The sequence below is a fragment of the Euprymna scolopes genome, chromosome 9 (assembly GCF_053919585.1).
Source record: "Euprymna scolopes isolate OS-2025 chromosome 9, ASM5391958v1, whole genome shotgun sequence".
NCBI classification, from domain to species: domain Eukaryota; kingdom Metazoa; phylum Mollusca; class Cephalopoda; order Sepiida; family Sepiolidae; genus Euprymna; species Euprymna scolopes.
The window spans coordinates 161,161,497-161,219,757 of record NC_136490.1 but is presented as its reverse complement, the minus strand read 5'-3'; the positions used below and the strand labels follow the sequence as shown (position 1 = coordinate 161,219,757).

Sequence of the window (58,261 nt, the reverse complement as noted above, 5' to 3'; positions counted from 1 at the left end):
ATATATATATATATATATATATATATATATATATATATATTATATATATATATATATATATATATATATATATATACATGTATATATATTATATATATACTAGCAAAAGTACCCGTCGTTGACTGCGTTCAAAAACAGCCTACAGAAAATGGACTCTGATTTATGAAAGTATGATAGGTTATGAAAAGGAATGGTTGTAAATTTGGGTTGAATTTGGGGGTATCAAAACCAAAGCAAAATATGATGAAAGTAAAAATAAAATAGATAAACCTCATAATTTATTATACCATACCTGTTCACACTGAAACACTTATCACAATATTCTGTGGATCTATATTAAAAAACCTTGTTAAACTTTGTGACATATTTCCATTCTATGGAGGTCAGGTACGAATGAACACCCCATAATTTTATTATACCATATTTCTTCAAACAGAAACATAATTATCAAAGTATACTTACACAGATAGATATGAAAAGTCTTTATTAAAGATTGTGCCTATTTCCATTCTATGGAGGCCAGGCACAAACGCAGACCCCACAATTTTATTATACCATCCCTATTTAAGTTAAAACATACTTATCAAAGTATTATTATGTACATCTATATCAAAAACACTTGTAAAGGTTTTTTTTTTTTAATTTCTAAATTTTTTATTTCCATACTTTGTGGACCAGGCGCGAACGCAGACCCCACAATTTTAATGAACCACTGTTCTGTCAAATCAAACATACCCATTCCTGTGTCTCAATACATCTATCATTATATGTAATCAGTTTTTTAAAATAGTCAACCATATAGGAGCCTATTCGTGACCAGACACACACACACACATACACACACAGACATTCAGCTTTATATTATAGATATTATATATATATATATATATATATATATATATTATAATTACTTCATTTACTCACATAAAATTAATATACGAAAGTATAAATTTATGCATAAACTTTAAGTATTTACTTCAAAAGTGCTCAATACGTAGGTAGAGCTAGTTAGTAATTTATAAAATATATATGGCGATTAAGCTACACTGAATATTCGGCGTTTCATCCACTCTAGGATTCCTCAGGCTTATGCGCGAATTCTGTGGTTGTTTATCGTTTTTATATCGTCCTCTTCTATTGAGGATTTAGTTAGCCAATCAGCTTTCTAGTATCCACCGCGCCCCTTCCTATCAGCCAATGGTATATATATATATTATATATATATATATTATATATATATATATTATATATATATATTATATATATATATTATATATATATTATATATATATATTATATATATATTATATATATAAATATATTATATATATAAATATATATATATTATATATATATATTATATATATATATTATATATATATATATAAATATATATTATATAATATATATATTATATATATATATATAAGGTAAAATTAAAAGCCAAGAACAATGCGAGATTTTTTTTTTTTTTATATATAGAGTAAAATTAAATGAAAACAAAAGAAATAAATTTCTTTTTTTTGTTGTTTGTTTTTTCTTTTTCACACAAATTTTAACTCTAAACAACAGTAAATTTTTTTTTTTTCTGTTGTATTCAATGGTGTTATAAATCTCAATATATTTCAGACCTATTAGTCCTTTTTCAAGAGAAGACAGCGGAAGAGTGTTCAAAATTGGAAAAGCAGCTACAGAGTTTGCCACGTGATATCATGAAATATAGAACAAAAAATGACGTTAGGAGAACGTTAAAATATTATATATATAAATATATATATATATCATATATATATATATATATATATATATAAATATATATATATATATATAAATATATATATATATATATATATATATATATATATATATATATATATATTATATATAACCCTAACACCCTCTGTTGTCCTAGGGCCGGGCCGCATCCGTCGCTATCCTGGTTCACGGGAGCATACTTGTGATGTACTCTTGCCCATGTTCGTCGCTCCCAGCTCACAGGACCATAGATGCATCCCAGCAGGGCTACATTCTTACTTGTCTAGTTGTGGACTCCTCAAGGGTGACCAGACTCTCACTGGTCACTGGAAAATATCTTCTGCTGTTCAGGGCACGCGAAATTTGCATGACCCTATCTCTGTGTGGCAACATTGTCGATTTCGGTCGTCACTCTGGCTTCGTGCTGGATCCAGTCTATCTCTTTCATCATCTGGCATCAGGGCATACCTGAAATAAACTGCATCTTCATTCAGGCCGGCAATCGAGAAACAAGGAAAAACTCTGGGACATTTTTATATAACGAAACAAAATAATTATTCATAAATCGTTTTACACTTGTTTATAGTCGAGTTCTTTGATCCAAGCTTCATGATGCAGGTTGTATAACTTAAGCTCCTCTAATTAATTTCCCAGCTAAGAACAAGAGCTTTTCAACTTAGCTCTTATGAGGGTCCCCCCCCCCCAGGCAGGGTGAGAGCGATGTGGACGCCTTTAATGCCAGCCAGCAAAAAAAAAAGACCCTAACTCTAAAAAGCCAATCGTTTTTATCAAATCAGAAATTCCCCTTCCACCTTTCTGGAGTTATTCTTTCTTTTCTCTTAGAGCTTATCTCTACCAGACCTCAACCCCCACCTGCACTGAGGTTTTTTACTTATTACCAATTAGGCATGATTAGTCACCCCAGGTCGAACAATACCTGGCGGCGACCCCTCACCCGATTCTTCATCTCGCTCAACAGAGATTTTAAAAACAACCTTTCCGTTGTTGATAGATATATAACAGCCGTGATATAGGAACAAATTCTCGTTTGTCTTTCTCTTAAAAACCCCACCCCGGCACTGATGTGATAAGCGATAACTATTTATTCCCCATTGAAATATTTTATTTCTTCTCTGGGGGACAGGAATCTCATAAACATGTTTTTTCTTGACCAAGTGTCAGCATGCCCCCCCCCCTAACCATACCTCATCCTCTCCCATCTTCTCGCCCTCTATTTGAAAAGCAAGATCATCTGGTGTCACCAGGGATCTCGTTATATATATATATATATATATATATATATATATATATATATATATACTTCGGAATAGTTTTTATTTAACAATCAGTGGTTATGTAAACGTGAGATTGTAGGTTTACAAAATATTACTGGCAGTAATATTCTATAAGTTATCCCATCTAAACAAGAATTGCTCGATATGCAAGATAGAGCAAATAAATTAAATTGTAATTCAATGAATTTCAAAAAACTCTCATTGAAATGAAATTTCTCTCCTCTGATGAGATGGTAGACATCGAAACCCTATAGGTTAAGGAGATTAATTTTCTAAAACATTCTTTGTCTTGCTTAGAATAATAAAAATTCTTTGATATGAAACTCAACCACTTCATTTCATTTCAATGAGAGTTTTTTGAAATTCATTGAATTACAATTTAATATATATATATATATATATATATATATATATATATATATATATATATATACTTTTTTATTGTTATATAAATATGCTCACATCCCGCTGCTTTATATAACAATAAACAAGTATTATCAGCTCTTTTTATTGAGCACTATCTAACAACCTCGTTGAATTCATTAGTCCATTACTTTTGAATAAAAACCCCGAGTATATATATATATATATATATATATATATATATATATATATATATATATATATATATATATAGTGGCGCCCAAAAGAAATTCCGCACTTGTCATTTTTTCAAAACCTGCAAATTTAAGCTAAATTGAATGCAACTGTTTAAACAACCTCTGCCTCATTTGATTCGCCTTTTATTCTTCTATAATTTTACCTGTTCATATTTGACTTTTAATTGAAGTATTTTCCATTCACGTCAATTTAAAATCACACTTCAAATCGAGAAGGCAAGAAAAAAAAACCTCACAGCACAATGGAAAATTATTATTATATGCAAGTTTAAAACATTAATGCAACACAAATACAACAGGACATAATGAACTAGTTAATATTTAATAGCATAGCTCTTCTGCAATTTGACAACCAAATGCTTCTCGAAAACCGACACAACCAAATTACACATCTCACCGCAATGTTTTCCCCAAAAATAATTTTCTCAAGAAAAAACAAAAAATTATCTGCTATAATTGTGGACGACTCAATCACAAAAGTTTCCAATGCCGACATAAAAACTCAAAAGTGGACTCTATCAACACGTTGAGAACTATAATGAAGAACATACATTTTTATTCACATGAAAATTTGGCAATACGACAAATGGTAAAAATTCTCTTGTAGACTGTAGGCGCTACAGCATACGTTATCACCAAGGAATCTAATTTTATTAAGTTTGATTCAAACTTTAATCCACAGTCAAACCAGTCAATGGTAGTCAGATAAATTATATAGTCTTGAAAAGAAGCAATGCTAAAATATCACTAAAAAATAATAAAGGTGAAATTTGTTACTCTATTCTTAAAAATGCTCTTTTCACACATACATTTAAGCAAAACATATTTTCCATACAGACAGCTATCAAACAAGGCACGAATATAAAGTTTGGCCATAACAAGACAAAAATGATATACCCAAATGGAACTATATTTGACATTAAAGAAAATAGCTGACTATATTATTTAAAAAAGATGGTTCCCCCAAAAACTGCCTGTCATGCCTTGGAAACCTGGCATAAAATTCTCGGACACTGCAATACTGCTGATATTAAAAAGTTACCAAATGCAGTTGAAGGCATGAAAATAATACCTTCAGACGATAGCCCAAATTGTGATGTTTGTGCACAGGGATAAATGGTGAAATATATAAGCAAAACACTAGACAAAAAAGCCATGAAAATTCTCTCACTTGTGCACTGTGACTTGACAGGCCTGATAAGTCCGATGAGAAGATATAACTTCAGACATGGATTAAATTTTGTTGACTATTATTCAGGTTTAATTATGGTTCATTTCTTAAAAAACAAATCCAACACTATCCTTGCCACTAAAAAATATATAGCTGACATCATCCCGTACGGCTCGGTAAAATGTATTTGTTCAGACAATGGAACTGCATTTACTAGTAAAGACTTTGAACTTCTATTAATTAAACACGAGAAATCAGCCCCTTATTCCTCATTTTAAAATGTTACCACTGAAAGAGCATGGCGGACCCTTTTCGAATCGAAATTAGCCCAAAGTTTATGGACGTACGCTTTAATGGCAGTGACATATATCCGAAATAGATTGTTCAATAAAAGATCGGGCAAACCCCATATGAAGCTGTTGTGGTGTAAAACCCAAATTGAACCGAATTCACCGAATGCATAAATTTGGTTCAAATTGCTTTGTATTCATAAAAAATACATATAAACCGAATATTAAAAGCGATAAGGGTATTTTTATAGGTTACAATAAAAGCAAATTGGCTTACTTAATCTATTTTCCAGACCAAAATGCCATAAAATGTTAGAATATTGTTGCCTCATCTGGGTTGGTGCACCTGCCACTAGTTTCTCGCTCCTAGACAGGGTTCACAAAAGAGTTGCCAACCTAATAGGTTTTGAACTATCAACTAAACTTCAACCTCTATCCCATCACCGAAACATGGCACCCTTGTGCCTGTTTTACAAGTATTTCAATGGCAACTGCTCTGATAAACTCAAAGCACTAGTACCTGCTAAACGATAGTACCCTGGACAAAGGAGACAAGAAGCAAAATTTCACCCCATACGCTGTAGAGATCCCTAGTTGCCATAAAGCCTTCCTCGAATAGCTTTTTCCCTCAAACTGCTGCACATTGGAATTCCCCCCTGGGTCCCTGCTTCTCTGACTGTACTGACATGCAGAAATTCAAATGTAATGTAAACAGACATCTCGCTGCCCAACTCCCTAAATATTATCCCTGCAAATTGGCTCCCTCATGACAAATTGGCTCTGTGCCTTGTTTGAGGTGAAATGGCAATAAAGAAAAAATAAATAAACAAACGTTTATTATTTTCAATTTCCCCGTGCATTTTGCACAAAAATAAGTTCTTCCAGCAACGACACAATTTCAAATACGCCCACACACTTTTCTCACAACAACAAAAGTCAAATGGACATATTTCTGGCGGACGTAGTTGAAGACAGTTCCACGTGACACAGGCGACCAATGAGAAAATTTAGAAGCTTGTCTTTTTAACGCTTTTCCAAAAACCAAATACCAGCAGCAGAAATCTTGTGCTGGAGCCGGTTCAAAAAGTATTTAAATGCAACAAACATTTTTTTTCTTCCCTTTTTTCCTTTCTTTCTTCTTCTCTTCTCACTCCGAAGTGACACGAGAACATGCCTCTCGTTTTCATCTCATCGTCGTTTTCAAATCTGTTGAAACCATAATTACAAACGCCACGCGAGCACCTCAAAAAATCACATTTATGCACACACGCACCCATTCCATACATTTTCTATAAGAATTAATAACAACGGACTACTTTCCTCATGGGACTTTTGAATAAGGCGAACTTCGCCAGTAAAAACACAAACCTTGAAATAAGGATATTATTTTCACAGAAGACTTTCACTTACTAATCTTCTTAATTCCACAAAGGATTTTTCACCTACTTTGAACATTCTAATCATAATGATTTCTCAAGAACTCTTACCGATCGGACGTTTGCTTGTTCATCTTGTTATTTTTGTTGAAAAATAAATGCGGTTTATTATTTTGTTTGGGGGCAGAGAATTTTAATTTCACTTATACTTCTTTTCGCCTGCAATAAAAATAAATTATAATAATTCATTTCCTCAACCAACAATGCCCCGTTATTCCTCTAACGCCCCTTTAAGAATGGCGACATCTTAGTCGAGCCTCGTTTTGAAGTCAGCAGCGCTTGGCTGATTTTCATATCATGTTGACACAATGGCCTCCGAATGATCGTCTGTTGGTTCCTTTCCTCATCGCATTCGCCTCGTATTTGCTGACTTTGAAATTAGTGAGCATCTCAGGATGCAAGATGACTAACACAAACCTCAGCTATCCTTACACGCGATCTCGGCTTATGCGGACAGTTTATATTCGACTCAAAGATGACGCGGAACACAAAACGAGTAAACACACGTATGTACGTAACAAACACTGTATTGGTTCTTTAATACAATTGTGGCGCCGTAGAAAAATATTCATTTTATTTTTATTTATTCTGCTTCTTTGGACACATTTTGGTAAATTCCTATTTTAGTCACGTAAATTATTTGGAATGGAAATGTGTTTCTGTTTCAGTATTATTCTATTTTTTTTTTTTTTTTAATTTTGAAATATTATTTTTTTTTAAAACAATTGTCGCAGTCGCACTACCAGCTAAGGTTTAGTTTTGCTTATTTGCAAAAACCAGGCAACAAATTGTGTCACTGTGCTTTGTTTGGGGTGAAAATGTAATAAATAAATAAACAAATTGGTAAAACTAGCGGAGAATGCTGTTTTACGGTTGTTGTAAAAATGGAACGGAAATTAAATTTTAAAAAATTTTTTTATATGGTAGTCACCGTCACCACTTATCAAGGCACAGAAGCCACTCGGGGATAAGGGTTATTGCGTGTACACTGTACAGTAATCAATGGGATAGTATAGTAGTAATCGTTAGTATTGGAGATTTGATAAAGTGTCATTATTAAGGGGGCGGTTTATCAGGAATTTGTTTACGTTGGACTTGAAGACATCCAGGTTGTAGTCAGTTGGGAAACAGGCAAACGGAACAGAGTTCTACAGGTGTGCAGTGTGCACTTCTAAGAAAGAAGCTTTGTTCATGGAATCTAGGTTTTGATTTAGGCACAGATAAAGAATGGGGAAAACTATAGACGGGTGTTTTTCGTGAAAGATTGGAGCTCAGACGAGCACTTGCCATGGAAGTAACGATAAAACAAAAACAGGCTCGCAAAGTCTCTTATGTGGGAGAGAGGTTGCAGGGTAGAGAAAAGGGCATCCCCCACTAAGCCACGAAGTCTATTTTGTACTCTGTCAAGGTTTTAAATTCGGTACATTTTTACATTACGTCCAACTCATCTCACATTCGACGTGTCAATTTTTATAGGTTTTCGAGTGTGCTGACAAGGTTGGGGGGGGGGGGGTCTATTCCGAAAGCCGTTCTTAACATGGGGAAGTTTGGGGGTGTTTAAAATTAATATGTGGATTACTTTCCCGGTGCTTGTTAAGATGTAATCGACAGATTGATTGTGTGTGTGTGTGTGTGTGTGTGTGTGTTTTAATATATCGTGTTAAGAAAAAACAATATTGCGTTCTTTATGGTCACGTCGAAAATATGGTATTTTTTACGACCTGCCCCAGCGTAGTATAAACACTCCCAAGCACCCCATGTTAAGAATGGCTTTCGGAATAAACACCCACCCAACCTCCCCATTTTAAGAACGGGTTTCGAGATTGGGGGTGTGTTTAATCCGAAAGCCGTTCTTAACATGGGGAGGTTGGGGTGTTTATAATACGCTGGGGCACGTCGTAAAAATTGACCGAAAATATTAATATATCAAAAAATTGAAAAAATTCATCCACTAGAACAACTGCTAGTAAAAATAAGTCTATCGCTATTCATTTCAGAGTTATGTCCCTTCCTGCGTGTAGATTTCTACTGTATACTCTATAACGTCTAAGAAAAATGAAATTTTTACCCAAGTTTCCGAAAAATTACTTTTAACTATAAATAACTTTCTACTCGATAAATATTCGTGATTTTTGGACATATTACTATTTTCTACATGATAATTACGTGCGCCATATTGTGTTTGTTTAAAACGACATATTAAAAAAAAAAAATCGATCTCTTAACTCTAACTCTAACGTCTATCGTTATGAGCTAAGCCATGACGATGTAATCTAAATTTTGCATTCCGAGTTATTTCCCCTGTGTGTGAACTCTTCATTGTCTACTGTATAACGTCTAATAAAAATGAAATTTTATTAAATTTTCCGGATTTAAAAAAACAAAAAATTATTGCATTTTCACCCCAAAACTAAGCACAGTGCCACTTTGATGTAGGGGCTATTATCTGGGATATAATTTGTAGGGGTATTATGTAGGGAGCTAAACAGCAAAATGTCTGTTTACATTAACCATTACACTTGAACTGCATGTCAGTATAGTCAAGGAAACAGGAACCCAGAAGGGAATTCCAAAGTCTAGCAGTTCTAGGGAAGAAACTATTACAGTAGAAGGCTTTCTTACATCTAAGGATTTCTACTGTGTGGAGGTGGGATTTTGCTGCTTGTCAGGTTTGTCAGTTGTATTTATGTTGAGGGGATACAAGGGTTTGTAGTTCGGGATCTATTAGGTTGGGAACTCTATTTTGAACCCTGTCTAAGAGGGAGAGGCTAGTAGCAGATGCACCAGCCCAAATGTGGAAACAATACTCCATACATGGGCGAATACTGATACTCTCAGGCGTAAGTAACTTTCTAGCACAGTAGAGAGAGCCTACCTTCTTTGTAGCAGCCTTCGCAATGCACTCAATGTATCTGTTCCAACTCATGTTCCCAATGAACCTTAAGCCAAGGAATTTGAATGAAATACTTTCAGGTAAATGTGTCATTAGCCATGGCTATTAGTGGTCGAGAAGGTTTCTTGTAATTATTGAAGGAAAGAAGCTTAGTCTTGGCAGCATTGAATGTGACCATCCATTTTTTTCCAACACAGACCAGAGATCTTCCTCTAGGGTTTCTGCAATTGCCTTGGATACATGTTCATTTGTTTTCCCCTCATGTCTATAAAGCATGGTGTCATCAGCAAATATACCCATCTCAGAGACAATTCTATTAGGGAGGTCATTTATGAATATCAGGAATAATAAAGGTCCAAGGATCAACCCCTGTGGTACACCTGCATTTATATCATATTGTTTTGACGTACGACCATCAAAGACAACCTAGATTCTTCTCTTACTTAAAAAGAATTTAATTTTAAAGTATTCGTCCAGTGAAACCATAGGATCTGATTTTCATGAGAAGACTATCGTACCATACCTTGTCAAAAGCCTTAGATATATCTAGGGCTAATGCCTTAGCCTCCCTTGCTTTATCCAGTGCATAGTATATATGTTCAGAGATTACAGTTAGGATATCTGCAGTAGAACGGGCTTATCTAAACCCATACTGTTGGTCAGACAGAAGTTTAGTAGCTGTGAGGTGGTGGACTAGAGCTTGATTAATTATGGACTCAAATAGTTTGTCGAAAAGAGGGAGGAGGCTAACGGGGCGATAATTTAATGGATTAGTTCTTTCGCCAGAATTCTTGTAAACTAGTACCATAGAAACGGTTTTCCAGCAGTCAGGAAAGCAAGATTCATTAAGGCATTTGTTGAAAAGTTTGGAGAGAACTGGAGCAACCTTGGCAGAGCATTTTTTTAAGTACAGCCGGGATGAGATCAGGTCCACATGCTTTTGAGATGTCTAGGTTTTTTGTGATATGTACTTGAGAAGGGGTAATTTTCAGATCATTTAGTGTGGCGTCTGTCTGCAAAGGAAAGTCAGGGAGGGAGTGGTTTGCTGGGTCCAAAGTAGTGTTGCAGGCAAACCACCGGGTAAGCAGATTAGCCTTTTCGGTTGCCGTGCAAACAAGTTCACGATTGTTGGATAATGGGAGAATTGTTGATTGCCCATTATTTACTGCACTGTTGTAGATTTTCCAGAATCATGAGTTCCTAATTTCTGCGCTTCAATGTGGTTTCTGGTTGTTTAAGAATATTCTCTCTTGGCTGTGGCTATTTCCTTCATACAATTACTTCTAGTTTCTATATACTTTTGTTTATGTGTACTGATAAATCCGTGGTATGCATGCTGCCTTTCAGCAATGGCAGCTGCACAAGTAGAAGTAAACCATTGGAGAGAGTGGGAATATATCCTTCAATTACCGCTTTGAACCATTCAGTGGTCTTATTTGTGCACTGTTCAGTGGGGAGGGAAGATATTTCCCCATGGGGACTAACTTTTAACCATAAATAACTTTCTATCCGATGAATTTTCATAATTTTTTAATATATTACTATTTTCGACATGACAAGTAAGTACACAATAATGTTTTTGCTTAAAACTATATACATATTAAAAAATCGATTTGTCGACTCTGTCTTAACGAGCACCTTTTCCCCTATTACCGCTGCGAAAAACAGACAAAAGTAGCCAATAATATTTGACAGACATTTTGGGAGCTAACTACTTTAATACACCCCTAAATAAAAACAAAAAGCAACTGCATATTTTTGTAATTACATTATTTCATTTCATTTTAGATATTGCATTAAAAAAATTTCAATGACGACTCGGTACTCAGGCAGAGAAGATACTGTGCTTTCTTTTTTTTTTTTTTTAGAAATCGTATTTTCAAGTTAAATTCAAGTTTTACAGTATATTTTGTTTATTAAATTGTTAGGTGAAAGTACAGAATAGTTACAAAACATCCCCCCTCCCATGTTAAGAATGAGTTTCTTAATAATAGTATTATTTCAACACGGTACCTTCTATTCAATTACATTAGTACATAAATATCGTTGATGCAATTCTTATAGTCATGATCAAAACATGACAAAATTGTCATATAATTGCAGATTAACATTTCCAGAAGTAAAGCAACCAATGAAGTTTTAACGAGGTTAATAAAAGAGTGCTCAATACCGAAGTAGGGCAAGATATACTTTGTATTTGTTTTACATAAACATTAATATGTTGCTACACATTCATGAGCATGTTTCAGTCAGCTAGTAACTAGAGACCTCTTCGGCGATATTGCTTATATAAAAGGTTACAGACTAAACTTTTGTATAAGCAATGTCACCTGAAGAGGTCTCTATTTATTTGTATCTGGTTGACTGAAACATGCTCATGAATATGTAACGACATATTAATATTTATGTAAAACAAGTGTACAGAAGAGTAAACTCTGATGGTATGGCCACGTTAAAAGAATGGATAAAATTTTTGGGGTTAATTAGATGTAGAACAGTTGTGGTAGATTCCGGCTATTTTTTATTTTTTAAACTTTTCTTCGCTTTTTGGATTTACCATCAAGTTTTCATGCATTCTGGACTTCCTATGTTTGGTTTGTTTTCCCGTTTTCCCATGTTTTAACTGATATGAACATATGAAAATTTCTTTTTTGCATTTTATAACCATCATAAAATGCTGTTTCATCTAATGCCATAAACAGCAAATTCTTAGCTTGGCTTTACTAGTAATTTGCTAATATCTTTCTTTCCTCTGAAGAGACGAATAGGATTCTTTGAAACTCTGCAGATTAAGAATTTCTTAATAAAATGTTTTGGAGTATTTTGTCGAACAATAAATTTGCTTGCAAGTTTTGAATTTATGGTCTTGATTTCTTTTCCCTTATATATATATATATATATATATATATATATATATATATATAGTCATCCACATACAGTACTGTTTTGCTGTTTCACAATTCATCAGTATGGTTAGACAAGCAATTACCTCAAGCCAGGTTTGGAACTCCACCACCTAGACGACAGTCGGGACTCCTAACTGTTATGCTATTCAACTGCTGCTGAGATGAGTATGTGAATTAACAATGTTTAAACATTGTCCAAACGCCTAAGCTCCATTTGTTTACACAAAGAGCATAACTTAATGCTAGTGGCAGTTTGTTTATCACTTCTCAATATGCGTAACCCAAATATATATAGGTAGGTAGATGTGTACAGAAGAGTAAACTCCAATGGCCACGTCGAAAGGACGGATAAAAATTTGGGGGTTAATAGATGTAAAGCAGTTGAGGTAGCATGTTCAGTTCATCGGGAAGGGAAATGGGACGATGTGATAAAACATAACCTGGAGGAAAAAGGACGGATAGAAATCGAGTTACTGTTACTTTGGAAGTCGATTTCGGGTTATTTTACAATATAGAAAACAAAACGAAAATAAAGTGGGTAAAAAAAAAACAAATAAATGTTACCAAAGGCAAGATAAGTTAATCTTTTACTTATCCAGATCAGTTGTTTTGTTTGAAGGATTTATTTACTTTGAAAAAGAAGTAGTGTCAAGTGCTTAAGTTAGAACAAGAATAAAATGTCTGACAGGAGACAGTCATATGTGGAGTCTCAATAATCGCTTAAAAATCGAAAATGAAACAAAATTCTAGTAGAAACCCACTCAATAAATGTCACTGTGACATTTAAACACGAGTTCATCTAGGTAGGTAGAAGAGTGACTTATTTTGCTTTTGGTAATATTTATTTTTGTTATATATATATATATATATATATAAGCAATGTAAAGTCACACACTTTAGAAAACATTTTTTTTTTTTAATGAATTTAAATAAGAAAATTTGAAAACCTGAAAATGTTGAGAAATGATAAAATCCTTTTTTTTATTTAATTTTTTTTTTTTGGTGTTGTTATTAAATTCCAAATTTTTTTTTTTGATGTTATTAAATTCCAAATTTTTTTTTTTTTTATGTTGTTATTAAATTCCAAATTTTCGTCAATATCATGGCTTTATCAAAGAGATCAGTCCGATTGAGTTTTTTCTTTCTTTTTTCGAAAATATATATATATTTTATCTCTTGTTTTACTTTTTTATTGTCTATACCGGAAAATGCTGCAATTTCTAACATCTGTCCAATGCATACCAGCATGTAAGACGGACATTAAACTGAATCCGGTATGGGTGAAAAGCAAAGTGAATAGGTGAGATAAACCAACTGCCCCCATACTACAATTGAACCTGATTTTATGTCCGTAAAAATGTTTTGATATTTCCAGACAAAAAAAAAAATCCATTTTATATTTTGTAAATCTATAAAATTAACATAACTTTCACATGAACGTGGTTTGGCGACAGATGGACGCTGTTTTTTGTTTATAAATTTATACTTGTTGAGGTTTGTATCCACCTACTGCTATTTTAACAGCAACACTTTTTTTTTTACAAATTATTTTAACAGTATAATTTTTTTGTTTACAAATTATTATAAAAATTATTTTAATAGCATAATTTTTTTTTTTACAAATTATAAAAATTATTTTAATAGCATAATTTTTTTTTACTAATTATTATAAAAATTATTTTAACAGCATAATTTTTTTTTTATTTACAAATTATTATAAAAATTATTTTAATAGCATTTTTTTTTTTTTTTTACAAATTATTATAAAAATTATTTTAACGACATAACTTTTTGTGATGTTTGTGCAGAATGGTGGATTTTAAAACAAACGCATTTCAGGTGAAAACATTGTTACATGTCATGTCAAAATTAGTATAAATTACAAAACTTATGAAAAAATAATCCTTTAAGAAAATAATTACAGTAAAAATAGAATTTATTGAATTTTATCTATTATGCTTTTTGGACACCATTTGATTAATTCCTATTTTAGTCACGTAAATTATTTTGAGTGGAATGTGTTTTTTGTTTTTCTCAATTTTAAAAATTATTTTTTTAAACAATTATCTCAAAACCGGTTAGTTTTACTTATTTGTAAAAAACAGGCAACAAATTAATATGTGGATTACTTTTCCTTATTACCGCTATGAAAAACTAGCTGATAATACTTGGCAGCCATTTTGGGAGCTAATCGATTCAATATACCACTTAATAAATAAACAAACAAAAAGCAACCGCTTAGTATTAAAGTTACAAAGGTTCTTACAATCTCATTATTTATGTCAAACCGAATTATCTCCCTTGCTTTGCTTGAAATCCTCCATTGAAAAAAAATAATTGAAAACATCTAGATTATTTTTATAAGTATAGAATTGATGCTAATTTCAACATGACAGTAATAATGCTTTTACATGAAATGTGTTTATTTCGAAATACACTATTCTGCACAAGCACCCTTATTTTAAAAGAAATACCATTGGAGAATTAGTAAAAAAATTGGTTTGTAAAACCGAATCTTTTTTTTTTTCTATTCACCCCAATGCATATTACCACTGAGATTTAAGGAGTCGTCGTGATTAGGGGCTGGATTTAAAGAGGGCTTTTTAGGTTGTTGTGAAGCAAGATATTTGTTCATATTACATTTAACTTTCTGCATGTTGCTATAGTTGATGGAGCAAGGAAGGAATTCCAATGGTAAGTTGTTTGAGGAAATAAACTATTGGAATAGAAAGTTTGCCACTCGCACAGTATTCCACCTATAATATCAGGTTGACAAGAAAGTTCTTGCGGTTTTAACTTTAAAATTCTGATGTATATATTTCGGCTCAAACACATTTATTGATTGAAATAGTACTATCACAATCAACACAATTTTGCCAACGTAAAACCAGTTTATTTATGCTAGTAATGTAAAAATCTTGCGTTCTGGTGGTGATGAATCACTGAAGGTATTTTTGATATCGCTTAGGGTTTTGAAGTATTTCTCACACAAAAGTTGTTGAGATGCTTGAAAAAACATTGTTACATGTCATGTCAAAATTAGTATAAATTACAAAACTTATGAAAAAATAATCCTTTAAGAAAATAATTACAGTAAAAATAGAATTTATTGAATTTTATCTATTATGCTTTTTGGACACCATTTGATTAATTCCTATTTTAGTCACGTAAATTATTTTGAGTGGAATGTGTTTTTTGTTTTTCTCAATTTTAAAAATTATTTTTTTAAACAATTATCTCAAAACCGGTTAGTTTTACTTATTTGTAAAAAACAGGCAACAAATTAATATGTGGATTACTTTTCCTTATTAAATCAGTAGATGAGAAGTCTAAAGAGTATTGCATATGAGGCAGTTTCAACGCCTAATTGTAGGGTAAGTTTAGCAATGTGCAGTCGGACATTGTTGTGGAGTATAATTGGGCCTTTTCTGTTGACTAATACTGAGTGTTGTTGTCGAAGTTTCTGATGTATTTCATCCATTTGTTGACAGTAACTGTAATGGATGAGATTGGTCACTAACCAAAAAGTTGGCATGACCTTCTTTTGATGCAACTTTGGCTTCATGAAGTGTCATGGAGCTTCGTCGACATCTAACCACTGAGCTGAACATCGCCCGTTCTAGTAAAATACCCATTTTTCATCATAAGTTACAACCTGGTTGAGAAATGGGTCATTCTTGTTGCGTAAAAGAAAGGAAGACGACACTTCATCATGATGTTTCTTTTGGTTGTCGTTCAATTTGTGAGGCAACGATTTATCAAGTTTTTTGTCTTTCCAATCTCTCAAGTTGTTGCAAATCAACGTATACATTATGTCTAATTCAGAAGCAAGTTCTCAAACAGTTGTGTTTGGATTGGCTTTAACTAAGGCTCTTAATTGATCGTTGTCAACATCCGATAATTTTCAAGATTCTTGTCGCTGCCACAAAATTTGTTAAACCACCATTATGCTGTGCTACTGAATAGTAGTGGTTCTGAAGCCAAATGCTTCATTGATATCGAAAGCTGTTTTCAGCAGCTAATCTGCTTAGCTTGAACTGAAATAAGAAAATTGTGTGATTTTGCTTTTTTTTTTCCATCTTGTATTCAACGTTCTGAAAAGAAAAAAATTGTTTTAAAGAAATTGTAATTGAAACGATTCGATATAGCGAAAAACGCTCTTTAAAATGATATATAAAGTAAAGGTATTATAACGAAAACTTATTTGAAAATACATCATTTGAAATTAAAATTCAAAATTCCACAAGAACTTTCATCTCAATCTAATATAAAACAAAAATACAGAAAAATCTGTGACGGAACGAAAATATCATATTCCAAAAGTCATGTAAATTGATCAACTAGTTTTATTTTTATGAAGAAAATCATTTTCTAGTCATTGAAATTTGCAACATTAAACATTAAACTCGTATGAATTATTTTTTAGTGATTGAAATTTGCAACATTAAACATTAAACTCGTATGAATTATTTTTAGTTACCTCCCTTGTTATTTTTAAATTAAAAAAAATTTTTTTTTTTTGAAAATGGCGGGTGAGACAGTCACTCCTTGAATACTCAGAAAATTTGATTTTCTTATTTAAAAATAAAACTACTTGATCAATTTATGTTATTTTTAGAATATGATATTTTAGTTTCATCACGGGTATGGCAGATTTTTCTTTTTTTGGGGGGGGGGAATTTTGGACAAGAACAAAATGTTTTCTAGTATCTGGTGATCTCATCATTGAAGTCATGGGATGAAATTCTGTGTAGATTCTGGAGTTCAATAAGATTCATGTGAAAACAGAAGTTAAATTAGACAAAATATTTTGGGGAGAACAATAAATAATCAAAAACAAAATTTTTTTTTTTTTACAAAGGAGTCACCACTTATCAAGGCCCAGAGGCCACTTGAGAATAAGGGTTAATGAGTGTACAGTAGTCAATGGGACAATATCGTAGTAATCGTTAATAGTAGAAATTTGGTAAATTGGATTACTTAAGGGGATGGCTCATCAAGAATTTGTTTACGTTGGACTTGAAGACAACCATATTGTAGTCAGCTTGAAAGCAGGAAAACGGAACGGAGTTCCACATCCGTGCAGTTCTAACAAAGAAGCCTTGTTTATGGAATCTACATTTAGGTTTAAGCACAGATAAAGAATGGCGGAAATTATTGATGGTGGTCTCAGTTAGATGAGTGTTTCTCGTGAAAGTTTGGTGAGAGGGGACCATAGATTGGAGGGCTCAACTAAAGCCGAAACAGGTTCGCAACATCTCTTTTTCATGGGAAAGAGATTGCAGGGAAGAGAAAAGGGCATCTCCCACTAGGCTACAAAATCTATTTTGAACTTTGTCATGGAAAGATAAGGTATTTCTATCAGCTCCTGTCCAGGTGTAGACACAATACTCCATCCTTGTCTCTAAAATTTTGTGTACAAAGGAAACGGTTTTGTAATTACTCTTCTCTTTCTCTCTTTTTGCAGTGGTATGAAGTAGACTTAAGCCAGATTCCAGATGACTTGCATTCCAATTTTTACCAATTGTATCAGGATGAAGAGACCGAAGAATTCCTGGGAATCTGCTATGAAAAAGCCGACTGGATTTTTACTCAAATCCGGAATGCTTTACTTCGCTCGATTCTCAGTTGGTTTATGTCGAACACCTCAATTAACGGGTAATGAAATTTGAGTGTAAATTTACATTGTCTTACGAGATTGCGAGTCGAACATGACACGTTTTTAGATGGCAACTTATTGCCGTTTGATATATATGAGAATCGTTTAAAAAAAATTAAAGCCTCCTATTTTTTTAACTCCAAAAGTTGAAGAGCTATGAGGATGGGAGTGATACCGTTAAAACGAGTGACCTTTTGTGAACTAGAATTTATTTTTCTACATAGTCATCGCCATTCTCAATTCATTTTTGCCAAGAATTCAAGAACACATCTCTGCTTCTGATGCACGTCCATAGGGTTGCTTTCTTAGAGTCTCACACCATCAATATTTGTGACAGAGAGATGAAACTTTCAGGTCATGAATGCATAAGTTCAGTCATCATAACAATGCAATTTGCAATCTCCTCTGATCTATTTTGGTAGAATAAAAAAAAAATGAGTCATTAGTTTTGGAACGCCCTTGTGTCTTGTTTATAGAAACAATGAGGTTTAAGACAAAATAGAAACTTGAAAGTTTCTGAATTCTTGGAATGATTGACAATTTGCATCATTTGAATTGTGGAACCATTAATTATAAATTATAGATAATTTCACTTTTGTAAAAAAAAACAAAAAAAAACACAAGTGAGAATGTGTGTGTGTGTGAGAACACTTCTCAACCTATATACTCGACGAATTTTGGGTCTACAGTCTTGAAATATATAGAGCATTTAGACATGTGTAAAAAAACATTTCAATCAGTTTTCATCTGGAAAAAAAGGGCTGCCAAAGTGTAAAAATGGAAAAATTGGTACGTGGTGTCATCGGATTTTTATTTGTTAACTGTTTCACGAATGCGCATGCATAAATCGCTCACATGACAGATTCCTTATGTTAAGAATAAGTAAGTTTGAAAACACTTTTTAAAGAACATGTCAAGCTGGCCTAATGGTTATCGTACTTGACTCACTGTCTTTAAGTTTTGGTTTCAATCTCAGCACAAGTATTTTTTTGTTTTCACAAGAAGTTAACTGTTTAGAAAAACATAATACTCGCATGCACATGTTTTAATTTTTTTTTTTTTTTTTACTTCATTTTTTTTTTGTTAAGGAATTTTACCTACCATATTTCTGTTTATAATATATAAGATATCTACATTACTTAAAATATAATATCATGTGTATTTTATGACAGGGCAACACTGGGCAGTCTGCTAGTATATATATGTTGTGTTGCTCTGTTATAAAATACGCATGATATTATATATATAAGTTTTTAACCAAAATTTACTTATTAAATTCTGGTAAACTTCATATACCAATTAAACCAAAGTCAATATTAATTGACTTTGTTAATTAAGCTCAACAGTTATCAGTATTAATAATCGAGCAAATATATTATAATTTTGCAATAACCAAGACAACAATATATTATAACAGGTTTATCATACAATGTATTTCTTCAGTGTTACGGTCGTTTCTTAACCATTTGGACAAGCTTAAAAATTATTTTGTTAAAAGAAATGAAAATGGCTAATCATGACACAAAATACAACTGTAATATTTATATAAGTAAATTCTTGGTACAGCAAAATGGAAGGAGAAATTTCAGAGGAAACATAATTTAATTTAAATCAAAAAGATCAAAGAAACAAAAAAAAACGGGCAGGTGGAATTGTTAAAATTTCCTTTTGTTTCTTTGATCTTTTTGATTTAAATTAAATTATGTTTCCTCTGAAATATATATATATATATATATATATATATATATGTATGTAGTAATAAGTGATAAGATTGTACACCTAAAACCAAAAATAGGTTTAAGGTTCCCAAAATTCATAGAAGAATTATCCGCATGGCATAACGGATAAAGTAGTTGGTAAAATTCAGTTGTGACATTCTTATGGAGATTGAAGTTCTAATCCAATTACTGAAGATGGCTGACAGAACAAGAGCATGCTACTCTCATGGAATAAAGTGTTCCATTCAAAATTCTGTACAGATTCTTGAATTCAAGAGAAATATTCCCAAGTTTTTGACAAGATCCATATTATGGTATATTTAAGGGGGGGAGGGCGTTTTTATTTTTTATTTAAAAAACTTTTTCATAAACAAATGAAAAATTATGTCTCTAGTTGTCAAAACAAAATCTATTTTTCAAATTGCGTATGCTTTCAACCTCCTAAATTATCATTTTCAAATCACTTCATTTTCTACGATTATTCGATTTATATATTTTTTTTAAGATCAAGAACAGTTTAAAAAAAAATGTATTTTCTGTGTATCTTTTTAATACAATCCAATATTTATATTAATTGATTGGAATTCATTATTGAGATGAGTTTTATTTATTTTTGTATTAATTTTATTTATTATTATTTATTTATTTATTTATTAATTTTATTTATTGCGGACTATTATCCTCATCTTTTCTTAGTTGTTTTACGATGCTTCGGCCAACTATTCCTCTGGCCTTCGTCAGGTTGTAACCGCGACGGATAGGAACTCTGAATCTCCTGACTGCATTCACTGCAATTACTGCTTTTTTTTTTTTTTACATAAACGTCACCACTTATCAAGGCCGATAGGCCACTCAAGGATAAGGGTTAAAGAGTGTAGAGTAGTCAAAAGGACAATATAGTAATCGATAGTAATGGAAGTTCGGTAAATTTGTTAACTTAAGTGGAACGGCTCATCAGAAATTTGTTCACGTTGGACTTGAAGACAACCATATTATAGAAAGCTGGAAAGCAGGAAAACGGAAGACAATTCCACAGGCGTGCAGTTCTAAGAAAGAAGCTTTGATCATGGAATCTATGTTTAGGTTTAGGTACAGATAAAGAGTGGGGAAAATTATTGATAATGTTTTCAGCTAGTCTAGTGTTTTTTGTGAAAGTTTGGCGAGGGGGGGGGGCCATAGATTGAAGCTCAGTTGAACACTTTCCATGAAAATAACGATAAAGCAGAGACAAACTCGCAACATCTCTTCTGTGAGACAGAGGTTGCAGCGAAGAGAAAAGGACATCTCTCATCAGGCCACGAAGTCTATTTTGAACCCTATCAAGGCAGGACAAGTCTTTTCTAGCAGCTCCTGCCCATATGTGGCAACAGTACTCCATCCTTGGACGTATCTGGCTCTTATATAGATAGAGAATTGCATCAGCAATGAGATATCTACTGGATCGATAGAAGGATCCGACCATTTTTCCAGCGGCCTTGGCAACAGATTTGATGTACGTATTCCATTTAAGATCAGGAGTAAAGGTCAAGCCCAGAAGCCTGTCAAAACTTGAGGCCTCCCCAAGACGAGAGCCATTCATTTTAATTGATGCCAGATGGGGATCAGAACGTTGATGATGTAAAGATAGAAGCTTGGTTTTAGATGCATTAAAAGTAACCAGCCACTCCTTTCCCCATTGTACAATGTGATCAAGATCAGAGGAGAGAGAATCGGAGAGAACTTGGTCGTTTACTGTCTTAGATGTGCTACCATAGATGGTAGTGTCGTCAGCAAAAATGTCTACGAATGATGTAAGGATGTGATTTGGAAGATCATTAATGTAGATCAGGAAAAGAGTTGGGCCCAGGATCGACCCCTGAGGGACTCCAGCATTTATACTGTGAGCTTCTGATTTTCGCCCATCAACTACTATTAGTTGTTGTTGTCTCACCATGTTTTGACCAAGTAAGCTTCTGGCTGGCTTTTGGGTAGAATTGAAACCGCTATCTTCAGACAATTCTCACCTGGAACCGTAGAGATTCAACGTCTCTATCAACTGTGCTACAGGCCCCGAAGGGCGATCAAGATTGAATTTTTTGGTCTTATAAATTCATGTTTATTTATTATCTGATCTTCCATGGTCGGGTCCATACCGAATGGTATATATATTATTTAATTGGAATTCATTATTGAGATGAGTATTATTTATTAATTTTTTTTATTGCGGACTATTATCCTCATCTTTTTTTTAGTTGTTTCATGACATTTCGGCCAACTATTCCTCTTGATCGCCCTTCATGGCCCGTGGCGCAGTTGATAGAGACGTTGAATCTCTACGGTTCCAAGTGAGAATTGTCTGAAGATAGCAGTTTCAATCCTACCCAAAGCCGGCCAGAGGCTTACGTGGCCAAAACATGGTGAGACGGCAACAACAACGGAAGAAGTAATTGCAGTGAATGCAGTTAGGAGATTCAGAGTTCCTATCCCGTCGCAGTTACCACCTGATGAAGGCCAGATGAATAGTTGGCCGAAACATTGTGACACAACTAAGAAAAAGATGAGGATAATTGTCCGCAATAAATAAAAATTAATAATCCAATATTTATTTTGTAAAACATTGGACTTTGTCCTTCACCTTTTGGCTAGGAGAAAAATATTTGCTTTGATACTAAATTTCATCTTTTCTTGCCTAGTGGGGAGGCAAGATGTAAGCTTACGTGAGTCTGGCTGTAATTCCAGACAATAATTATTTTAGATTTTAATATATTAACTTTTTGGTATGCATTTTAGCATACAAATAATAATATGTTAAAATCTAAAATAATTATTTCCTTTTGAAAAGAAAAAATGTATTCAAATGACAATCATCTATATATATAAAAGCGAAAATGTATGTGTGTATGTATGTTCGCTTTTCCTCGATGTCCACGAAAGGCTTCTTTCAGAGAAGCGCTTGCTCGCTTCACGACTTTTTAAAACTTTTTATATCATCTATAAATTGTAATATATACGAATTACCCACGGAGCTCGCCTGTCTATTTAATTTTATTGACTTTCAAACGTTAATTATTCCACATTTCCCGCATCGGCACGCGTTACATTCGGTTTTCAGTATAAAAAAAGCGAACCTCGACTCTAATCACAGGCCCAGAGCCAGTTTGTTCAATGTCGACTTCGTCATATCAGACTGTAGCTTTCATTTCGAGACGAGGGAGCAGGTTTTTAAAAACAAACAAACCCATTTATTCAAAACTGTCTCACACAAAATAACTGCTGAATACCTATCGCCGTCACGTCAATCAAAAACGCGCACCTGTTTTTTTTAAAACACTTTGCTATTTTCCAACTGCGCGTCGTCAACGCTTCGGGTTTTTTTCACATACCCCGAAAAACACCCGGGCAACGCCGGGTACCCCTCGCTAGTCTATAATATGAATCTCGCCTGTCTGTTTAAATATATGTATGTTTGTTGGTATGTCTGCCTAAAACTTTTGACACAGGTGAAGGATTTTCATGAGATCAGTATCATTTTGAAGTGCGGCCCTTGGTACGACAAATATCCAAAAATTGCCCCAAAACATTAATTCCTTCACCCTCAACTGGGCACTTTTCTACAGGGAGGGGTGGCTTTTTTCTCCGATATTTTCGAAAGTCATCCCCCCTTTTCGATTGATTAGCGTTAATTTAAACCTATGTCACTTCCGGTTTGGCGATGGGCGCAGCAACAAAAACATCACTCTTTTTTTAACCTTTTTTTTTCCTCCTTCGCGGTATGAGTTCGAGCCTGCCTGCCTACTACCACTTTTTTTTTTTTTGCTCAACACACACCTCCAAACACCCATACAACATGGGGCACCCAGGCTAGTCTTCTATAATATAAATCTCACCTGTCTGTTTAAATGAACTTAAATGAACTTTTTTCTTTTTTTTTTTTTTAAACCTCAACTCTCCATCCATGCATTGGAATTATGCGTATTTACTCTCATTGATATAGATTATTTGAAATATGAACTTGACCGCTTGTAGCAGAAGTAGCAATAACTAAAATGAGGGGAAAAAGAGCTTACCTCGTGTACGTCTGTTGTGTCACTGGTTGGGGGGAAAAGAGAATTCCAAGATGGCGTCCGGGGGTTTTTATTAGCGTTTACCCCATGCAACTCGGAAAATCACGTTTCTTTCTCCTGTGATTATGCAAATGGATAATTCCCGGCCACTATAAAAGCAGGCTAGAGACGAGTTGGCAGTGTCCTGCAAATTGTGTGTGTGGGTGTTTCTGGCGATTGGAGTGTGTCTTCTTTTACCACGGTTATCACGGACAGGAATTCCCTCTCTTCTGGAGGTGGGCGATATTGACTATTTTGAAGTTGTACTGTTGCTGACAGAACATTTATTTTTTTTTGCCTACTACATTTTTGTTTCACCGCTTAAAATATAAAAACCCAAATTTTTAACCATATGTCGCTTAAAATGCTTCGTAGTCGATAAAACAAAAAAAGAAAAAGACACGCGGACTTTCTAACTGGTAAATATTACAGCCATGAAATTGTCTTGATTTCAGATTACGTATTGCTCCTAATCTTTCTTTTCAGCCTAATCTCCATTACTCAGTTTTTAATTTAATTCATGCCTGCCTAAGTAAATGTTGTAAAATCTAAATTTGATGACCTTTAAAATCTTGTCTTTAAAATATATAAGCAGAATATTGGTTTCTTTCCTTCTCCTTCTCCTTAAAAAAGAAGAAGAAACCTTATACTGGACGACCTCAAATGTTAAGTGAGCCCCCTCCCCCACTCCAATGACCTCCGATAGTAAGGGTAGAATTTCTTAGCTGGCCGAAGGAACCCATGCCTCGAAGATGTAACTTTAAGCTAAGTACATTTTATGTGCACTTTTTAAAAAAGTCAAACAACCCTCTTTTTTCGTGTGTGTTCATATCATTCTATTTAGTTTTATTTTATTTTTTATTTCTCAGACACATTTTCACCATTCTTAATTCACTTATTTTAAAACAATTTCCTGACTAAATTTTTTCTTTTTTTACCATGTCACATCGAGGTAGTAGTGGGGACGGGAAATCTCTATTAACTTATTTAGATGACAGAAGAACTTTATAGTATGATACTTAATATTAACAGCTATAGAAAGACGCAAAAAATAAAAAATTTAAATAAAAAATTAGAAAATTTAATAAATAAGAGACCTAGTCTATGGACTCAAACAATTAAACCACAACACTATGTACCAATAATTCCTCTCCAAACTGCAAAAAGAAAATCCAGCTGCTAGTATACTACGTATATCCTATAGATACTTTGCCTCCAAGATGACTGCCTTTGTCTGTTTTGCATGACAACCGCCCCCACTTTTTTTTTCTAACTCTACCCCCCCCCCCCCAAACTCTATACCCTAACATGTAAGTATACTGCATTTTACTTAAATCCTCTCTCCTAATCACTAACAAACTGTTCTATTTCCTAAGTTGCCATTAAATCTAATCCATTGCACGTAACTTAGAGGGGTCCTAACTCTCAACCCTAAGCCCTAATAGACTGACTTTTCATAAATCGATACACATTAACATCTAAAGATTTCTTAGGAGTATAATCAGAAACATGCCTAACCCATAACTAAGCTTCTAAGTAAATACTTACTAGCCATAGTCCTATACATAGATTAAAAGTGATTCTACAATGAACAGCAACCCTTAATATCTTCTTTTGATAGGAGATAGTATTGCAATAATTTATGCACAAACTGAACCGGTACTCATTGTAATACAAACTTCCAGATATTAAGAGAAAGACGAAGCTATCTTCCCTCGTTAAAAGTCTGAAGACAACAAACTCAATGCCTAAAATTCCATGCATTCGCATACACTGAAAACATGCCTCTTATATTTAACTATACTTACAGAATATGCCATAACTTGTATCTTCCAGGTATACCTGTACTTAACTGTACTCCAAATCAAATGTTCTCTTGTATCTATATTGAGCATATATCTTATCTTTCAGTTGTATTAAATACCCAGTCTGAGCACCAAATTTAAATTTCTGATATTAAGTAGATCATACTTTAACATATTATCCTATTCCTGAACTTACAAAACTATATCTAACCTTGCATAAACTCATCTCTCAAACCAATGCTGTTGCAAATTTAGTGCTTCCAGTAATGTCCTTTTAATCACTTCGAGGAGTAAAATCTTACAGTAGATGTTAACCTAAATAACCTTTTTTTTTTTTCCTCAGTAGATTAACCTAATAAACCGATTAATATTAACTACCCTTGCGGAGTTGAAGAAATACCTGGCCTAGGACCCAGGCGCGGGATGAACCCTCTCGGTGCTGAGTGCTGATGGAACCGTAGATCTTCCCAAGTCATTCGTCTAGGAGAAGGAAAACTCTGAAGCCAAACCCACGAAGGGAGGCCTCTTCAGTCCTGGACGACAACCTTCCTAGAGCTGGTAACTCAAACAAATCACCAGTTGGCAAACCTAAACTGCTTAAGGAGGAGATAGGCCCTGTCTATCGCGTGGCTCTCATACTCTTTGCCTATTAGCCAGGCGTAGAGGTGCTATCACAGGGACTCGTCAGAATCACCTAGTGGTTGACCTTGTTTCCTGACTAGGGCAATGAACACCATTTTTTCCCACTCTCGCCACCTCCCATCTCCCTAAACTGGACACTGTGTAGGTGCTTCAGTACCATATATGTCGGTACAGTAAACTGAGCTGACTTTGCTTAATGGATGGAGGGTACCGGATTGACAGTTTCCTGGCTGCTATTTCCGACTGATAGTACAGGAGCTCTAACTCTTTGGTAGCACTTAGAGCGGCTGCTCCATCAACAGTTGTATAATATCGGGCTGTTTGTAGTGCCATGTCGCGCATGGAAAGGGACCCTGCACTCATCCCTGGTGGGCTTTCCTGAGGCCACAATCCTGTGGGTGAGGACAGCTGATGGTCTACTTGTGTTGCATGTCTGATATTCTGCACAACCACTTGTCCAGCACCCCTCACTCCCTCACCCTAACCGAAACTTTTAAATTAAACAAAATGAAATGACACCTCAAGCAAAAGATACGTTTAAACCAGGACCAAACTCAAAGAAAACCAACCTGCCTCCTCACTTGAGGCTTATATTTACAAATATCCATGGGCTTAGAACTAACTTAGATGATGTTGAATCATATCTCCTTGTAAACATCCCAGATATCTTAGCATTAAGTGAAACTAACCTTCGCTCCTCCATTCCCTCTGACCACTTTAACATGCCTGGTTATCCCCCACTCTGCTGTAAGGACTCGGACAGACATATGCATGGGCTTGGAGTCGATATTCGTAACACCCTCCCCCTGACTAGAGAAACAAAACTAGAAACAGATGACCAGGCCTTTATGTGCTTCAGACTAAATATGCAACATAATATTAGCTACTTGTATTTTCTCTACCGCTCTCCCTCAACCCAGGACTGTACCCTAATTAACAAAGTCTCTGACAGCATAGATATAGCACTCTCCCTCGATAATAGCGCTGAAGTACATGTATTTGGTGACTTCAATGTCCACCACAGTAACTGGCTTGGATTCTCTAATTACACAGACGTAGCTGGTAGCACAACACATAGCTTCGCTATATCCCATTCCCTATCTCAGACGGTTACATTCCCAACACGTTTCCCAGACCAGCAAGACCAACATGCCTTACTTCTAGATCTATTTCTGACAACAGTTTCCGATGATTGTACAACAAATGCCCACATCCCACTCGGCAATGCTGATCACGCTGTGATAATGGTAGAAATCACCCTAAATTCTCGCCCTAAAACTGAAGACCCACTACTCAAAACAACGAGGTATTACAAAAAGGCCGACTGGGAAGCCATCAGGGAACTCATCAGAGATGCCCCATAGCAAAATATCTTTTCTCTCCCAGCTGAACAGTGTGCAAATGAGATCACTGAATGGTTCAAAACTGCAATTGAGGCACATATTCCCACATGGAAATTCTATAGCAAACCCCACTCTCCTCAATGGTTTACCTCTGCTTATGCAGCTACTATTGCTCAAAGGCAGCATGCGTTCCACAAATTCAACCAACATAAGTCCAGTTCAAACAGACAGAAGTATATAGAAGCCAGAAATAATTGTAAGAGAGTAATAGAGTCAGCTAAGACAGATTACACTGAAATCACCAGGAAACGCATTGAAGCACAGAAATTAGGAACCCGTGATTTTTGGAAAATCTACAACAGTGTAGTAAATAATGGGCAGTCAACGATTCCCCCACTATCAAACAATCATGAGGTTGCTTGCACGGCAACTGACAAGGCAAATCTGCTTGCCAGTTGGTTTGCTCAAACTCCACACTGGACCCGAAACACCACTCCCTCCCTGACTTTCCTTTGCGGACACCACACTAGACGATTTGAAAACCACCCCTTCTCAGGTGCATGGTATCTTAAAAAACCTAGACACCTCAAAAGCATGTGGACCTGATCTCATCCCGGCTGTGCTATTAAAAAAATGCTCTGCCGAGGTTGCTCCAGTTCTGTCCAAACTTTACAATAAATGCCTTAATGAATCTTGCTTTCCTGACTGCTGGAAAACCACTTCTGTGGTACCAGTCTTCAAGAATTCTGGTGAAAAAACTGACCCACTAAATTATTGCCCCATTAACCTCCTCCCACTTTTCGCCAAAATATTTGAGTCCTTAGTTAATCAAGCCCTAGTCCAACACCTAACAGCTGCTAAACTCCTGACCGACAAACAATATGGATTCAGGCAAGCCCATTCAACAGCAGATATCTTAACTGTAGTCTCTGAACGTATATACCGTTCACTGGACAAAACCAGGGAAGATAGAGTGATAGCCCTTTATATATCTAAGGCTTTTAACAGGGTATGGCACGATTGTCTTCTAAGGAAAATTAGATCATATGGTATCAATGGAAGAATACACAATGTAATTAAATCATTCTAAAGTAAGAGAAAAATCCAAGTTGTCCTCGACGGTCGTACTTCTAAACAATATAATATAAATGCGGGAGTACCCCAGGAGTCTATCATTGGACCTTTATTGTTCCTGATATTCATAAATGACCTCCCTGATAAAATTGTTTTGGAGATGAGTATATTTGCCGATGACACCACACTCTATAACAGGCACGAGGGGAAAACGAATGAACACATATCCAAGGAAATGGCAGAATCACTAGAGGATGACCTCCAATCTGTAGTGGACTAGGGACAAAAATGGATGGTCACATTCAATGCTGCCAAGACTAAACTTGTTTCCTTCAATAACTACAAGAAACCTTTTCTACCATCAATAGCAATGGCTAAGAACACATTGCCTGAAAGTACTTCTTTTATACTCCTCGGCCTAACGTTTACAGGAAACATGAACTGGAACAGATACATTGAGAGCATTGCCAAGAAGGTGGGCTCTCACTACCGTACTAGAAAATTACTTACGCCTGAAAGTATCCTGTACCTCTATAAGGCCACCATTCACCCATGTATGAAGTATTGTTGTCACATTTGGGCTGGTGCATCTGCTATTTGTCTCTCACTCCTGGACAGGGTTCAAAAGAGAGGCGCCAACCTGATAGGTCCTGAACTTTCATCTAAGCTTCATCCCCTATCCCATTGATGAAATGTTGCATCCCTCTGCCTGTTCTACAAATACTTTAATGGTGGCTGCTCTGACGAACTGCAAGCACTTGTACCTCCTCGACGTGACTACCCCTGACAAGCAACTAAGTCCCACCCCTTTACAGTAGAGATCCCTAGGTGTAAGAAAGCCTTTTACTCCAATAGTTTCTTCTCCAGAACTGCAAGTCTTTGGAACTCCCTTCCGAGATACTGCTTTCCCAACTGTACTGATATGCAGAAGTTCAAGTGTAATGTGAACAAACATCTTTCTACTCATCTCCCTTTATAAAGCCTCCGCAAATTGTCCCCGATAGTAGCCCCTTACTTTAAAGTGTCACTTGCCTTGTTTGGGGTGAAGATTGAAAAAAAAAATATGTATGTATGTATGTTTGTACATCTCACAAAAACTTTCGACAGAAGCGACGCATTTTCACACGATCAGTATCATTTTGAAGCTCGACCCCTCGGACGACAAATATTGAAAAATTGGCCAAAAACATTAATTCTTCACCCTCAACTGGGCGCAAAGGGGTTTGCTTTTTGCCAATATTTTTGAAAGTCATCACCTCTTTTTGATCGACTAGCCTTAATTTAAACCTATGTCACTTCCGGTTTGGCGCTGGACGCAACAGCAAAGACGTTACTTTTTTTTTTTTTTTTTTTTCCATATTCTTTTCCTCCTTTGCAGTACAGGTTTGAACCTGCATGCCTATTACCACTTTTTTTGCTCAACACACCCCTCCAAACACCTGGGCAACGCCGGCACCAAGGCTTGTTCAAATAGAAATCGAATCATCATAGAGAATGAAGTGAAATGCAAACACGAATTTAGGATGATGAAAATATACACAATCTGAAAATAATGGTATTTTCTGTTTTGGCAAATAAAGACACACCATCAGGATAACTGGGGTGCTGCGAATACATTTGGTCCATTTTTATTTTATTTTTGCATGTAAATTATACAGCTTTTCTTATCATCTTCCAAACTTTTTTTCTTCTTCATTTTTCCAGTTACTTGAGAAGAGGATCCATGTTTGTCTATTCTCAGGAACAGTTTCAACAAATTTTAGGAATTGATGATTCCTGGCTGAGTGAAAATCTCATCGACTTAGGTAAGTTTTTCTGGTGCTTGTTTAGAATAACAATGAAAATTTTTATTTCAACTAAAAGCAAGGTTACGAGGTGCCTTAAATAAGTTTGCAAACTTTTTTGCATGGGCACTTTTATTGATAGTATATACATGAAATTTTTATTGATAGTATACACATGAAACTTTTATTGATAGTATATACATGAAATTTTTATTGATAGTATACACATGAAACTTTTATTGATAGTATATACATGAAATTTTTATTGATAGTATACACATGAAACTTTTATTGATAGTATATACATGAAATTTTTATTGATAGTATACACATGAAACTTTTATTGATAGTATATACATGAAATTTTTATTGATAGTATACACATGAAACTTTTATTGATAGTATATACATGAAATTTTTATTGATAGTATACACATGAAACTTTTATTGATAGTATATACATGAAATTTTTATTGATAGTATACACATGAAACTTTTATTGATAGTATATACATGAAATTTTTATTGATAGTATACACATGAAACTTTTATTGATAGTATATACATGAAATTTTTATTGATAGTATACACATGAAACTTTTATTGATAGTATATACATGAAATTTTTATTGATAGTATACACATGAAACTTTTATTGATAGTATATACATGAAATTTTTATTGATAGTATACACATGAAACTTTTATTGATAGTATATACATGAAATTTTTATTGATAGTATATACATGAAATTTTTATTGATAGTATATACATGAAATTTTTATTGATAGTATACACATGAAACTTTTATTGATAGTATACACATGAAACTTTTATTGATAGTATATACATGAAATTTTTATTGATAGTATACACATGAAACTTTTATTGATAGTATATACATGAAATTTTTATTGATAGTATATACATGAAACTTTTATTGATAGTATATACATGAAATTTTTATTGATAGTATATACATGAAATTGTTATTGATAGTATATACATGAAATTTTTATTGATAGTATATACATGAAACTTTTATTGATAGTATATACATGAAATTTTTATTGATAGTATATACATGAAATTTTTATTGATAGTATATACATGAAATTTTTATTGATAGTATACACATGAAACTTTTATTGATAGTATATACATGAAATTTTTATTGATAGTATATACATGAAACTTTTATTGATAGTATATACATGAAATTTTTATTGATAGTATACACATGAAACTTTTATTGATAGTATATACATGAAACTTTTATTGATAGTATATACATGAAATTTTTATTGATAGTATATACATGAAATTTTTATTGATAGTATACACATGAAACTTTTATTGATAGTATATACATGAAATTTTTATTGATAGTATATACATGAAACTTTTATTGATAGTATATACATGAAATTTTTATTGATAGTATACACATGAAACTTTTATTGATAGTATATACATGAAACTTTTATTGATAGTATATACATGAAATTTTTATTGATAGTATATACATGAAATTTTTATTGATAGTATACACATGAAATTTTTATTGATAGTATATACATGAAATTTTTATTGATAGTATACACATGAAACTTTTATTGATAGTATATACATGAAATTTTTATTGATAGTATACACATGAAACATTTATTGATAGTATATACATGAAATTTTTATTGATAGTATATACATGAAACTTTTATTGATAGTATATACATGAAACTTTTATTGATAGTATATACATGAAATTTTTATTGATAGTATACACATGAAATTCTTATTGATAGTATACACATGAAACTTTTATTGATAGTATATACATGAAATTTTTATTGATAGTATACACATGAAATTTTTATTGATAGTATATACATGAAATTTTTATTGATAGTATACACATGAAATTTTTATTGATAGTATATACATGAAACTTTTATTGATAGTATATACATGAAATTTTTATTGATAGTATACACATGAAATTTTTATTGATAGTATACACATGAAATTTTTATTGATAGTATATACATGAAATTTTTATTGATAGTATATACATGAAATTTTTATTGATACTATATACATGAAATTTTTATTGATACTATATACATGAAATTTTTATTGATAGTATATACATGAAATTTTTATTGATAGTATACACATGAAATTTTTATTGATAGTATACACATGAAATTTTTATTGATAGTATATACATGAAATTTTTATTGATAGTATATACATGAAACTTTTATTGATAGTATATACATGAAATTTTTATTGATAGTATATACATGAAATTTTTATTGATAGTATACACATGAAACTTTTATTGATAGTATATACATGAAATTTTTATTGATAGTATATACATGAAATTTTTATTGATAGTATACACATGAAATTTTTATTGATAGTATATACATGAAATTTTTATTGATAGTATATACATGAAACTAGTTGCCTTCAAAGTTATCTCCTCCGGCTGCAATGCACTTGTACCATTCCAATAACTTTTGGAAGGCCCTTTGTGTGAGCGTGTCCATAACACTCGTCACAGCCTCTTTCATCTCTATTGTCTCATAACGACAGCCTCTAACGTTTTCCTTAAGCTTAGGGAATAACCAAAAGTCACAGGGAGCAAGGTCTGGACTATAGGGAGGGTGGGGAACTGTCTTGATATCCATCTTGGTCAAATAGTCTGTGACAAGGATAGAGTTGTGGACTGAAACCCATATGATTTTTATTTTTTTTTATTTCCATAATTTTCAAGTTATAAATAAACTAACATGTATTTGAATTAATTTTTTTTTTTTTTTTTTTTGAGATGAGTAATTTGTATAATTTATTAAAAAAATAAACTAACATGTATTTGAATTAATTTTTTTTTTCTGAGATGAGTAATTTGTATAATTTATTAAAAAAATAAACTAACATGTATTTGAATTAATTTTTTTTTTCTGAGATGAGTAATTTGTATAATTTATTAAAATAATAAACTAACATGTATTTGAATTAATTTTTTTTTTCTGAGATGAGTAATTTGTATAATTTATTAAAAAAATAAACTAACATGTATTTGAATTAATTTGGAATTTTTTTTTTTTTTTTTTTTGAGATGAGTAATTTGTATAATTTATTAAAAAAATAAATTAACATGTATTTATTCATGGAATACTTGCCTCACAATATTATAAAGAGCTTTTTTGTTTCATTTTACTTAAAATTCTCAGAAATCAAGGGGCTCTCTACCTGCGGTTAACAATACTTGAACGCTATATGAAATACATAGACATTCGAATGTTCCATTAAAGTTCTTTATCTCTCAAACACTTGCCTCTGAGATGGGTATATTTGCTGATGACACCACAATCTATAACAGGCACGACAGGAAAACAAATGAACACATATCTAAAGAAATGGCAGAAACACTAGAGGATGACCTCCAATCTGTAGTGGAATGGGGACAAAAATGGATGGTCACATTCAATGCTGCCAAGGCTAAGCGTGTTTCCTTCAATAACTACAAGAAACCTTCTCTACCACCAATAGCAATAGCCAATGACTCTTTATCTGAAAGTACATCTTTCAAACTCCTTGGCTTAACGTTCACAGGAAACATGAGTTGGAACAATTACATTGAGAGCATTGCCAAGAGCGCTGCGAGGAAGGTGGGCTCTCTCTATCGTGCTAGAAAACTACTAACACCCGAAAGTATCTATCCTGTACCTCTATAAGGCCACCATTCGCCCATGTATGGAGTATTGTTGTCATATTTGGCCTGGTGCATCTGCTACTAGTCTCTCGCTCCTAGACAAGGTTCAAAAGAGAGTCATAATCTGACAAGTCCTGAACTGTCATCTAAGCTTCAACCGCTGCCCCATCGACAAAATGTTGCATCCCTCTGCCTGTTCTACAAGTATTTTAATGGTGAATGCTCTGATGAACTGCAAGCATTTGTACCCCCCACGACATAAACCCCTCGACAAACCCAACAGGCAGCTAAATTCCAACTTCACACAGTAGAGATCTCTAGGCGTAAAAGATCTTTTTACTCCAGTAGTTTCTCCCCCAGAACTGCAAGCATTTGGAATTTCATTCCAGGTCCCTGCTTCCCCAACTGTACTGACATGCAGAAGTTCAAGTGTAACGTGAACCGACATCTTGCTGCCCAACTCCCTACATAGTACCTTTGTAGCTTATGTCCCTGATAGTAGCTCTCTACACCAAAGTGAAAATATGATTAAAAAAAAAAAGGTGAGAACATAATTTTCCTCTCCCCAATTGGTCATTTTAATAAAAACCTGAATACTAACTTATATTCCTTCTAAAGCTTTATTTGTGGAAAAGTTTAATCTTCATATAGACCTTTGTTTTTTTTTGTTGTTTTGTTTAATTAAGTCCTTGGACAGAGAATGCATTTCTATAATAGATTAGAAACAGAAATTAAATTTGTTTTCACATCAAGAAAAGATGTCATTTTGTGTTGTCCATTAAATTGCTTCTGGATGTATTCAAAATCTGCAACTTTCAAACTTTACTGACGATCTTTCTCTTCTAAATCTCAAACTGTGACTGTTAAACTAATTTGAAATCCATTCTATTAATGTCACATGATAAAATTCAACCAATCAGAGATATCTAAGTTTGTATCTGGTTGATCTCTCCAAAACCGGGAAATTGCTTTCACATATATATGTTTCTTCAATTATATTTCAACTTTTATTTATACCAATCCTATAATTTATGAAGCTCATATAACAAATAAATGACAAAAGTCAAATTTCAAGATGTTGACCATCTTATCATTTATTCTTTTAAGTATTTTGGCATGCACAATTCTTAACAGCACCTGTTTCGCAGTGCAAAATCATTCATTCAATTATTATATCAATATCAATCAATGAATTTATTTTGCCCTTAACTCATCAGAATAAAAACATATCAATTTTTACAAGAAAATAAAGGCATATGGGCAAAACAAAATCTGAAAAAATATATATCTATAATATAAAGCTGAACGTCTGTGTGTATGTCTGGTCACGAATAGGCTTCTATATGGTTGACTATTATAGAAAACTGATCACACATAGTGACAGAAGATGTATCGAGACACAGGAATGGGTATGTTTGATCTGGCATAATGATGATTCATTAAAATTGTGGGGTCTGCGTACATGCCTGGTCCACAAAATATGGAAATAAAAAATTAAAAAATTAAAAAAAACGTTTACAAGTGTTTTTGATATAGATGTACATAAGACTATTTTGATTATGGGGTGTTCGTTCGTGCCTGATGTCCATAGAATGGAAATATGTCACAAAGTTTAACAAGGTTTTTTAATATAGATCCACAGAATATTGTGATAAGTGTTTCAGTGTGAACAGGTATGGTATAATAAATTATGGGGTTTATCTATTTTATTTTTACTTTCATCATATTTTGCTTTGGTTTTGATACCCCCAAATTCGAAGCTATCTCTTTACAACCCTTCCTTTTCATAACCTATCAATTCATACTTTCATAAATCAGAGTCCATTTTCTATAGGCTGTTTTTGAACCCAGTCAACGACGGGTACTTTTGCTAGTATATATATATATATAACAATACAAATAATGAGTAACAGAAACTTCGCTTTTTCAAGTTTTTTGTCTCCATTTAAAAAAAAGCAACTTTTGTTGATGTTGTTTTCTTCTTCCTATGCAGGTGCGGGTGATGGAATGGTTACAAAAAAAATGGCTCGTCATTTTCAAAACGTGTTCGTTACTGAAGTTTCTAAACAGATGCAAAGTCGGTTGACAGAAAGTGGATTCACGTGAGTTTTTCTTCATTTTAATAAATTTTAATAAATAGCAGCGTATGTCTGTGTACATGTGTGTTTGTAGACATGTTTAATTTGAGGTAAATCTAAAAAGTTTCTAATCAAGCAATATTGTAAAAGTTCTCCCTTGGCAGATCAAACACTTTCTGCTATTTAAAATGTTTTTGCATGAAATACAAAGTTTATTTCACATTTAATGAGTTTCACAGCGGCAGAGTTGTTAAGATTGTTGGATTGGAGTTACTCTGGTCCAGGATTCAATATGTTAGACTGATTCCAGTTATAAAAGCCACTCTAATGATTGTTAGTGAACATGAAACATATTTGGCTGTGGATAATATTCATAGAAGCCCTACTCATTCGCATAAACAAACCGACCATCAATCAGGCTCAATATAAGAGAGAGGGTACGCTTAAGTGCTTGTAAATGATTTTAATTGACTTTTTCAATGAATTCATTAAACACAATTTTTTAATTCATCACTCGCCTGAAGACGACTTATGGAAGTCGAAAACGTTTGCAGTCATAGGGAATTTCTTTTTACATTCGAACAGATTGACCTGCCAAATGGAAAAGATGGATCACAAGAGAAACAAACAGGAATTTTCCCTGCTGTTCAATGAAACATACGTAAGAGAAAATATACAGTAAATCTAATAAAAAAAAAGACATTTATCATACGATGCACTTTGTCAATTATGAGGTTCATAGCTCAATTGGTAATGCATCAGATGATAATCGCTAGGGTCCCGGCTTAGAATCTTGATAGATCTGGCCAGACTGATGAGTCATGAAGACGATGAAACGCATGTCTGGGTAACTATTTTATATAAAATTTAAGAGCAAGAGAGAGGCTCTGTTGCGCTTTGATGAAGGAAATAATTATTTGATGGAGGAAATAATTATTTCAATTTAGCATTGAGGCAATGCTCTCCCATAAAAAAATTGAATTTTCTAATTATAAACATCATAAATAAAAGTAAATAACATCATTCAAAATGTAAAACAATTTTCTCTCACTACGACTAGTTCAATTTGGAGAGCATCAGACGTTAATCACTGGGATCCCGGTTTTAAATCTCGATAGGCTTAGTTGCACTGGCGAATCCTAGAGACAGCGAGATGATACTTAGATGGAAAGAGTGTGAGTCTTGTTATTTTTCTTTCAGAACAAACAGTGTTGTTGGAATAATTGAAGATTTGTGAATTAGTGTTTCCGAGTTAAAAGCTGATTGTTTAGTAATACACTCAAAATATATGAACTCCCAATTTTCCTTTAGTGACTTGTATACAATTAAAATGATTGATATGCTGTAAAGATGCTTTGGCCAGCTTGATGTTTGGTGGGAGACTGCATTCACAAAGTGCTTCCCTCCTTAGTGGGCAGTTTGAAAGCCTAGGCCGCGACAATCAAAGGCTAGAAAGTTAAAAGAGAGCATCCCATATCTTTACAATTCGCCACAATTCACCCATGCATTTGAGATGCTGTACTTGCTTGGAGAGAAGCCAACCCGTGTGATGGCCGTGACAAATATGCTATAAAGATACAAACATTATCGTGCAAATTTTTTGTGATGATTTTCTTGAAAGAGTTGTCTTCCTTTAAATTTAAAAACAGAAAAAAAATCTGACCCCCAAGATCGCCATGAACATGGAATATGTGCTTACATTAAAGATGGCTTTCCGTGTGGTAGGGATATCTCGGGAGAAGACCCTAATTTACCTTATATGTGCTTCCGGGTTGCACTTGCTTACACCACTGCATTTATATTCGCTCTCTATCGCCCCCACAACAACGGAGTTACTATTCTTGAGAAATTGACCACATCCTATCTGCTCCTGCTCACTCTTCAGCTAAAATCCACATTTGTGGCGACTTCAATGTCCACAATGTGGAATGGTTGACCCACTCGAACAAGACAAATGATAAGGGGAGGTTCTGTCATGATTTTGCCATTGCCTATGACCTCACCCAGATTGTTCACGAACCCACCCGAGTGCCCGATATTTCCGGTCAGTATGCTAGCCTTCTAGACCTTTTTCTCACAACTTCCCCTGAGCTATGTTCAAATTCCGTTCTGTCTCCTCTGGGATCTTCCAACAACGCGGTTGTATCAGTTAAGATAAAAACGAAATGCAATAAGTCTGGAGATGTACCTCTCCACCATACTGTATATCGATACTCTACCGCTGACTGGGATAGCTTCCATACACTTATATCCAATCTACCACTTCCATGTTTAAAAAAGATGTGTCCTCCATAGTATCAGACCTGACCGAATGGCTAATTGTAGGCATAGACCGATTCATACCATCCAAAAATTCCAACAAAAACCTAATAGTCAGCCATGGTTCTCCCCAGAATATGCTGCTGCTATCGCGCACAGAAATCACTTTTTCCATAACTACCAACGTAATAGATGTACTAAGACTAAAGCTGCTTTCAGGACTGCCAGCAACCACTGCAAAAGAGTAATAAAAAATGCAAGAGAGCTATATGCTCAGTCCATTAAATCTAAAGTAGCTGAACAGCAGCTTGGTTCCCACCAGTTTTGGCAAATAGCAAACAGGATCCTGAACAGAAGCGTGCGTTCTATCCCAACTATCATCAATTGACCTAAGGTCATCTCGTCAGCATCAGACAAGGCCAAACTATTTGCCAAAAACTTTTCAGCTAATTCAACACGCTCTGCAACATACAAATATCTATGCGTGATGTCACCAAGCTAATCAAGAACCTTGATTCCAGTAAAGCAACTGGACCTGATGGCATTCCAATCATTGTGCTGAAAAAGCTCCAACCAGAAATTGCCCCCATACTTACAAAACTCTTTGAGCGTTGCCTTAAAGAGAAGTGCTTCCCAACACCCTGGAAAACCTCACCAGTATGCCCTGTATTTAAGTTCTCTCCCTCTCAGTAAAGACCAATATGTCTCCTGTGTGTCATGAGTAAGCTGCTGGAATCCATATTAAATAGAGAAGTAGTCAACCACCTCAGCAGAAATAACCTTAGTGACATGCAATATGGTTTCCGTTCTGCCAGATCTACAGCAGATGTGCTAACGGTTATATCTCATAGGATTAGCGAATCTCTTGACAAAGGCTTCCTCTCTAGGGCAATTGCTCTTGACATATCAAAGACCTTCGATAAGGTATGGCATAAGGGCCTACTTCACAAGATTTCCAGCTACGGTATCACTGGAAATGTTTTCTCAATCATAAAATCATTTCTCTCCGATAGGTTCATAAGAGTAGTGGTCGATGGGCAGAAATCAGAGGCCATCAATATTAATGCAGGAGTCCCTCAGGGATCCATTCTAGGCCCAACTCTCTTCCTGATATACATCAATGATCTCCCAAAACACATACTTAAATCATTCGTTGACATCTATGCTGATGACACGACCATCTATGGCAACACATCAAAGGCCGTAAATGACAAAGTTCTCTCAGATTCTCTCTCCTCTGATCTTGAGCGCGGGGGGAGGAGGTGGCTGGAAAAATGGTAGGATCCTTCTACTGCTCCAGAAGATATCTCACCCCTGATGCAATTCTCTATCTGTATAGAAGCCAAGTACGTCCAAGGATGGAGTACTGCTGCCACATCTGGGCAGGAGCTGTTAAAAAGCCTATCCTGCTTTGACAGAGTACAAAATAGGCTTCGTGGCCTAGTGGGTGATGTCCTTTTATCTTCCCTGCAACCTCTCTCCCACAGGAGAAACATTGCGAGCCTGTCTTTGTTTTATCGTTACTACCATGGCAGGTGCTCGTCTGAACTCCAATCTCTGGTCCCCCCTCGCCAATCTTTCATGAAAAACACCCGTCTAGCTGAAACCACTGTCAAAGATTTTCCCCACTCTTTCTGTGCCAAAATCAAAATGTAGATTCCATGAACAAAGCTTCTTTCTTAGAAGTGCACGCCTATACTACTATCCGCCGGTCACTGAGGTGTATAACCGACAGACGTATTATAGTAAATGTCTTAAAGCGGTCTCGGGAAGATCTAAAGATGGCCGTCATTAGGGTCTATAAGAAAAGCATACCTGAGATGTTGGATGTACTGTGTGGCTCCCTCTTCTCTCAGGAAACGTCTTGACCTCTTCACCCTTGGTGGCATTCTGACTGGAATTTTCTTGCATTTTCCGGACCGTTTCGTTGTTTCAGTCAAGGCGTTTATGAAGTCATTTATGGCAGACAAGAAAGACGACACGCAACACAATTGTAATATATATGGAACATAACTATTTTATTTTACATTAGAGATACAATATATTACAAAAAACTTTTACAATTTAAAACTGGACAATAAGCTTTTCAAAGCTAACTACCTTAACTAGTTTGGAGGGAGGGGGTGCTCCTCCCCCATTTACGGAGAGACAGAATATGCGTCCTCACATCATGGTGGTCGTGCAGGAAAAGAGACAGAAAGATAGCAAGGGAATTATGGGAAGGGATTTCTTTGTATCTCTACGCTCATGGCCAAATTACCACCCGTCCATGCTGCAGAGTGTGTTAGAAACAGTGGCACAAAGAAATAATGCCACATCCCTCCCTAAGCAATCCGAAATTTATGAGTATTCATGAATTTCGGAAATCCCTAATTTTCCGTGAATGGTACGTGAACCGGCCGTCAACAATCAATGTCCCCATGCTCTACGTTCCATCAGGAACTCAGTTAAGCAAGTTATTTTTTCCACCAGGCTCCTGGTAGACTGGTATACTGCTTCAAATACCAGAGAGGGTAATCATCCTCGCCCTCCATCGAGGCAATGACCTCATGATTTCAGTTACTGGATTTACACTTTCTTAAGCAACTAGTATAATATTTTTTTTTAACAAAGCCGGATTTTACGTGAGTTCATCACACCGACCTATACATATTTCACAAAGCCAGATTTTACGTAAGTTTATCACGCCGACCTATACTTTTTTTAATTTAGTCTGCATAACATTATTTCCGTAACTGAATTTACGCTTCCTTCAGCAACCAGTATAATGTATTTTAAACAAGTCGGGATTATGTGACCTCATCACGCCGACCTATATGGATTTAGTAAAACCTCGGTCTTCAGAGGTTCTAATCCAATTTAATTCTGTTAGAGCAAGGAGTCTGCCGGCGAACGACTAATAAAAACTATGCACCACAGAATATTTATTAATTATATAAAGAATTAATTAAGAAGGGCACTCAGCCTTCATGAGTTAGAATACTCAATTAGGTAAAAAAAATGTCAAAAAATAAACAATTTAAAAACATGGTATACATTAAATCAAAGAAATAGGGTGTTAATTTTATTTCTTAAAAAAGAAAACATTTTTAAAAAAATAATTTCAGAGCACCTTAGTCACAATTAGAATTTGTTTACATAATGCAAACGCATTTCAAGTTATTACATTCATAATTAACTTTTTCCCAAATTTCAGGTTACATTTAAAAAGTATTTTTTTTTTTCCAAAACAACTTGATTTACAAAAGATCATTAAAATTTCCTTCAGAAATTTAAAAAATTATTTCAAGTATTTTGGTTTTAAAATCAATTTTTCCTTCCCAAAATACCATTAAAAATTCCGAATTTATGTTAGTTAAATTAATTACTTTAGAAAGAAGTTATTATTTTAAAACGATCTTCTCAAAATATCATAAATTTCGAATCAACCCATTTTTCACAATGAAATCCAAAAATTATTCTAAACATTTGGTCAATTATTAAAATCCAAAAATTATTCTAAACATTTGGTCAATTATTAAAATTAATCTTCCTAAAAGATCATAGAAAATTCATTTTGAATCAATTTACTCTTCACAATGAGATTCAGAGACACCCCAATTTTTTTTCATTTCATAATTATTATTTTTAAAATTCAGTGTACATTTAAAGTTATTTAATTGATTCTTAAAAATCATTTCTTCTTGTAGACCACTATCAAGGTCAATTCGAATGCAGCAACTTTTCACGTTAATTAACTTTTTTTTTCAAAGTAATTAGTTTATTATTTAAAAGCAACTCTCTTCCTAAAATCACTCACAAAGATTATTCGGAATTAATAAACTCTCGCCACACCTGGGAGTTACATTAGTTAACGATCAGTTCTGTATAGTTAACAGCTTGAGAAAATTAAAGTTTCAATTAAAGAGAGATCTTTCTAGACTGAGGAAATTTTTTTCTCAAGAATTAATTAAATTTTTTGTAAATACTCCCCAGACAATATTTCAGGGACCCTTATCATACGGTCCAATTTCAAATAAACCTTACACTAAAGAATTCACTCGAATAATTCTTCCTTAAAAATCATCTAGAATTCCGGAAAATTTCTTTCGTTAGTGAAATAATATTTCTTTAGGAATCATAAAAAATTCAGAGAATATTCGAAATGTAAAGCATAATTTTTCTTTAAAAACTATGAAAATTTCAGAGAACTCTTAAAAAAATTAACGTAATCATGTAACAGTTGGCTTTTGCAGATACTCGAAGATTTCAGCTCTTTTATTCCTAATAAAAAAACATCGAAGACATCATTCAATGTAATTTGACGAAGCATAAATAATTTTGTTCTTTAAACTTGGTAGAAAATTAAAAAAAAACTCCAAGTTAATTCGTTATTATATGCCCTCCTGCAATCAGCCATGGGGGTTTAGCTATACGAAAACTAAAACCCAAGAGTAGAGAAGGAGAATGAGGGGGAAGAGAAGGGGATAGAGACAGAGCGATGCCATTACACACCCCACCACCCTCATAACATCATTACGTAATCACACAAAAAAATCTTTGACAATTTTAAAAGTCACTCTCTCGCCCTAAAAGAATGGTAGACAGCACGAGAGGTGGAGAGAGAGAAGAGAGGAAGAGAAACAGAGGTAGGTAGCATTGTTCCAACACCCTCCTCACTTATAACGGTGAGGCCAAACTGACCCACCAACTCACTTTTATATGTGTGCTATTGTTTTAAACAAATGAGTGACACGTAGACTTAAACATAGAAAAAAATCTTGTTTTTATCAATTTTTTTAAGGCGCTCACACAAAAAAAATTCATATTATGTAATCTAAATTTTTAGCAATAATCTTTTTCTTTCTTTAACAGACAAAAAAAAAATCAATAAAAGAACATTATCAAATCAAATAAAATTCAATAAAAAACATTATCAAATCAATAAAAAACATTGTCAAATCAAAAAAAATCAATAAAAACATTATTAAATAAAAAAACATCAATAAAAAAACATTATCAAATCAAAAAAGTCCCCCTTATGTTTCAGCGTTAATTGTTACCTAACCTGAAAAAGGACATATCAACTGTTCATGAAACACAGAACCGAAACAGAGTTCCATTTTCTCAAATCCAAACTGAAAAAGTCATTAACATTCTACAAGGTTCTTACATTTGTAAAGTCAAAAGCAATTTTTTTAAAAATTCCTATATTTTTAAACCTGAAATAAAGATCAGATAAAAAATGTTAGGTATCCTTTTTTTTCTTTCCTTTTTTTCTCTTTTAAATTTATTTTTCGAGCTTCGTGTTTGAAGAATTTTTTTCCTTTTTCTTTCATGTAATAGCAAGATGCATAGATATGCACACATATAAATATATATCTTGAGAAAGTGGGGGAGAGAAAGATATTACATATTCTAGAGACATTTTTTTCGTCTGTTTTTTTTTTGTTTGTGTAGGACACATTCCTTACTTTTTTTTCGAAGGGTTATTTTTCAATACTCTTTTTTTTTTTAATTAATCTTTTGTAACTGTTTTTTTTTTTTTTTGTAGGTGCAAGACAATTTTTTTTCAGGTTCTGAATTTTCTTTTTGAGTGCGTTTTTTTTTTTGTGCGCGTGTGTACTGGTCTGCCATTTTTTTTTTTAAATTTTGCCTGAAATATTCAGTTTTTTCCATTTTTAAAGACCGTGGACCATTTTTTTAATTCAATTTGTCTAGTGGTCATTATTTTTGGTTGTGCCGTGGGTTTAAGGGCCGACATTATTTCCATGCTGGGAAACAATATATCCTGGTCACGGCACCATTTATACTACTATCCGCCGGTCACTGAGGTGTGACCGACAGACGTGTTATAGTAAATGTCTTAAAGCGGTCTCGAGAAGATCTGAAGATGGCCGTAATTAGGGTCTATAAGAAAAGCATACCTGAGATGTTGGATGTACTGTGTGGCTCCCTCTTCTCTCAGGAAACGTCTTGACCTCTTCACCCTTGGTGGCATTCTGACTGGAATTTTCTTGCATTTTCCGGACCGTTTCGTTGTTTCAGTCAAGGCGTTTATGAAGTCATTTATGGCAGACAAGAAAGACGACACGCAACACAATTGTAATATATATGGAACATAACTATTTTATTTTACATTAGAGATACAATATATTACAAAAAACTTTTACAATTTAAAACTGGACAATAAGCTTTTCAAAGCTAACTAACCTAACTAGTTTGGAGGGAGGGGGTGCTCCCCCCCCATTTACAGAGAGACAGAATATGCGTCTTCACTTCATGGTGGTCGTGCAGGAAAGAGACAGAAAGATAGCAAGGGAATTATAGGAAGGGATTTCTTTGTATCTCTACACTCATGGCAAATTATCACTCGGCCATGCTGTAGAGCGTGTTAGAACGAGTGGCACGGAAAATAGTGCCACACGCCTGTGGAACTGTTCCAGTTGCCTGTTTCCCACCTGACTACAACCTGGATGTTTTCAAATCCAATGTGAACAAATTCCTGATGAACCGCCTCCTTAAGTAAGACACTTTATCAGATCTCCAAAACTAACGTACTGTACCCTTATCCCCGAGTGGCTTCCGGGCCTTGATAAGTGGTGACTACCTTGTAAAAAAAAAAATTTTTTTTTCCAAAAATACTTAAATTTTTAATTTAAATCTCTTTCGTTCTCAGCATTCTGGACATTGACAGTTGGGCAAATGGTCAAGTGATTTATGATGTAGTCAGTTGCCTAAACTTGCTTGACCGTTGCAACTATCCATTACACATCTTAAAACAGATCAAAGCCACCCTTAGACCAGAGACGGGTCGGCTAATAGTGGCACTTGTTTTACCGTTTAGTGCCTATGTTGAAGAAAGTAAGTTTTATTTAAATTATTTTAACAAAGTTTACATACATAAAACTATCCATTCCTTGTTTTCAGAAAAAGTTTTAATGAATTCATCTTCTAATATATAAAGTAGAGTTGACTTTTCTTCTCTGCCATCGTTGGTGATTGATAACTTTCTTAACATGTCCATTCTGTTAATCAAATAATGCATGTATTGGTTCAGGTTGTTAGAAAAAAAATTATTTTCAGTTGATTTTGTTGCTTTTAGTATTAAATTTTGATAAAGATTTTTTTTTTTTATTAGTCATAGAATTTGTTATGTTAAAGTTTTAAAAAACAAATTTTGCATAAATATTTTATTTTTAATGTGTTTAATTGCTGCAACGAAGTTAAGCAACAATGAGCCTCAGAATATAATTTTGGATGATTTTTTGTTTTTTTTAAATTGGATGATTTTTGTTTTTTTGTTTTTTTTAATTTTGGATGATTTTTGTTTTTTTGTTTTTTTTAATTTTGGATGATTTTTAAGTTTGGATGATTTTTTTTTTATTTTGGATGATTTTTTTTTTTTTAAGTTTGGATGATTTTTTTTTTTAAATTTTGGATGATTTTTGTTTTGTTTTTTTAAATTTTGGATGATTTTTTTTTTATTTTGGATGATTTTTTTTTAAAAATTTTGGATGATTTTTTTTTTTGTTTTTTATTTTGGATGATTTTTTTTTTTCTTGTTTTTTATTTTGAATGATTTTTTTTTTTTAAGTTTGAATGATTTTTTTTTTTTTTAAGTTTGAATGATTTTTTTTTTTTTAAGTTTGGATGATTTTTTTTTTAAATTTTGAATGATTTTTTTATTTTGGATGATTTTTTTTTTAAATTTTGGATGATTTTTTTTTTTAAATTTTGGATGATTTTTTTTTTTAAATTTTGGATGATTTTTTTTTTAAATTTTGGATGATTTTATTTTTAAATTTTGGATGATTTTATTTTAAATTTTGGATGATTTTATTTTAAATTTTGGATGATTTTTTTTTTAAATTTTGGATGATTTTTTTTTTAAATTTTGGATGATTTTTTTTTTAAATTTTGGATGATTTTTTTTTTAAATTTTGGATGATTTTTTTTTTAAATTTTGAATGATTTTTTTTTTAAATTTTGGATGATTTTTTTTTTAAATTTTGGATGATTTGTTTTTTTAAATTTTGGATGATTTTTTTTTTAAATTTTGGATGATTTGTTTTTTAAATTTTGGATGATTTGCTTTTTAAATTTTGGATGATTTTTTTTTTAAATTTTGGATGATTTTTTTTTTAAATTTTGGATGATTTTTTTTTTAAATTTTGGATGATTTTTTTTTTAAATTTTGGATGATTTTTTTTTTAAATTTTGGATGATTTTTTTTTTAAATTTTGGATGATTTGTTTTTTAAATTTTGGATGATTTGTTTTTTAAATTTTGGATGATTTTTTTTAATTTTGGATGATTTGTTTTTTAAATTTTGGATGATTTTTTTTTTTAATTTTGGATGATTTTTTTTTAAATTTTGGATGATTTTTTTTTTTAAATTTTGGATGATTTTTTTTTTTAAATTTTGAATGATTTTTTTTTTAAATTTTGGATGATTTTATTTTAAATTTTGGATGATTTTTTTTTTAAATTTTGAATGATTTTTTTTTTTTTAAAATACAACTAGCACATCCTCTACAGGATCATTTTTTGTAATTTTTAGAAATTTATACAAATTGCAACTTGACATGTAAGTACCTAATAATGTTTTCACCTGAAATGTGTTGCCTTAAAATAACACTAATCTACACAAGTACCAGAGAATGTTTGTTTTCGTAAGATTTAAATTGTTACAATTTTAAAATAAAGAGACATTTTATCAAAAAAAAATATTTATTTGACAATTTTTATTTAAGAAGAAAGACATTTTTTTCTAAATATTTTTATCCTTGATAAAATATGTTTCATGAGAAATATTGGCCATAAAAATGTAAAACAAAACACTTGTAGAATGTTCATGGGTCACATTAATTGTTAATGCTTTATCTACGTCATAATATTCTGATTTGCATAACTTAAGTGATTTCTTATATTTCTTACCTTTCAAAAAGTAATATAAATCACTAGAAATTATTTTTTTGCCTTTTAATAAAAAAAATAAAAATAAAGTAAAGAACATGAGAGAGAAGGCAATCTTCTGTCTCGGGAGATAATGACATGTGGGCTGGCATATTGGCATTATTTAACTTGAATCATCTTCTTCAAGAACACGTTAGGAAGTAGGTAATATTTCCTTTTCCTAAGTCACATATACTCTTCCGATGACTCAAAACAACAGGCTCAATTATTTAGTAAGAGACATTTTTGCTGCATTATGTGCAGACATAAAAATAAGTGCTTCACATTTACAAATCTTGTAATTTTTTTCATTGAAGTAAAAAATGTAATCAAATATTTTTTAAATGAAAAACAAGAAATGTGATTTCTGTAAAGATTTTCTTCCAATGAAATGCTCGTTATCTAACATGGCTGAATAAAAACATGCCTAAATTACAAATCTAGAATTCAACCTAATTAAAAAAAAAAAAAATGCACAAAATGATGTATGTACCCATCTTGGAACAAAAATGTCACTCCCAACATCATGTAAATCCATCAAGTATTTATTTATTTTTTTAACTAAGAAAATCACATTTTATGACTATCCGCCATATTTTATAAAAGGAGACAACTCAATTCGAACTACCGAGATCAACATCAACCTTAGGTATGTTTTACTATTAAAAACCACTAAAAATCGTTACAAAATGATTTTCTATAAAAAAAAAAAAAAAAAAATCCTACTTGATAAAATTATGATTTTTTGAATGCAATGTTTTTGTTCTGACAGGTAAGGTAAATACATCATAAATTTTTGATTAGGTTGAACTCTGGACTTGCACCAGTAATTCTTGTTAGAACAAGGCCGTTAGTCGCGTGCTCTCGTGTAACGAATGAATGCGTGAATGTAGGATTGACATGAAATTCTTAAAGATAAACTAAAATGACCGAAAAATGGGCTGAAATGACTTAAATAAATAAAAAGTAAATGACTTAGAATGACTTTAATTAAATTAAGGATGAATTGAATGACTTTAAGAATGACTTGAATGCTTAAAAAATAATTGGAATCCTTCAAAAACAACTTGAATGATCTGGAGAATGACTTGAATGGCTTTGAGACTGACTGGTTGTAAAGTGGGTGATCATTTTACATTAAATTAATACAAGAAAGTGATCCACCACTTTATATCACAATAAGTACAGCATGGAGTAAGAACAGATACTACACTTTGATATTGGCTAAAAGGCCAAGAAAAGGGTATTTATTTGCTCCCCCACCGAGCAAATTAGGCACAAGGCGGATTTTTAATGTGAGGAGTGAAGGGGAAATGGGGACCAACTTTCCGGGGAGTAGAGGAGCTAGATAGTGACAATTGGTATGAAGGGTTGCCCCTACATTGACCAAGGTCTTATATGTGGGGTTGGTATTTATTTGCTCCCCCACCGAGCAAATTATGCACAAGCTACCCCTGTTAATTGAATAAAGAGTTCCATTTGAAATTCCGTACAAATTCTTGAGTTCGATAAGACTTGAATAAAATCAGACGTTACATTGTAACGTTCTGTAAACAACACTCCAGATGAAAACAATTGTCGCAAAACAAATTACTAATCCTAACCCACTTCAGAAATTCTAAAACAATTTAATATTCCTTTTGCTTTCTTTGCCAGATTCTGCTGACCATAAACCGGTTGAAAAACTTGGTATCCAAGGCCACACCTTTGAAGAGCAACTGACCTATGTAATTAAAAATGTCTTTGAACCTCTCGGTTTTCAACTGGTGACTTTCTCTCGTCTCCCTTACTTGTCGGAGGGTGACCTTTCCACATCATTCTATGTTCTTCACGATGCCGTCTTTGTATTAAAAGTGGCCACAAACGAAACACAATCGTTATGATGGTGGCCATCGTCATCAAAACTTATTCATTTGCTGCCGACAATTTTTAATCTTGAAAACTTTTTTTCTACCATAATAAAATGCATTTAAAAAATTGAGAATAGGGAGGGATGAGAAGAGAGAATCATTAGAAAATCAAAAATTTCATTCATAAACATCAGTGCAAATCATTTGCTTTGTGCTTTTCTTCCAGTCATGATCACAGGTTGGCCATGTTTCTTTGTTTCTCTCGCAGTTAGCTAGTTGAAACATGAACACTTAGGGTTCATTTTCCATAAACTAGGAGTTGCTTCTGGTTAGATAATCATCTAAGTGCCTCTGTCTCGCAGGATCTTACATTCGGATCTGCCAATATCTAATCACATGACTAAATGTAACCGATACAAGACAAGTGAATCGTACAAAAGTTTTTGTATCTGCTGATTATTCATTGCACGTCTAATGTTACAATACGCTTATTCTCTCAGTGATTTTGGTCAGCCAAGGTGATATGTTGAAAGCATTAATCCTCATGAGAAGTGTTTGGAAGTATTTTTAAGACGACAGAAGGAAGTCCTTAATAAATGGGTCATATGAAATATGCTAAAGCTGAAGGGTCTTCTTTTACAATTGTAAATATCACATTTTCGTTAACCCTTTTTTTTCCTTCTTTTTTAAGTAGATGTATTTAACAAGTCCTTTTTTTTTTGGTTATACACACTCAAATTGGGTCGTTCATTAATCCCAGGTTTGATTATTTGAATCAGGGAATTGTGAGTTTGCAAAACCAGTTAATAAAACTTTGTTCGTTTTCTTAATACACTTACGAGTTAATAAAATGACTAAAAGTCAAAATATTTTTTTTATTCCACTATTTAGTAAAGTCAAAGGTGAGAGATACGCAATTAAGAAATTTAAAATAAAAACATGTTGCACATACGATCCGTGTGATGGAGTTAGGGTTAATAGCAACTTAAAAGAGAAATATTTTTTTTAGCATTGTTTTGAGTGATTAAATATAAATAAATATATATATATATATATATTAGCAATGGGATGATTCCAATATTTTTTTCCAATTCCAATACAATGACTGATTCTGTACTAAAATTCCCAATTCCGATTTTTTTATAAATCTAAATATTTGAGTATAGAGTTTTTATTTTCATCTGGTTCCCATAAAACTACATGTTATATGCATAGATATTTTCTCAAACGTAAAAATGCACTTGTGTGGCATGTTTTCACTTATTGTTCAAAACCAATATTCAATATTTCATCATTACTACTGGAAGTGAAAGATTTCATTTTAAATAAAATCAAATAAAAAAACTAAAATTAAAAGAATCGTTTTTGGCATTGGAAAATGCACACAAATTTTTCCGATTCTAATACCGATATCCCACAAAATTCTGATTTTTCCAATTAATCGTCCCAACACTTAATCGGAACCTTAGAAAAACATTAACTTGTAATTTTCTGTACAAAAACATTCTTGAGCATGAGAATTTTTTTTTTCTCTTTCTGGTGAGTACGGGTGTGTAATGTCACTTAATAATGATGCTAACGACGGGATCTCATTTTTGTCATACATTAAAATGCTATTGACTGTTAGGGTTTATTATAGTAAGATCTCTCTATTATTCTTTTGGGCTTTCTAGCAGTCAAATATGATTATCGATGGGAGGTTTAGGCACCGGTGGTAAAACAGGGGTAAAACAAACTGCAAAGAATTTTTTGGTTTTTTATTGGTTTTAAACATATTTTTTTGTGCTTGTTATGACTCAAAAATCCTTGTCCATTTTTACATATCCACTAAAATATTATTTTTCCTTAGAAAATTTTTTAAAGCCAATAAAATTCAAAATAAAAACCAGCAAATTAAAATGTTATTTTCATTACATCTTGTCCATTTTTACATATCCACTAAAATATTATTTTTCCTTAGAAAATTTTTTAAAGCCAATAAAATTCAAAATAAAAACCAGCAAATTAAAATGTTATTTTCATTACATTTTTACGAAAAATCAATCCAATCCAAAATTAAAATTTCAGATGAGTTTTTTTTTTTTGCTTTAAAAATTTTCTTTAAATGAAAACAATTGAAATTTCTTTTCAATTTAGTTTTTAAGAGTTGAAAAACAATTTTTATTTTATTTTCATCAAATCAATATGCATTAGTCAAGATCTTTAATCCCTACCCCCTGAATTGAATAGTTTTATAAAAATGTTGACAGACCAGAAATTTGGTTTGCTAAAATAAGATATTTCATTTACAAAAAAATTAAAATTTTTTTATCCATATTGAAAAAATAAATTCTGTCCATATAATTTTGGTTTGTTTTTTTTTTGTTACAAAATATTTGTTTATCTTTGTTCCTCATCCTCCTCTTAGTGGGAGGTGGTATTTAATTAAAGCAGGATTCAACTGTGAGTGAGAAAAATTGAGATTGGATTTCAACAGAAAGTGATAATTATCCTAACAAATGCTAAGCATCAAATTTTTATTTATATAAAGAGAAAGAAAATTAAAACTAAGTTGAAATTTACAATCAAATTTATTGTTCGACTGAATATTCCAAAAACAAATTTACAAAGTCCTTATTCCGTGGAGTTTCAAAAAATGGTATTCTCATCAGAGGACATAAAGAAATTAGCAAGTTATATTTGTAGCAATGCTAGAATTTGCTAGTTATAGTTCATATAAATGAAACCACAATTTATTATAGTCATAAATTGCAAAGATGTATATGTCCTTTAAAAACAACGAATGAAAAAATGTGGGAAACGTAAAAAATAATAAAAACAAACCGCGCATAACATTTCAGCTTGCATGAAGATTCTTTCATGGTAATCTGAAAGACGAATCAAATCAAATCTAAATTTAAATCCAGTTGAATATAATTAGTCCAGTTGGAAAGTTTTCAACACAGCTGAAATTATGGAAATTGTTTTTTCAGATAGTGCAGTAATCCAAAGATAGGTTGATCCCCAGTGAGTGAATTCAAGAAATAAAATGGACAGAAAAACATGTTATCTCCCATCGTTGGCTTAACTAGAAAAAACGATTTCAGACTAATTTTTAAAAATTAAGGTCAGCCTAAAAAACAATGTATTACTTTAATCAGAATATATATATATATATATATATATATATACACACTTCTTTTTTTAAATAGTGGAAATTTATTGATTTAAAGCAATTCTACCTAAATTTTGGATTCAATGATTAAAATGTCGATTTATATAAGTTTTGAAGGCAATTTACATTTTCTGACAGTGTTTACTTACCTTTTCATGAGAGCAGAGTTGGACACACACTGTTTTTAATGTTGGGAAAATCTAGCCCCAACAAAAAAAGGGGCACTCTGGATTGGATAAAAATGGCCTCAGTCTAGATGGTTGCGTCTAGCCAAAAGAAGAATGTCAACAACTTTCACAATAAAACAAATTTGATCTTTCTTTTTTTTTTTTTTTTTTTTTAAACACAGCAAAAAATTCATTCATCATATCACAGCCGTTTTATATACTCTGTATGTCAGACAGCTTTTAAAAGTTGACTTCCAAACTCTGGCCAGGTCTTTAATTTATCCTTCAGGTTCATCTTGCTCACTTCTTCCCCTCTGAACTGAACCTGCTACCTCAACTGTTCTACATCTAGCCATACCATCAAAGTCTACTCTTCAGCACACATCTTCCTATACTGTCCAAATCTAATTTTCCTCATCAGAACTAAGCCTACCTTTAAGACTCGCCTTACATGGACATCATTCTCATATTATTTCTCTCCATGCAATGCATATCCTCAACCTTCACTGGTTAGCTATCACACTGTGTACACATTCCCAGATAGACTCTTCTCTTGGTCAACAATACTGGTTAGTAATGGCACAAGTTTCATGAACTTACTCCCTGTATTCCAAACTATTAGCATTGCAGCAGGTGTCCATATGATTATATCATCAAGATAAAAAATCTAAACAAGTACTCGACTGAACTCCAATCTATGGTTCTCCCTTGCCAAACTTTCACCCCCCCCCAAAAAAAAACACACTATTAGCTACAACCACTATATATATATATATATATATAATTTCCCCCACTTTATCTGTACCTAAATCTAAACGCAGATTCCATAAACAAAGCTTTTTTCTCAGAACTGCTCGCTTGTAGAACACTGTTCCGCTGGCCTGCTTGCCACTTGAATACAATATAACCTTCAAATCCAATGCAAACAAGTTCCTGTAAAGCCGTCCCCACCATAAATAATCAAATTCTACCCAATTTGCACCATTAACGATTACTATACTACAACTTTACATTCATTAATCCTTATCCTCGAGTGGTCTTTGTGCCTTGATAAGTGGTGACTCCCAAGTAAAAAAAACAACTTTTGAACAAATATATTTTCTACACGTTTAAATTCTCATCCTTCTCCATTTTCTGCATAGTCATAATTTCCATTGCATTTCCATTTGTCAAAGGCAGCATGCGTTCCGCAGATTCAACCGACATAAGTCCAGCTCAAATAAACGGAAGTATATAGAAGCTAGAAATAATTGTAAGAGAGTGATAGAGACAGCTAAGACAGATTACTCTGAAACCACCAGAAAATGCATCGAAGCACAGAAATTAGGAACCCGTGATTTTTGGAAAATCTACAACAGCATAGTAAATAATGGGCAATCAACTATTCCCCCACTATCAAACAATCATGAGGTTGCTTGCACGGCAACTGACAAGGCTAATCTGCTTGCCAGTCGGTTTGCCTCAAACTCCACACTGGGCCTGGTACACCACTCCCTCCCTGATTTTCCTTTGCGAACAGATGCCACACTAGACGATTTGAAAATCACCCCTTCTCAGGTACACCTCAAAAGCATGTGGACCAGATCTCATCCCGGCTGTGCTATTAAAAAAATGCTCTGCCGAGGTTGCTCCAGTTCTCTCCAAACTTGACAATAAATGCCTTAACGAATCTTGCTTTCCCGACTGCTGGAAAACCGCTTCTGTGGTACCAGTTTTCAAGAATTCTGGTGAAAGAACTGACCCACTAAATTATCGCTCCATTAGCCTCCTCCCGCTTTTCGCCAAAATATTTGAGTCCTTAGTTAATCAAGCCCTAGTCCAGCACCTAACAGCTGCTAAACTCCTGACCGACAAACAATATGGATTCAGGCAAGCCCGTTCAACAGTAGATATCTTAACTGTAGTTTCTGAACGTATATACTGTTCATTGGACAAAACAGGGGAGGGTAGAGCGGTAGCCCTTGATATAGCTAAGGCTTTTGACAGGATATGGCACGATGGTCTTCATATGGAATCACTAGAAGAATTCATAATGTAATTAAATCCTTCTTAAGTAAGAGAAAAATCCAAGTTGTCCTCGACGGTCGTACATCTAAACAATATGACATAAATGCGGGAGTACCTCAGGGGTCTATCCTTGGACCTCTATTATTCCTGATATTCATAAATTACCTCCCTGATAAAATTGTTTCGGAGATGGGTATATTTGCCGATGACACCACTCTCTATAACAGATATGAGGGGAAAACAAATGAACACATATCCAAGGAAATGGCAGAAACACTAGAGGATGATCTCCAATCTGTAGTGGACTAGGGACAAAAATGGATGGTCACATTCAATGCTGCTAAGACTAAGCTTGTTTCCTTCAATAACTACAAGAAACCTTCTCTACCACCAATAACAATGGCCAAGAACACATTGCCTGAAAGTACTTCTTTTAAACTCCTCGGCCTAACGTTTACAGGGAATATGAACTGGAATAGATACATTGAGAGCATTGCCAAGACTGCTGCAAGGAAGGTTGGCTCCCTCTACCGTGCTAGAAAACTACTTACGCCTGACAGTATCCTGTACCTCTATAAGGCCACCATTCACCCATGTATGGAGTAATGTTGTCACATCTGGGCTGGTGCATCTGCTGCTTGTCTCTTGCTCCTGGACAGGGTTCAAAAGAGAGTCACCAACCTGATAGGTCCTGAACTGTCATCTAGGCTTCAGCCTCTGTCCCATCGATGAGATATTGCATCCCTCTGCCTGTTCTACAAATACTTTAATGGTGAATGCTCTGACGAACTGCAAACACTTGTACCTCCTCGACGTAACTACCCCCGACAAACCCGACAAGCTACTAAGTCTCATCCCTTTACAGTAGAGATCCCTAGGTGCAAGAAAGCCTTTTACTCCAATAGTTTCTTCCCCAGAACTGCAGGTCTTTGGAACTCCCTTCCGGGATCTGCTTTCCCAACTGTACTGATATGCAGAAGTTCAAGTGTAATGTGAACAAACATCTTTCTACTCATCTTCCTTCATAATGACCCTGCTAATTAAGTCCCTGATAGAAGCCCCCTGCTTCAAAGTGGCACTGTGCCTTGTTTGGGGTGAAAATTGAATTTAAAAAAAAAAAAAAAAACGTGACAAAATTAATGATAAATAATGCGATTCAAAAAAAAAAAAAATTATACAAGTTGCATATATCTGGTGTTATCTGGGAGTCTTTTTCATTTTAAAAACAATTTTCTACCAAAATTATTTGTTTTAAATAGGATTTTGAAAGATAAATTTAGTTGTATTATTTGGTCATTAAATTATCGAAATGGTTATAAACTAGTTGTAAAGTTTTCATTTCTACAAAAAAAATTTCAATCTTAAATGAGGATTTTCTTCAAATAACTTTCTATACAACACTTTAAACACATTTACATTACATTTCAAGTTTAAAAAAAAAAATCAAAGTAATTCATTCATTTTTGCCAACTGCTAATAATATTAAAATAGCTGATTTGTTTACAAAGAAACCAAAATGCATTCTGCTGGATTTGATATCAGTATTAAATTACTTTTTAAAATAGAATTTAAAAATTAGTTTTATTTTATGTGACAAAATAAATAACACAATCCAATGTGCAATTATCAAAATTATGTTGACATGAGAAAAAAAGCACAAGAAAATGTCACAATTTTTTTTGCTATAAAAATTAGTTCTTTTTACCTAACATTGCATTGGAAAAAAAGAAAACCTAGTATTGCATTAGAAAGAAAAACATTAAAGTCAGGGATTATGAAGAAGAACTTGAAGTCCTACCTAACTAATATTCCTGGTGAATGACGTGGAAAAGAGATCCAGACAATTGCACTTAAGGGAACAATGAGGATGCTAAAAAGAGCTCTCGGTTGGTTTCAATAAAAAGCAGGGCAATGTAGGCAGCTGGTTTGGCTGCCCCATACCCAATGTTACAATCTTCAAAGGAAGAAAATTAAAAAACATTCAAATCTGTTATCATTTTGAAAGAAATTGGATTTTGGAAAGCATAAACATTGTGTAGATTTTTAAGCAGACCAAACTTTGTTCCCTAATAAAATGATCTCTAAAACTCAGGGTAGGCAAACGTTATACTTACCAGAAAGAAGTCGAAGGGATGACTGGCAAGAAACGTCTTGAAAAAAATTGTTTCACATGAGGTTATACAAAAAGAATTTTTCTTTTTCCAAAGATTTTATTTTGTATCCGAAATCACAAGACAATTTGTACATTTTTTTTTATAAAATTTAAACAGCATTTTTTTTTTTTTTTTTTTTGCATGGATATTGCAATGTGGTCACCTTTTGGAACCATACACACACGCAGCAAAAGAGTTCTCACTAATAATAAAATGATCAAAACCTTAATAGAGTCTTCCCTGGAGAATGTCCGTTCTCTTGTTCCTTTGCCGACAAAAACCAACAAGTATTGCAAACCAGCATGAATCTTAGTATACACCTTTCTTATTAAAAAATGAAAATTTTTAAATAATGGAATCCATATATTCATTTAAAAACAAAGAGCGAAACTTCTGGCAAAAATGAATTCTTGCTGAAGATTTGAGTTATTTTTTTTGTTTTATTTAACCGAGAAAGAAAGATGATAAGGTTGGATTTCCACGATAATTGAAAGAAGGACCGTTTAGCCTTTTTGTTTTTTTTTCTTTTTCATCTGCCGTCAGCACCAATCTTTTACCCTGACCCTTTTGTCATCAGAGAAAATCTATTACATTTCAGTATTTTGTAAAAAAAAAAAAAAAAGAAAGTTTTCTAAATCGGTGTTGAAAATTTACACAAAATCCAGTGACAAAACTGATTTGAAGGAAAGATGTTTTAATTTAAAAAAAAGCGAAATTAATGCGAACATCTCCAGAAAAGTGCGCAAAGATTTTGTATCAAATATGGAGACGCATACACACGCAGACACGCAAAACTTTTGTTTTTTAAAATCCCAGTAATTAAAAAAAAGTTTGTTTTTTTTAAATCCCAGTAATTAAAAAAAGTTATTTTCAATAACTTTGGTCGGAGCCAACAATGAAAAGTTCAACAGTTAACATTTACAAATGTGTTTTTCTCAAGCAGAAGTTGATGTGAAATCAATCATCCACAAATTAAGATTTAAATAAAAAAAAAATTCAATAAAAAAAAAAAAAAGGAATGAGTATCCAAACAACAATAAATCACAAAATGTTTTTATATAAATAAATGTACAGAATAATAAAAAGGTGAGAGAGAGACTTGTTAGAAGTTGAACGTTAAAACTTTTGATGCTACCAGGAATTTTGTGGTAGCAAACAAGGCATGGAAATGATCGTGAGTGATGCCCAAACTTACTAGGCTACCATCAGGCCAGGTTGGTATAAATAGTTATAACATTAGAAAGAAGGAGTGTTGGGAGGAGGAGGAGGAGGAGGAGAATCACAGTGCATTTTTGATTCTATAGAGACATAAAAAAAACTCTTAGAAAAAAAAAGGGGGTGGAGAGGGGAAATATAATTGTTTTAATAATAAAAAAAAAATGATGCATTGTCTTTCCTTATGGATTAAAAAAAAAAAAACTGACAATTTAAATAATCTTGACAACTATAAATCTA

The 58,261-nt window shown here is 33.2% G+C and overlaps 2 protein-coding genes across 5 annotated transcripts in view; one reads left to right on the top strand and one right to left on the bottom strand.

The window, feature by feature from the left end:
* The first annotated feature begins 6,836 nt into the window (after nucleotides 1-6,836).
* On the top strand, nucleotides 6,837-50,155 carry LOC145284959 (protein-L-histidine N-pros-methyltransferase-like). Its single transcript, XM_080134062.1, has 6 exons — nucleotides 6,837-7,077; nucleotides 17,834-18,024; nucleotides 30,394-30,494; nucleotides 36,195-36,303; nucleotides 45,197-45,381; nucleotides 49,132-50,155. The coding sequence occupies exons 1-6, from the start codon at nucleotides 6,865-6,867 to the stop codon at nucleotides 49,356-49,358; spliced, it is 1,026 nt and encodes a 341-aa protein (XP_079990188.1). The 5' UTR covers nucleotides 6,837-6,864; the 3' UTR covers nucleotides 49,359-50,155.
* Nucleotides 50,156-57,845: 7,690 nt separating this feature from the next.
* LOC145284958 (E3 ubiquitin-protein ligase SMURF2-like) overlaps nucleotides 57,846-58,261 on the bottom strand; it is a 292,994-nt gene continuing 292,578 nt past the window's right edge. For all 4 annotated transcript variants that reach the window (XM_080134058.1, XM_080134060.1, XM_080134059.1 and 1 more), the window contains one exon: nucleotides 57,846-58,261. This exon is cut by the window's right edge and continues 980 nt beyond it. The gene's annotated coding sequence lies outside the window, so the exon portion shown is untranslated.

Coding starts and splice junctions, on each gene's coding strand:
- LOC145284959 (XM_080134062.1), top strand. CDS start 6,865: ATGTTGACACAATGGCCTCCGAATGATCGTCTGTTGGTTCCTTTCCTC. Junction 18,025..30,393: donor TCGAACACCTCAATTAACGG/GTAATGAAATTT, acceptor TCATTTTTCCAG/TTACTTGAGAAGAGGATCCA. Junction 36,304..45,196: donor TTGACAGAAAGTGGATTCAC/GTGAGTTTTTCT, acceptor TTTCGTTCTCAG/CATTCTGGACATTGACAGTT.